At 36.0% G+C, this 72,089-nt stretch overlaps 1 protein-coding gene and 1 pseudogene across 1 annotated transcript; both read left to right on the top strand.

Annotated features, from left to right (window-relative positions):
* The first annotated feature begins 21,208 nt into the window (after positions 1-21,208).
* Positions 21,209-21,877, top strand: LOC113334335 (histone H3.2). Its single transcript, XM_026580619.1, has one exon. The coding sequence runs from the start codon at positions 21,303-21,305 to the stop codon at positions 21,711-21,713; it is 411 nt and encodes a 136-aa protein (XP_026436404.1). The 5' UTR covers positions 21,209-21,302; the 3' UTR covers positions 21,714-21,877.
* A 33,128-nt stretch (positions 21,878-55,005) lies between these two features.
* On the top strand, positions 55,006-62,198 carry LOC113334935 (annotated as a pseudogene).
* Positions 62,199-72,089: the final 9,891 nt, after the last annotated feature.

Genomic DNA, 72,089 nt, shown 5'->3' with positions numbered 1-72,089 from the left:
ACTGTAGTCCAGAATGATAATAATGAATTAATCCCAACCCGAGTGACCACGGGATGGCGTGTGTGTATTGACTATAGGAAATTGAACAAGGTCACAAGGAAGGATCACTTTCCCCTTCCTTTTATCGACCAAATGCTAGAGCGATTAGCTGGACATAGTCACTATTGCTTCTTAGATGGCTACTCCGGTTATAATCAGATCGTTATTGCCCCAGAAGACCAAGAGAAAACCACTTTTACCTGTCCCTTTGGTACCTTTGCGTATAGACGCATGCCTTTCGGGCTATGTAATGCCCCTGCAACTTTTCAGCGTTGTATGATGAGCATATTTTCTGATATGGTAGAACGGTTCTTAGAGGTCTTTATGGATGATTTTTCAGTGTTTGGTTCATCTTTCGATGAGTGCTTGCATCATTTGACATTAGTGTTGACTAGGTGTAAGGAAAAAAATTAGTGCTTAATTGGGAAAAATGCCATTTCATGGTTAAATCAGGAATTGTATTAGGGCACGTCTCTTCAAAGGGTATAGGTAGACAAAGCCAAAGTTGACCTTATTAAGACTTTACAGGTCCCAAAAACCGTAAAAGATATTAGGTCATTCCTAGGGCATGCAGGTTTTTACCGTCGATTCATTAAGGATTTTAGCTTGATTTCTAGACCTCTTTGCAATTTGCTTGCAAAAGATGTTAAGTTTGTCTTTGATGATGCTTGTTTAGAGGCTTTTGAGAAGCTTAAAACTTTACTCACTACTGCCCCGATAGTCCAGGCACCTAACTGGAACCTACCCTTTGAGATTATGTGTGATTCTTCAGATTATGCTATAGGCGTCGTTTTAGGACAACGAGAAAACAAATTACTTCATGTGATTTATTATGCTAGCAAAACTCTGAATGATGCCCAAATGAACTACACAACTACCGAGAAGGAACTTTTAGCCATCGTGTTTGCCTTGGATAAGTTTAGGTCCTACCTATTAGGTTCTAAGATCATAATCTATACAGATCATGCTGCTTTGAAATACCTTTTATCTAAGAAGGATACCAAACCTAGATTGATTAGATGGATCCTATTGTTACAGGAATTTTCCACAGACATTAGAGACAAAAAGGGTGCAGAAAAGGTAGTAGCATATCACTTGTCTAGGCTAGTTGTTAGTTCCCCTAGTGATTCCCTTCCTATAAGGGATAGCTTTCCTGATGAACAATTGTTCTCTGTTTCCCAATCACCTTGGTATGCAAATATAGTGAATTATATTGTTACTGGTCGAACCCCTAAACATTAGGGTAAGAAAGATCGTTCTAGGTTTTTAGCCGAGGTTAAGCATTTCTTTTGGGACGATCCTTATCTGTTTAAGTATTGTCCGGACCAGATTATTAGGAGATGTGTATCTGAGGGTGACCAGTCTAGTATTATCTCCTTTTGTCATGAACATGCATGTGGGGGTCATTTTAGTGCTAAGAAGACTGCTGCTAAGATTTTGCAGTGTGGATTTTACTGGCCTTCGTTGTTTAAAGATTCCCATAATCATTGTGTTTCTTGTGAGCGTTGCCAGAAGTTAGGAACCATTTCCCATAGAAATATGATGCCTTTGAACCCTAATTTAGTGATTGAGGTATTTGATGTGTGGGGCATTGATTTTATGGGTCCATTTCCTATTTCGTTTGGTTATCTTTACATACTTGTCGTTGTAGACTATGTGTCTAAGTGGGTTGAGGCGGTTCTATGTAGAACGAATGACCACAGGGTCGTAGTCCAGTTTTTGAAAGAGAATATACTTACACGTTTTGGTACGCCACAATCTATAATTAGTGATGGAGGTTCACACTTTTATAATAGACCATTTTCTCTTTTAATGAAACAATACGGTATTACCCATAAAGTAGCAACCCCATATCACCCTCAGACTAGTGGTCAGGTAGAGGTTTCCAATAGGGAAATTAAACGTATTTTAGAGAAAACAGTTAATCCAAATAGGAAAGACTGGTCGTCGAGGCTTACTGATGCCTTATGGGCTTACCGTACTGCGTTTAAGACACCCATTGGAATGTCACCTTATCGTTTAGTATTTGGAAAGGCATGTCACCTGCCTGTTGAGTTAGAGCATCGGGCCTATTGTCCTATTAAGAACTTAAACTTTTCACTTGACAAGGCAGGAGCTCAAAGAAAGCTCCAGCTCAATGAGTTGGACGAGATTCGTAGAGATGCATACGATAGTTCTAAGGAGTATAAGAACAAAATGAAACTTGTGCATGATAGGAATATTCTACGAAAGTCATTTTCTCCAGGTTAAAAAGTTCTTATGTATGACACTCGTTTGCATCTATTCCCAGGGAAGTTGCGCTCTCGGTGGACCGGTCCTTTTGTGGTCCGTACTGTTTTTCCTCATGGCGTTGTTGAGATTGAGACACCAGATGGTAGTAGTTCTTCGAAGGTTAACGGTCAGCGATTGAATCCCTTTTTAGAGCCTTTTCCTACAAGTGATGTTGAGGAAGTCCCTCTGGAGGCCCCTGTTTACCTTGATTGACAATCGAGACGATTTTGTTTGTTGTATAATATTTTTGTAGGTTTTTGGTTACACTTCACCCAGGTACTATCTTTCCGACTTCTCTCTTTACTATTTCCTCTTGTTACTTATATTTTTTGTACTGTTCTTTGATTAGAAACATTGAGGACAATGTTAGATTTAAGTTTGGGGGTGGGGTAGAACTTTTTGTTACCTTTTCGTTGCAAGAAATAAACTCTAGGACCTAGAAATTTATCCCTATTAAGGATGGAACTAAACAATCTAAGTGAATGGAAGCATTTTGGTTGTAGGAGTTGAGGAACCAATCTGACTAGATGGCAACATCTAAAGAGTCTATTCATAAAAGCACAGATCTCAGGTGTTAGAAATAACATGATAGTTTCACCATATCTTGTTGAGTCCTTTTCACTTCTGTTTTTATTTTGTTTTGTTTTTAAACTATGTTTCTCTAGGTGATTAGGTGGGGCTCACGATACAAGTTGTTACCAATGCTAGGGTGAAGTAGAGTGATTAAGATGCAAAAAAACAAAAAAAAAACAAAATCATACCATCAGACCAACTGGAATAAATTCAATAAAGTCGACCACTGGAACCCTTGTATATGCCAGTTGTGTTGACCTAGAGTTAGGATTATCAATCATTGGTTCCCTTGTATATGCCAGTGTGTTGATATTAGTCAGACTAGTATCTCAGTCCATTAGGATAGGTTCATTTTGGCGGAGGCCTTCAGACAGATATGAGAAACACCGTTCACCTAGTAAACATCAAAACCATCTATGTTTTTCTATATCCATCTTATTGATCTATCCATGTGATTAGTTTTGACTCCGGATATTGATGTCCATAGTGCGACTATCTGAGTGGAGCTCTGTTACTTCATATGAATTTTAGTATGCTTGAGTGCAAACTCGTGTACAACAATTGGAATTTCACATCAGGGTACTTCCTCATGTAGTCAATAAGTATGCCAACCAAGGAGATTCTTTAGTGCCTTCCAAGGTTCTGTGTAGATAGCTAGGGTCTGGAGTATAAAGGTTTTGTAGGTATACCTCTGGTAAGCCCTCCGGAGACAACACTCCGCCACTAGGGACACCCAGGAATTTAAGAGGCTTATTACATACGCTAAATGTAATCGACGATGCCTGCGACAGTGAGTTAGGATTTTATTTCTATTTTATTTTTGCTCGAGGACTAGAAAATAATAGGTTTGGGGGTATTTGTGTGTCTGATATAATCTCAATTGTATATATTGTTAGTGCTCGATTTTGTATTTTTTTTTTGGTTTTTTTTGTCTTTGTAGGTGTTTTGGGAAAAATAAGATTTTGCGGCGAAATTTGCTCGAAAAGTGTTTTTTGCGTTCATGGGAGGACATTCGCTATTCGGACTCTCACTTTGGATCAGGGGTAACCTAACTACTAAGGGGCATCCCATTTCCAGGAAACTACTATTTGCACCCCATCAGTGGTTAGGGGGAGACCACCTTTCTTCAGAAATTCAAAAACTAAATTTGGCAGGAAAATTGTGCTCACATCTGCATGACTTTGCTGGAACGGAGTTGGAGAAATTTAAGGAGATTCAATTTCATATTTCGTATGGGATGGATTCTAAGGGCGTAAACAGGACTAATTAGTTGGAGAATATGGTTCAGATTCGATTAAATTGGAGTGCTTAATTAGTTCTCGTGAAAACAGAATAAGAGGATCTATAGTTGGGTTCTGTTGAGTGGCGTGGAGGAGTTACGTGAAGTATTAAGAGTGTATCGATGGCAAGGGTCCTATTCTACCGTCAGGAACGAGTTTGGTAAGAGTTTTAACAACTCAGCAGACGTGCAGAAGAGAAATAGAAGGAAATATCTTCGAGTTGGGTAAAACAGGAAGTTAGCATATTTTCGGGAATTCCTGTTCATTAAAGGGAAGGTACGTGTGAAGTTAAGAGAGGATATATTCTCGAGATATTTTACTCTCTGTTTTGAAGAGTTTTAACCAAATCAGAGAGGCGTGAAAGTAAGGAAAGCAGCAGGAAGTTACGGAACTTGGGAGAGAAGAAAAATGAAGATATTCTCAGGATTCATATGACCTGTGGTGTATAAATAAGAGGATAATATCACAGAGGAGGATTGTCGAGTATTTTGGGGCCCTTACGTAGTTTAAGGGAAGCTCTGGTGCGAAGAAATCACAATGCAGAGAAAGTTGCAGCAGCAGGAGGAAGAAGACGAAGCTGAAGAACATTGGACAGACGAAGACAGTCGCAGAATCCGTGGCCTTTTCTTTCAAAATTCAATCACTTTGTAACAATTTCTGTAATAATTATTCAGAGTTCGCGACAGTTCTGTGTTAGGGTACTCTGTAACAGTGGTTCGTAACAATTATATCTGTTACAAACACGTTGTTTTATACCTTCTCTTCTTTTTAATCAACTTTTGAACAACAAACATGTATTTTGAGCAAGTGGTTAATATGAGGAGCTAAACCCCATTGCTGAGGCGATAGAGGAAGCTATTTTTCCAACAAAAAGTGGTATATTCTTATTTATTTATTTATTGCAATTATTTTTATGGTTGTTTTACCTTGATTGAAAATTGTTTGAATGATTCTTGTTAAGTAATTGTTATTTCTTTTGATAGAGCATGCTTGGACCTAGGTTTTTGATGTTCTATGCTTCGGATTTACACCTGTTATTTTGAGAATCTACTTGTTGCAATAGTTTAGAATCAAATTGAACGAAAAAATTGCATGAATATGAATATTGGATTAAATCACTTTGAATTTGGAAAATAGTGGAATCTTAGCCTCAGTGTTTCTTTTAGTATTGATATCATCTTTGATTGAGTTTGCTATAATTTTTATTGAGTTTTCTATTTTAATATTAGGATTTAAGTCCAATTAATATCCTTCACAAATCTGAGAATCGAACCACTTTTACCACTATCTACAAATCACATCAATTTTTGCGACCATGGCTAAGGCATGGCCGGCCGGCTTATGATCTCGGTCCATGACACCTTTCCTAATTTTATATTATTTTCATGATGTGAAGGAAATATCATGAAACGAAGGAGTTTCCTTAAAATGAAGGAGTTTTCATGAGATAAAGGAAACAATAATAATAATAATAATAAAAGCCTTAGGCTTCATAACACGCAGGAGAGAGAAACTCCGGCGATGATATAGGCGATTGAAAACCTATATTGTTTTTTCTATTATTTCACGATTCCTAGCACTCACAATTCAAAAAGGTATTGGGGCGCTGCTTGTTGCGCGACTCCCAGCCAAGTCTATGTAACTATATCTCTTAGTTTTTCTTAATATATGCCTCTGCGGCTCCCTTTCATAAAATAAAAAATAAAAAAAAAATAATAATAATAATAATAATAATAATGTGGTAGTGCGTTGTTGGAGCTTAGCTTGTTAGGCTTCCAACTAGTTTCATGTAATAATCGTTATAATAATAATAATAACTGATAATTATAAATAATAATAATTGGGGGGCTCTGGCGATAATTCTGGCGATTGAAAGCCTATAATTCCTTTTCTTCCTCCTTTCATCCTAGCGCATTACAATCCCTTCACCATGTATATCACTCGATTCCCCATTTATTTCTCTACAGATTGATATCGATTTTGCCCTATTTTGTCGTTCACTTAGAAATTCTTCGAGCGGTTATTAATTGCAGTTACTGAAGTTTCTGCAATACCGAGAACCACACGCCTATCATCTTCCGAAGAACAATACCCATCCGACGCTGAGGAGACTGCGGAACCTTGCACAGATTCATCAAATGACAGATTGGTGCACTGCCCTTTCAAAAATTTTGATGATTGCCAGGATGGATATAATGGTAGAGGATACGTTAAAACATCAATTCTCCGCCACATCCGTGATCAACACTAGCCATCTAACGAAAGATTAACTGCTTGCAAAGAAAGGATCTGCACCAATGTTCATGTCTACAATGCCTGGGAACGACTATTACTGCAACTGTAGATGTGGCTGTGTGGGGAATGCATGAAAATTCAATCCTGGAAGCGATCATGTCGTCCCCATAATGGTAACATTTTAACAAGACCTTTCAATGGAAGGTGTGCTGATTTCCTAATTCACGGATTAGATAAACCTGTTGTAGAAAACCCTCCTTCCATTGCTGATGACACGGAGATACAAGATGAACCATCTGGTTTGACCCTAGAATTGCTTGATTTGGTTTATCAAAACCAGTTCACTACGACTGCCAGTATTCCACCTCCGTGTAGATTAAATTTTTCAAGGGCATTGAAAACTGCACTTGACAGAGTGCTTGATAAACCTGGAGAACTTTATCCATGGTTACAATTATTACTATTGCCTATCTGCACTCTTAATATGTATGTTCCCAACAATGCTAAGGAAGATAGATCAAGTACACGGAAGAAACTTCAAATAGCAGCAATAAATCAAGCTCTGCTTAAATGGGGTGAACCTAATGGTTGTGTTAATATTATCACGCATTTACTTGAGATGGCTCGACAGGACCAAATCCAACAACAACAGCGGAAGAAATCAATGCGGAAGAAGCCAAAGACCAATGTTGAAGCCTGTCAGAAGAAACTAAACTTTGGTCACTATACCGCTGCTATAAGAATTCTGTCATCTGGTGGAGTGGCACCTGCAAATGATGACACTCTCCATGAGCTACGATAAAAACACCCTCAGGTTAGGCCTCCCATTATACCTAAGGAGAACCCCAATTCTGCTGTTATTTCTGTTGATGTTCAGGATGTTCTGAAAGCTTTACGGAGCTTTCCGAAAGGGACGTCATGTGGTCGAGATGGCCTGAGAGCTCAACACCTGTTGGACGCAACCAGTGGAGCAGCAGCAGCAGTATCAGATGACCTCCTTGTCTCCATCACCGACGTTGTCAACCTGTGGCTTACCGGCAACTGTCCATCATCTCTTGGTCAATACATCGCTAGTGCACCGCTAACCCCATTATTAAAACCTGGAGGTGGCCTTCGTCCGATTGCAGTAGGAACCATCTGGCGGAGATTGTGCTCCAAATTAGTTGTAACTGCCATGCTTAAAGACATGACAACTTACCTTGGTAACCACCAGTTTGGGGTGGGAATCCCTTGTGGGGGTGAAGGCATCTTGCACTCGGCCAATAGACTGCAGGATTTGAAAGGAAGCCATGGAAATATGAGTATGCTACTTATCGACTTCACCAATGCTTTCAACATAGTCAATAGAACTGTTTTGATCGATGAGGTTAGAGCAAAATGTCCCAGCATTTCGAGATGGGTAGGGTTTTGCTATGCAAAACCAGCCAAGTTATACTACAACGAGTACACCTTGTCTTCCGCGCAGGGAGTCCAACAAGGTGACCCTCTTGGCCCCCTACTTTTCTCTTTGACACTACATCCCATTGCGCAATGCACTTTAGACCTTCATGCATGGTATTTAGATGATGGAACATTAATTGGAGAAACTTCAGAAGTTGTCAAGGCATTGCAGATTCTACAGAATGAGGGACCGGCAAGAGGACTGAACTTGAACATCCGTAAAACTGAGGTGTACTGGCCAACCCCAGATGCAAGATGTAATCAGCTTTTTCCAATTAAAATCAGCAAACCAACTGATGGTGTTCGCCTCCTAGGTGGTCCCGTCAGTTTAAACGAGCAATATTGTAGTGACATTATCCAGGTTAGGGTCGACAAAACAACACACCTCATGGACTGTGTCAAGAAGCTGAAACATCCCCAAAGTGAAATGTTACTTCTTCGTAATTGTGTTGGAGTTTCCAAGTTGTACTTTACCATGCGTACAACTCGACCTCAGTTTATGAATACTGCTCAGCAAAGGTTTGATCAACACCTCATACAGTTCCTGCATTACATAATAACATCTGATGGCGCGGGTTTTGGCCAGTTCCAACAACGGATTTCGACTCTACCCATCAAATATGGAGGTCTAGGAGTATATACGATGGCTGATACCATCCAGTATTTCTATATTGCTTCATGTTATCAAACCAGGCACCTCCAAAACAAATTATTGCAGGCTTCAGATGATCTCGGCCCTCATTTTCAAGACGCTCTGAGCACCTACATACAATCATTTGGTTTGTCTCCATCTTCCTTTGATATTAGTAACTTCGCCCCACAGCCAATGCACCTCTTGGCGAATTGTTACTTTGATTCTATTACGAAGAAGATACCAACCACTTATGATATGTCAGAAAGGGACTCCATTCTTTGGCAGTGCTATAAGAAAGCTCACGTGCAAGACTATCTTAAAGCTATGATTTGTCAGGGCAGTCCATCAATACAGACTTGGTATCCCTCTCTTCGATGATGATAGCGTATATTCATGTTGCCAAAGAGTTATGGACAAGTTTTGCGATCATGCTATTCATTGTGCAAGTGAAGTGGGTTTGAAGTATCGTCATGATATGGTACGAGACCTTTTTTATGAGCTGTGTTACAAAGCAGGTGTGGCAGCAATGAAAGAAATGTCGATTGGTCACACAACCGACAGGCATACTCCACTTAAACCGGCTGATATCATGGTTTACAATTGGGAAAATGGACGTGATATTTTCTTTGATGTCACCGGTGCATCTCCGTTTTCTAAAGGGGGAAACCGTAGTTTCACTCCAGGGCATGCTATAGCTGCTGCCATTACCCGTAAGCGTAACAAATATGCATATTTATGTTTGTCTCATGGGTATATTTTTGGTGTCCTGGCATTTTCAATTTTAGGGGAGTTAGGAGATGATGTTATTGACTTCTTGAAGAGATTGAAGAACTGCATGGCGGATCATGATGTTAACAACCATTTAGGCAGTACTCTTTTCCAGAGGCTAGGTATTATTATTCAGAAAGGTGTTGGGGCGCAGCTTGTTGCGCGACTCCCAGCCAAATCTTTGTAATTACTCTTTTGTTTTTCTCTTAACAAATGCCTCAGTGGCCCTCTTTTATAATGATAATAATAATAATAATAATAAAGGATCACAAGGTGTAGGAGCGGCCATGGCTAGGGCATGGTCGTCCATCTAGTGGCCCGGTCCCGTGACACCTTTCCTAATTTTATATTGTTTCCCTGGTGAGAAGGAAATATCATGAAACTGAGGAATTTCATAAGATGAAGGAAATAATAATAATAAAATAATAAGGAATCACAAGGTGTGGGACCGACCACAACTAGGGCATATCCGGCTGTCTAGTAGACCCGATCCCATGACACCTTTCCTAATTTTATATTATTTCCTTGGTGTGAAGGAAACACCATGAAACTGAGTAGTATCCTCAAACGAAGGAATTTTGCTCAAATGAAGGAGTTTTTCATGAGATCAAGGAAAATAATAAAATAAGATCGGAAGAGGCATGGGACCGGTACGGCGGCATGACCGGCCGGTGATCCTGGTCCCTTAGGCGCCTCAATTAATATTTCATTATTATTATTTTCTTTCCTATTTTGCATAGGTTCATTGTTCCTTCGTATTTTGAATGTTCATTCGTTCATTCAGGTGCTAGTTAGTATTATTGTTGAGTACACTTGCACCATTTTGTGGTGGCTTATTCGATAGTGGCACAGATGCTCGTTCGTTGAATATTTATTACTAACCCATGGAATTCTTCTAGGAAGAGCCATGAATTGAAGCAATGAAATATTATGAAGAACGTAGAATATTTTCTAGAGATTCAGTTAATGAATCTAGTGACTAGAAATAAATAATTGATGGCTATATACTAGTACGTTGTCTAGGAGCATTAATTATTCAAGAATTGCGCGATATGAGCTAGTTGAAGCGTCATATTTATTATGTATAGTCAGGGAAAACATTGTTGCATCCTGAAGATGTTATTGCTCTATACTAGCAGGCAAGCTGTCTAGGAGCCGTCCAATCGTTCGATTCTATATAAAAGTGACTACTGAAATTTATCAGTATTCATGAGATGTGTCGTTGCCTTAATTGAGAGACTACATATTCATGTATGCACTGAGATACATTATACTCAGTCAGAGTTTCTCGGGGCATGAGTTTTCATGCTTCAATGAGAGACATAAGTATCAATATTCATCTGACTACTGGATCAGGAATATGTAAGGTCACGATTTTAGCCCTTGCCAAAAATCCACCATCAACAAAACTAAATGCATTCATCAAGCAGTTCATAAAGATACAAGAAAACTCCTGCAATATTCCACAGCCGCACTCCCCACAAAGATTTGTCAATTAATCACAAGTTCAAAAAAGAACTCTCCCCTATAAAATGTCATTCCCGAAAGAACAACAAGAGCGACCTTACTTTTACAAGAAAATAAGGATTTCTTAGGACATAATCAAATCTCATGAAACATGAATTTGTATCCAAAAATCTCAATTGAATTAAACACAAAGAAAATGATTAATACAATTGGCCATGCTCAACATAAGAAAACTTACGGAGCAACACAGTACTTTCACAAAGATGTGGATCAGGGAAAGACCAATACTGCAGAATAATCAAAGATTCATTATATTTTTCATCACTATTTGCATAATGTCATATAATATAATAGACTTAATCTTTGGAGTCAAAAGTTCATTCTTTATTTGTTCAATATTTGCATAAATACATATGATAGACTTAACTTTTGAGCATTTATGGACAGTCATAGTTCACGAACGTAAACACACATATCTCATAACAAATTGCAATATATAAAATCAATAAAGATTAATACTGCAAAATCATCTTCCAAATAACTTAGAATTTAAATAAATAAATCTAAAAACATTGCAAGATGAAAATCATTGGTAATAGCTATGTGTACTCACAATAATTGTTATTCCAAACCCTAGTTATCCTTCTTAAAACACAAGAATAAATTATCATAAGAAGTTTCCTAGAAAAAATAAGAAATCAAGTTTCCTTGATAACATCATACATTTGAAAAGGTTCATCATAAAAAGTATCACTGATATCCTTGATTCTTTTGACCGTAGAGACTCCATGTTCATGAGTTAGAATATTAACTTGTCGATCAACAATTGTTAGAACATTGCTCGGTTGAACCCACCAAACGTTGATATGTCAAGTTTGGTTGTCATATTTTAGTGAATCAAAACTCATGTTAAAAGTCGCTTGATTATGTACTAGAGTCAACTTCGTATAGGTTAGCTTGAACGTATTCGGATATGAGACATTACAAGTATTGCGATGTAATGACCCGTCCCTCCACCGATACTGTCCCCACTTAGCCACTGCGGTTATCCGGCAGTGTGGGGTTTTGAACGGGCATCGCTGCGGTAATCCAGCAGTAACTTCCCGGATGGAAACCCATCCCTGGATTGCTCCCGCCCGAGCACGCTTAACTGCAGAGTTTTCTGCCAACTCTGGAGCCAATTGTGCTGAAAAGGCCTCGGTGTTAGGGAAGGACAAATCATTACTTATATTCCATTCGGCCAACCACTGCCGAATATCGGGGTATTACAATACCACCACCTTAAATTGGAGCCGTCCTCGGCTCCAGAATATATTCGCAAGCTCAGATTTCCGACGTTCCCTACCCCTCATGAGAAGCACCTGGAACAACCCCGTCCAGCGTACCTTCTCACCCTCGGCAGGTGAACCGTCGTCGGCTCTGATACCATTTGTAATGACCCGTCCCTCCACCGATACTGTCCCCACTTAGCCACTGCGGTTATCCGGCAGTGTGGGGTTTTGAACGGGCATCGCTGCGGTAATCCAGCAGTAACTTCCCGGATGGTCACCCATCCCTGGATTGCTCCCGCCCGAGCACGCTTAACTGCAGAGTTTTCTGCCAACTCTGGAGCCAATTGTGCTGAAAAGGCCTCGGTGTTAGGGAAGGACAAATCATTACTTATATTCCATTCGGCCAACCACTGCCGAATATCGGGGTATTACATGCGAAGTCTTGAAGATGTGAAGAAGCAAGGAGCTACAACAACAACAATCATCCTTCCACTTGAGGTTAGTGATATTTGACTTGAACTGTTTCATTCCCTAACGTATCTTTTAATTCGTGCATATTGAAAACATAACTGCGAAACATATTTGAACTCTAGATAGACATAGTATTAAGGAATACAATACGAGGTTTATTGCTTAACCATTAAAATTTGTAGATAAGACATCGTCATAATCATTTGAATGCTATTGTGATTATGTATGGGTATGAGGTGAGGATTTCATCCTAGGGAACAATGTTTACATGTGTTCTAAGGAAGTAAGTTCATAAATTTGTTTGTGAACTGAAAATGAAATTGCCAGGTGTTATTGGTTTTGTTATTCATTGCATATCTTATGAACAACCAATATGTGTGATTGAGTATAAGAGCTCACACAACTTGTTGTGTTCTTGGTAGAACTATTCACAAAAGCCTGACTCATGTATTGGTATGCCTTTTATTAGTGAAACCAATCTTAAGTAATCATCTGAGATGGTATGATAGAGTTTGTGTTTTGTCTGACCAAATATGGGAAAGGGGAATCGATCCTAGTAAGAGGTGCAGTACATCACAAAGAGGAACCGATCCTTGTATGGGGTGCAACAAGGTTTATAGCAGAACGGGGTACCGATCCTATGGACATATGCAATACGTTTTTAGGAAAAGGGAAACCGATCCTATGGACATGTGCAACACATATAAGTTAGATACCATATATATGTGGGGAACCGATCCTAGTACCTAGTCAACCGAATTTTGGAAAGCTAGTGTGACTATGCACAGTACTCACATGGAGGTAGAACCGAAACTTGTTTTGGTAGATACGTTAAACGCATGATTGTGATTGAATGTTTGTTTGATCAATCACATAGTTCTTGAAAGTCAGATGAACCAATTCTAAACTTGTCTGGAAGTGTGAAAGAGAACTTACAAAGTAAGGATGTCGACATACTTTAAACACGTGTCGTGAATGTTTATTTCTTTAATTGTTCAAAGATATTCCTTAACGGCTAAGGGAAGAGAATCCCATGATCGAAATATAAGTAAGTTAAGAATCTTTTAATTAAGGTTATTAATTTCATTTTGTAGGGAAATATGAGAATTAGTAATGTGCATTTACTAATTAGATTTTCTGAGGGATTTCGATCATTATTTTTTGACAGAGCATTTCCAGGAATTATGAAAACCGAGTCTGACCTTTAATGAATATCTTAAGAATAAATACGTGAAGTTTGCCTTTCTAGCAAAGTAATCCTTCGTAATAATAGACTTCCTATTTTGTTGTTGTTACTGGTGTAGCCGCCTATCCGTAGAGGAGAGTAGCCTAATTAGGCGAAATCTCTTACGGCCGCTCAGTTTAAAGTCTTCTTGGGATTAAGAAGCTCTAACGTGTACCATTGGTGGGAAACTAGATAGTTGCAGTTTATCTTTTGTTTTCGATTGATTTGATTGACTAACGGTGGTTGAAATATGATTGCACCTGGTTTGTTTATGCTTGAGGATCTTCTCTTCTGATATAAGATTCACTGAAACTAGTTCAGAGTTGCGACAGGGATCTTTAGACTGTTGTTAGTTTTAAAGACGATCTTGTGATAATCCATTGTTAAAAGACTCCGTTCTGTGCGTGATTGATCACAAGAGATTCAAGTAATTGTGTGCAGGTATTTATTGAAGATTTAAGAAGATCTGAAGACAAAGAAGATATTGAAGATCTGACTTGGGTTTATAATCTTTCGTGTGCACAATACTTTATTTGGTAAAAGAGGATCCAATTAATAATCGGTTTATCCTTGTGGTAGATTGGATTGACTAATTGAGTAGATCGACATCAACACAATTCTTTGGATTAAGAGTGTTGTTGGCTTAATCTTAAAAGATTACTTCGGTAATTGAACGTAAGATAGATCTAAGGACCTGACGAAGGAGTTTATGTTAAGATAAACGGAAGAGCCTTTATGTGACTCGATCATATCACTTGGTTGAATAGAGTTGATATCAAACAGATTTGTTGTTCCTTTACTGTTTGTAACACGAACCAAAGGAATTGTTCCAAGTACGTGACTTATTTATAAGTTGGAGGCGTGGGAATACAGAACTAGGTGAACTATAGGTTTAGTTGCTTGGTCTCAACCATACGAAGTTAGGTGTAATTTTGTTTAGCATCTTAATCCTGAGAGTATTCAATTATGGAAAAGGTCCCAGGGTTTTTCTGCATTTGCGGTTTCCTCGTTAACAAAATCTTGCTGTGTCATTTACTTTATATATCCGCATTATAATTGTTTTATTATAATTAAAATAAATTACACAAACGTTAATTCCTATTTACTTGATAAGCTATCTTATTATGTTTGCTTAAGTCCGAACCTTTGTATCAAGTAAACATACTTCGTTGTTGTATTGTCTCGATCTCGTATCCATAGACGATCACACGAAGTGTGAACTGAGTAGTTGTATTCTCTCGACTCAGTCCATACACAATCACTTTCGGAGAAAGGACTTATCGGTAGGAAAAGTTTTTGCTTAAGGTATATTTGGGTACCCTCGCCTTTGCTTAAGGTATATTCCCTTGACTCACGACCTTTTCTGCCACATGCGATTTTCGCAAGTGATTCAAAACGAAAAATTCCTTGAAGGGAATTTTCTTCACGCTTGGTAATACCTTGTGAGTATTTGAAAAAGGTAATGAGGATGACTTGGTCATCAAAACAGAGTTTTCCCTTTTTAAGGTGTCACACTGTTCTTGGGCACATCGAAGAGATGCAACAAGTTTCTCTTTTTTAACACGATGGTTGTTTATTTCTGATGAATGAGCCTTGATTAAACGTTCTTCTCTGATTGAGTCTTCTTTAACAGTATCTTCAAGCACACTAATATTTTCACGTTGTATAGTAGTTTCTTGAACTAAATTTTCGATATTGTTAGAGAGAGATTCAATAAAGGAATAGAGTTCACGTTCCCTTTCAAGAGACTTCTCATATTCATCAATGAGATGATAATTCTTTTCTTCAAGTGTCTTGATTTTAGAAACTTGAAAATCAATGATTTCAGCATCATTTTTTAACAATATGGTGAGTTCCATTTCATATTCTGACAAGGTGTCAATTTTCATGTTTTTACCCCCGGATTCGGAAGAATCTGCTAACGAGTTATCCTTTGGGTTAAACTCAAGAGTTTTGGCATAATCAAAACCTTTGGAAGACATCTCAAAGTGCGTTTTTGTGAGATACTTCTTTAGTCCACAGAAATAAGATTGCCACAAACACATACTTATGAGGTCTTAAACATGTTTGCCTGCTCTGATAATAATTGAAAAAGCGGGGGTCTAAAAACCACACCCAATATTTCGTTTAGTAATCTGTATGGAAAAACTACAATATACTTTCAATAGAACCAACAAGACAGTCAGACTCAATCTTTAGAAAAGTATATCAAAGATTTTATATCTCAATTTTTCAATTTAATATGCAATCAAACAAATAAGAATTTGCGAGCCCGATTGAATAAAATAAATAACTTGGACGGTATCACAAACCAATATCCAAGTCTCAATCAATTCGATCAACAACCCAAAGGCCGGATTCAAGAACTGATTGAACTTGACGCACAACCTGTGATATTTCTATTATATAAACAAATATAATGCTTGAAAAGAAATAACACAGACACCAGAAATTTTGTTAACGAGGAAACCGAAAATGCAGAAAAACCCCGGGACCTAGTCCAGCTTTGAACACCACACTGTATTAAGCCGCTACAGACACTATCCTACTACCAATGAACTTCAGACTGGAATATATTTGAGCCCTAATCAATCTCACACTAATCAAGGTACAATTGCGCTCATTACGTCTGTGAACCCCATCAGGATTCTACACACTTGATTCCCTTAGATGATCTCACCCACAACTAAGAGTTGCTACGACCCAAAGTCGAAGACTTGATAAACAAATCTGTCTCACAAATAAAAGTCTATTGAGATAGATAAATCTGTCTTCTACATAAATACTTATAAGTTTTTTGATAAATCAAGGTGCACAAGAACCAATTGATAAGCCGTACGTATATTCTCGATAAACAGCCTAGTATTATCAATCACCTCACAATAATCTTAATCGTATGGAAGTGAAATAAGATATTGTTGAATAACAAACGATGAGACGAAGATGTTTGTGGCTACTTTTTATCTTGCCTATCGGAGATCAACCTCGAGCAAATCTTAGAGAAGATAGTACTCAACACGATAGAACACGGCAAGATCAGAACATGCAACTACAGAGAAAATAGTTGGTTCTGGCTTCACAATCCCAATGAAGTCTTCAAGTCGTTAACCTACAGGGTTTTGGAAAAAACCTAAGGTTAAAGGAGAATCGACTCTAGTCGCAACTAGTATCACACATGAGGTGTGGGGATTAGGTTTCCCAGTTGATAGAGTTCTCCCTTATATAGTTTTCAAATCAGGGTTTGCAATCAATGTTACCTTGATAACAAAGCAGTCAATATTCACTATTAGATGAAAAGCTGATTAGACTCAAGCTAATATATTTCAACCGTTAGATCGAACTTAGATTGTTGCACAAAAATGAAATATACCTTCATTTAGATATGAGTAACCGTACCCAAACGTGTACACCTTGTTGGATCAACAATAGTTAACCGAAGTTAGCCATATGAACACTTTCATATCAACCTTATTCATCTTAAACACAACTAGTTCAAATGATTGAAATGAAACTAGTTCTAGAGTTGTTCAATTGTTTATATTCTCATAGAAGTATACAAGTCACAATTAAAACAAAATCGGTTTGATTCACCCGAATCGATTCATGAACATTATAGCCACGGTTTGCAAAATATTGCATTGTTTATTATATTAATGTATTGGTTCATGACATAACCGATTTTAACATAACTCAATCAAGTATGCAAACGGGTACGCATACCTAAGTAGCCGGACGTGGACTGTGTTCGACAATACGCAAACGGGTATGCATATTGTCACACATCCAAACTTCAGTTGAAATCAGTACGCCTACGGGTACGCATACCAAAGTTCCCGGACTTCAACTAAGTTCGCCAGTACGCGTACGGGTACGCATACCAAGGCTCCCGGACTTCACCTGACCTTTCTAGTACGCATACAGCTATGCATACTACACCGGTCTTAGATCAACATATATGCAAGTATGCATAATATATCTATAATCCAAATAATGTAAGTGTTATAAACTTCATTTCAATCACTGAAACATGCTTAGAAGACAACAATAGTTGTCTCACACAAACTATTCACTTCAAAGAAATTTTCAAGTGATCGAATGATCAATACGACGTTCCGATTCTACATCAAATGATTATCTCACACAAATCAGATAAGATGTTCTCAGGCGATTTTCACATGATCATCTTTTGACTTTCTTCAAGAATATAAGATGAACTTGGTTAAAGCGAAAGCTTACCAACACATATTTCGAGAAATATGTAAACGAGTTAAACTCAACTCGAAATATCAAATGTGTATAAATCAAATACTATTTACTATTACGACTTTTGTTTTAAGAAGGATATAGAGTAGAAATATACTTTCTGAGTGATAAATGAGTTTCAGTCTCCACATACCTTTTGTTGATGAAGTTTCACAAGCTCTCCTTAGTAGTTCTTCGTCTTCAAGTGGTGAACGCCGCGAAGTTTAAAGCTCAACTACATAATCTATCCTAGTCCGAGACATCACTATAAGTAGACTATAAATCAAGACTTATAGTTTTGATCACTAAACTTGACAAACAAGCTTGAGATAGCAACGCTTGCGAGTTCGACCGAGCAGTGCTCTAACAAAGGTTGATTTAGATTTAAGCTAAGGTATCTTTGGAATCAAGCAATCAATAATCATCGTTAGATGAAAAACTTGACTTGATATTAACATAACAGAATATACACTCTGGTTAGGATGAACCATAATCGAACCATGTACAATGACTTATTCATGAAAGGTTAGGCGAAACTAGCCAATCGAACGATAAGCTTAACCATTTTCATATAACACTTTAAGACTTTAATATCGAGTCACAAATGTGATCAAACATGTCAATAGTATTTTTAGAGAGTGGTTCAGATGTCGATTATCTCATAAAAATAATTCTGATGCATCTGAAAATATTCGATAGGGTAGGTGTATGTTCCTGGTACACATACTGTATACCTGCTCGTGAGTATTTTTATCATGGTACGTGTACCGAGTATGTATACCCTTACGAAAAAAATGGATTCAGGAATCCACCGACCTTTTCAACTTTGCATACTGAGTATGCGTACCTTTTCGGTTTAGAAACCAACAGATCTTTTCTGGTTTGCATACTAGGTATGCACACCTTCCTGGTTCACAAGTCAACGGAATTTTTATGGTATAGATACGGGATATGTGTACCAAAAAGTCGCTTCCGAAATATAGTTACGTCGATACGTGTACTGGGTACATGTACTGCGACTCTGGACTTACAACAGTTCTCCTAGTATGTGAACTGGTATGCATACTGTCATGTATCCAGATTTACAACACTTTTATATCTCTCTAACAATCGATTAGAAACCAACAGATCTTCTTAAGACTAAAATTTGCAATGTTTTTTGGACTTTTGCAGGGGAAACATGCACTTCTCAATTGAAGCAACTACTTTAGTAGCTACATCCTCCTTAATAATGCCAATTTCAGCCGAAGTTTGTCCAACATCTGTGGATATATCTTTTGTTGCACTATAATTCATTACAATAACATCCAAACTTTTTCCTTTCCTTTGTCCTACAAAAAAATTCTCTTTGGATGAGATTTCAACAGCATCCTGAATGCTGTTTTTATTTTCTTGATTTTGCTCCGAATGCTGCACCACATCTTCATTTTCATTAATCACTTTCTCGGAAGTCCATTTAGTTTTTAATTTTATAAAGTAGTTCTTATTGAAGTGACCAAAAACTAAACAACTAGCACAATTGGTTGGCTTCCATTAGTACTCAATAGGGAGATCCATTGATATCTTTTCATCAATTACTATAGGAATGCTAAAAGGATAAGTGAAATCAACATTTATCTCTACACATATTCTAGCATAAGCTAGCCTAGTTTTCTCAATAATGCAATCAACAACTAATAGGGGATTTATCTGTATAACTAGCAATCAAACTTAATTAAACCATCTAAATCCCACACGTGAAGTGGCACACCATGAATCAGTGATTCAGTACCCAGATTGACATTGATTTAATGTCAGTGAGTGATTTTCTAACAAGTTGAGTCCAATGTCTCAGATAAAAGAGTTTTCTTTTTAAATATGAAAGGATTCATTGTCTGATACTAACTTACGATCCTCGTCATCTAATAATCAAATATGAAAGCACGATCTCCATGAATTTTTATATTGACCTCCTTTTTGAATTCACGTAGGAGTAATTCTCAATTTCATTCCTAATCCTGCCACACCTAAATTTCGAAGGATGAAATTTATTTTTTAGATAGTTTGAGCTTTAGGTAATCAATTAAAACTTAGAGCATCTCAATGATAGTTTGGTGTGCATCTTTTGTGGAAGTTGTTTTTTCTGATGTAATAACCAAATTTTCCTTAATTCGAGGAGATGAAAGAAAAACATCTCCAACCACAAACCGTACTTTTTAAGTTTTGAACTTTTTAACCCATTGATCCAAATTATATAATCTAACCATAATCATAGATAAGATGTTTACATCCTCTAAGAGAATCTCTAGTCAGAGGACAGTTTTGAGGATGTCTACATAACTGTCAGACACATCATTTTTACTTTCTCCCTTCACATTCACATGGGAGACAATATTTTGGTTAAACCATCAAAAATCCCATGTGGCCTTATATTCGGGATATACGCTCTTAGAGCATCCACAGTGGGCGAGTATAACCAAAAATTTGGGATGAGATCGTGACGCAGTGGGACGGAGTAAAGATCAAATCCCAGCCAAAGATCAAATTCCAGACCATATTTGGTCGCGACCAAATACCAAATCCTAATATAGTCGGGCGTAAATTTAAAGTACGCTTGTTGCTGGGCGTAAATTTAAAGTACGCGCGTTAACGGGCGGAGATTTAAATTACGTCCGATGAAAATTCAAATTAAAAAAAAAAAAAGAAAAATGAGGCGTAAACTTAAAGTACGCCTGTTGACAGGCGTAAATTTAAAGTACGCCTGGTGATTGATTGGGCGGACATTTGAGATACGCCCGATGAAATTTTTTTGGGGCGGAGATTTAAATTACGCGCGACCAAATTTTAATCGGGACCGTTACGTGACAACACGGAGTAAACCCAAAATTTGATCTTTTTTTTGATCTTTGATCTTTGGTTTTGATCGCACCACTGCAGTTGCTCTTACTCCTCAAAACACACTGTAAAGTGAAAAAAAATTCAAAATTCTGGAATCTGGGTTGGGCACAAAAAAAAAGAAAAAAAAAGAAAAACGAAAAAATCTAACCAGCCGCACACACATGGGAGCAAATTCAAAGTTTTGGGTTAAAATATTCCGCCACTTTCAATGCTGTTCATAACCACAATCCGTATGAAGCCTTCTAAATTAAAATCAGCTGTTGATAAGAACAAAAAAAGACTCAGATTTTCCTCATCCGCATGACTCCTTGCGAACCAATAAAACAGCAAAGAACTAATACAATAATCCGAATGCCTTTTAATTGATTATCAACCGTTGATAAAATTTCCACAATCTCGCCCACTCCTCCTCTATAAATCCCATTCCCAAAATCACGAGTCCTCACAAATCAAATCCTCCAAACCCTAGCTAGTAATCAGAGATCTCTGCAATTCCATCTTTAGCAAAAATGGCTCGTACTAAGCAAACCGCTCGGAAATCCACCGGAGGAAAGGCCCCGAGGAAGCAATTAGCAACAAAAGCAGCTCGTAAATCAGCACCAGCGACCGGAGGAGTGAAGAAACCACACAGATTCAGGCCAGGAACCGTTGCTCTTCGTGAAATCAGGAAATACCAAAAGAGCACTGAACTTCTGATCCGTAAACTACCCTTTCAGCGATTAGTTCGTGAAATCGCTCAAGATTTCAAGACTGATTTAAGGTTTCAGAGTTCAGCAGTTGCAGCTCTACAAGAAGCAGCTGAAGCTTATCTTGTTGGTTTGTTTGAAGATACTAATCTCTGTGCGATTCATGCTAAAAGGGTTACTATTATGCCTAAAGATATTCAACTTGCCAGGAGAATCAGAGGTGAACGTGCTTGATTATGAGGGATTTAAGATCTAATTTCTGTCGTATCTATTGGGGTTTTTCATGTAAATGTGATTTAGGTTCTAGCGATTTAAGATCTATGTGTTTTTGTTTTTGGATGTCTGACTGTGTGTTCTAATTTGATACATCTAATGGATTTTTTTTCACAGTTTCGGAATTTTATGTTTTGCTGGTCTGATTACGATTCTGTTCTCAAACTCAATTTTTCGATTGAATTTTATGCTTGATATATTAGACCTGTTGGCTGTTGCTGCAATTCCTTACAATTTGAGTGTTAGTTACCAGGGATTTGTTTTAAAGTATTTGAGGCTGCTCATGTTAACCTTCAACATTGATTACCATAGAAATTGGGTTCAGAAATTGGTTTCAATAACCCAATTTAAGGTGATATGCATCAACAGAACCTAACTAGTTAAGATGATGTTATTTGGTAGATTTAAAAAACTAGATGTTCAGTTGTCTGAGGAGTTGCAGGTACAGGGCTGAAGTTCGGCCAAGGAGAAATTGAGAATTGTACTAATGGAGGCACTTAAGATTTCAGGCAAGAGAAGAACCAAGGTATGTCCAGGTTCACAAGTATATTATGAAATGGGTGTATATTAGACCAAGGTATGTCCTGGCTCACTAGTTGCATCCTTCTTTATAAAGTAGATTTTACATGGTTTTTGGTGAAAAATTGTAAATCTGGTATCTTGAGGAACCTGCATAAGCCATGCTCTTCTCATGCAATCGTAACATGGTTAAAATCTGCATATTTTGTGAGTCTTCTTAACATAGAACGCTAACCCCTGTTTGAAGATCAAATACTTGAAATCTCACACTTTATTTAATAATTGATGAGTAGTTACAAGAACTAGAAAGATACAGCTTTGTTAAATTTAATTTTTGGTAAAGATTCTGTGTTTCTATTTCACCTCCGAAAATAAAAACGCTTTCGGAACACAATTAGATTGTATTTCACACCAAAGACCAGTCTCCACACAGAAAGTTGGGGCTGACTGTTGAACAAGAATTGTTCAGGGATGCGTCTTTAGAACATCATTGATGTTGTTATGATATTAATGCCTCGCTATTTCTCGTTACTTTTCTGCTTGTGTAGGCCGCTGAAGCTTGGAAATTAAATGCTTGTTGGAAAAGGAATTATGATTGGTCACTGAAGATCGTAAAGTTCTTAATGTCAAAGCAGCCCTTGCTCTTTAATCTGCATCAATCCGATTTCAGGTCTTAAAGCATCAATCCGATTTCAGGTCTTAAATGGTCGTAATGGCGACAAGATCAATGTATCTCAACTGTACGAGAACTTGTATGAGGTTTGAAACCACATTTTTTACTTGATTTGTACTTTTTCCTGAATTTCATGCATATTCGATTAATTGGTTACTTGACTTTTACTTGATTTATACTACATATCACAGGATCATTATGTTGTCTTGTCCTCGTCAACATATGCACTTTAAGTAGTATATTCTGTAAAATGCAATTCCATTTTTTAATCATATCGACTTGGACTGTGCTTCTCTGAAAGCCTTCAATTATAAGGTCTAACATGTTGGTTATGTGGAAGCTCATAACTAAATCATTTCAGAGAAATTAAAACACGTGACAGACAATCACTTCTCTCTTGCTACTTACATGAGAATCTTCAAGATTGGTGGTTTATGTTGAATTGAAATTAGGTATGCATCAAGTTCTACCACAGACATATGGCCAGATGTTTAAAATGTTACCAAACGTACTGCTGGTGTTGAAATTAGCAAAAACTTGTGTAAATTTATGCTACCCGAGTAATGTTTATTGCTCTAGTAGTGCAACTTAAGTAAATATGAGATATGTGTGTTTTTCCTGGGATTGTCTATGATACTGTATTGTGTGACTCGTGGTTGCTATGTGGTTTGTATGCATGCTCATTTTCTGGTGATTTCGAATGTTCTAACCCATCTGTATTACTGCAGGAGCTGAAGGAACTTGCAGAAGATGAAGAATCTTGGTTGTGAACTCCTGTCTTTGATGTGGAAACAAATGCAGAAGGCGCTCTAGCTGTAGACGCTGCACTATGCTGAATTTATGTAGACGCTGCACTATGCAATTGGGAACAACTATGAAAGAGTATGGAGTATTTGAAATCTAACAACTATGAAAGACTGTTGAATACAATGATAGTTGTTAAACCTAAAAAGGCTTGGTGATGGTTATGTGATCAGAGATCACAATTTCGAACCCTTTAAACATCGCTTTTGTTCTCACATCATTAAAGCTATATTCACAAAATCAACATGACTAAGGGAATTTTCTCCTGCTGAGTTTTTTTGAGAATTAATAGTTTGCACTTTAGGTGGATCACGGTGCACTCTGCAGAATGGTGGGAATCAGCAGATGCAGTAAGACCTTCCACTCTCAATTTCAGCATATTTAATGGGCTTTGTATGTACTACAGAAACACTATCAGAGCTTCAAAATCTTTATACCCCGAACCTGTGTAGCAAAAGCTTAGGTTTCGGCCGCTCTGTTTATATAGCTCATATGGGTTATCTTTTCTGTAACAAGAATCAGCGAATCTGTAATGAAAAATAATCAATGAAATGAAAACAAATCTGAGTCATGTTCAACATCTGTTACTCTCTTTAGAGGAGTTGTGCAACGAGAAACGGAATTTTGACAGTCAATTTTCTGTCAATGGCACACAGGTCAGGCCAAGCCACGGTTCTGATTATTTTTCAGAATTGGAAAAGACATCGAAATGTGGCGATGGGCCCGTGTTACTGTACATCCGCAGGGACTATTGGAAATAACGGTTGATCGTGTGATCGGGCACCAACCAATATAAAAAACACAATATTTAACGCGCCACTGAATTGAGATGCAGAAAACCAATCAAACACATGATGTAGAAAGTTGATATATTTTATTTTATTTGTTTTTTTTTTTTTAATATGCGAAAGCTGGGCACATGTTCCTATCTGAACCAACCAGTCGGCTGAACCCACTGCCAGACCAATCCGTAGAATCCAACTATATAACTATACTAATTCAATTTTTCGAGGATCGAATGAACCCTGATTTTGGGCATACTGAAATCTTTCTAGGCATATTAAATAAAGACAAAAAAGGTTGTGAAATAGCAAAATCAGATAACCCCTTAACCCATTTTTTTTAATGGCAAATCTGCCCTTTACGTATTAGTGTTAGTAATATTGATTAGTGATTAAATACTTTGTTTAGAGATTAAGATAATTTTCAGAATTATAAAGGTTGTTTAGATGAAAAATTTTGGGGAAAAAAAATCAAAGTTTTTATTGAGAAGGAGAGAAAGAGAAGGAGAAAGTGAGAAAATTTTAATTCTTGATTCAATGGAGGATGAGGAGAGTCATAATTCATCTAAAAAACCTAGGAAAATACACATCAACTACACCAATGATTCCCAAATGGCTGATTTCTTAGATTTATGAGAATGATTTTACACCCACTCAAACTCAAGCTCAAACTCAAGATGATGATTTTTATGAGCCAAATCCTGATGATGAAGATATTGATGAGGAACCCAATGCTTCTGATACACAGGTACACTTCTATCCTATGCTTAATCTCACTTATATAGCTCTCAATTATCAAAATTTAGGTTTTTTGGATCATGGTTCGGTGAAACATGTTGAGGTTCGGCTCACATCTATGAGCCGAATCTACCAATTGATGAACGGTTCGGCTCACTGAATCTGTTTGCAGCATGCGCCGAACCTATAACTTTCAATTCCAACCCTTTTGCTAGACACTAGTTCGGATTATATGAAAGTTTCATAGTAAGCCGAATAACATTCTGAATAGCCTGGAAAATAAATAATTACTGGTTCGGCTTATATTTCGAAAATCGTATGAGTCGAACATCAATTTGTTATTTTTTGGGATAAAATATTGTTATTGGTTCGACACATATTGAGAATATCGTATAAGCCGAAACCTCTAAATGTTCATGGTTCGGCACATAATATGATTATTGTATGAGCCGAACATAAATTTTTAATTTTTGGATTGAAATATTGTTATTGGTTCGGCACATATTGAGAACATCGTATAAGCCAAAACCTTTAAATGTGCAGGGTTCGGCACATAATATGATTATCGTATGAGCCGAATATTTCTATTATTTTCCCTTTCAAGTATTTGAACCTTGTGATATTCTTTGTAGATCGTACCCATGGAAGATAAACCTGATCCAGTAGACATAATTCACGAGGATACCAAGGATCACTTCCAAAATGATTTGGTATGTAAGAACCTTTTGTTTACCTTAATGTTGTAGGAATATTCCAAAGTTTTTCTTACTAATTACTTGTTTTGGAATGAACGTAGAGATGGAAAACTAAACCCGAAGTTATGGATTGGCTTGAGGAACACGCAATGAAGATAAATTGTGTACTAGTTAAAGGACAACAAAGCCAATGGGATCGGTTTGAAATGATTTGTGAGCGTAGTGGACCCGACGCTAGCAAGGTTAAAAAGGGTACTGTATACGTTGGGAAAACCGGGAGAAATAATAGGACGAAGATGAAGAAAAGAAATTTCCCTTTCAAGATCGTTTTCAACCTCAAGAATAAGTCCTTGAACAAAGAAGATCAATATTGGATAATGAATAAAGATATGGATTATCGTCATAACCACCCACGTCCCAAAGACCTTCATGGACATGCGAAAGTAGCGCGACTCAAACCCGATGAGATGCTAGAAGTGGATAAAATGACACGAGCACGTTTTCCACCGTATAGGATTCTTAGAAAATTGAAGGCGGACAACAAGAATAACAAGTCGACTATGCAAACTATCTACAATGCAAGACAAAAGATTAGAAGACTCAATTTGCAAGGTAGGATGGTGATGCAACAAGTAATGTGGTTAGGGGTGAAGAATAACTACGCTTGCCAAAAGAAGTTGGATGAGTTTGGTCAAGTCACACACATTTTCCTTGCTCACCTGGAATGCGTCCAATTGACTTTATGCTTCCTACAAGTTATTATATTGGATTTCACGTACAAGACTAATAAATATGAGATGTCGTCGATGAACATTGTGGGGCATACTTCGACAAAGGCACCGGTCACCGTGGCTTTTTGTTTCTTGAAAAACGAGAAGAAAGAGAGTTATGTTTGGGTGTTAGAACAATTGAAGTTAATCTTCCGGGAGGGTGCTCTTCCTAAAGTGTTCGTTTCCGATCAAGATTCATCGTTGATCTATGGTATTAAGAAGGTATTTCCGGATGCATTCAATTTTCTTTGTACGTTTCACATACGGTGCAATGTGAGGAAAAAATGCCAATCGAAAATTCAACCACTTAAGTTGAAGGAATTAGAGAATATTGCTAAAATCCAACCGGTGGAGACAGGAGTAAAGAAAAAGAAATAATTCTTGAAAGAATATGAACATAATGAGATGTTGTGGGCTTCTTTCCAAGGCGAATGAGAATCTTTGGTATGGTCAATCACCGAGGATGTCTACGAAGAAAATTTTAAAATGCTTATTAAGCATTGGAAGACCGGCTACCCCGATGTTATTACTTACTTGGTCAAAGATGTATTGGAACCTAATAAAGAAAGGTTCGTGTTTTGTTTCACAAATCGGCACAAACACTTCGACAACCAAGCCACAAGTATGGTAGAGTCGGCTCATTATCGGTTAAAGAAGAACCTTTTTGGATGTGTTGACACTTTTGTCACGATTTGTGATGCAATTGATGAATATTTCAAAAGTGATGTTGTGAGAATTAAAGCCGCCTTCGTGAATAACCTTATGTTCAGACACAAGAATTATGGTAGTAAATGGCTACGAGAATTAACTTATAGAGTCTCACATCTATGTATCGACTTGTTGACGGAAGAAGTGGATTTGATTAAGACATTGGAGGAAGAGTGTGTTTGTAAAATAAAGACATCTATTGGACTTTCATGCCGCCACGACCTACTTCGGTACAAGGATGGTATCATACCATTTGAGGATATTGATCATTTTTGGAAACAATTAAGCTTCGATCCTCTCCCAACCGAAGACGACGAGGATGATCTAGAGATATGGGGCACGACAAATGGCAAAAAGTTGGCGGAGATGTATAAGAATATAGGCCGAGGTCAAAAGAAATTCCTATGGGACAACATGATGCCGGTCATGTATCCTTTCACCCAAGAAAATATTTTGGAACCGGAGAAGAGTGAACCGAAAGGTAGGAAGAGTAAGAAAATGAATAATTTTCAAACTAGACAAGCCAATAAGGAACTATTGGGTAATAAAAGGAATCCATCCGGCGTTGACTACCATGATGCAAGGATTGAAAAGGCAAATAAGGAAATTGTGAAGTTGATGAAGGAGGAAGAAGTCAAAGTTCCAAAAAACGAGGTCGTCCAAGTATTCAAAAAGCCGAAAAAAGTAACAAAGAGGTGAATAATAATGATTGTTCGTCACAACCAAAGGATAGTAAAGAGGATGTCAAGGGGAAGGCTAAGATGTATCCTTCACAAACTAAGATAAAGGAGAAAAGGACCGTACATGAAATTGGTAGGATGAGAGGACCTAGAAGAGATAAGTCCGGTAAGAATTTGAGGCCTATCAAATTTATATACGATAACTACTTGGAAGATCTATCGCCAATAATTCATGAGCATATTGTAGCAATGGACGACGTGCAAGGTGATGAAAATTGTGGATATTACGTCACAACGGAATAACTTGGTCCTTTTAAGGAAGGGAACAATTTCGTGCCCCCTGAAAATGAAGTTAACTATATTCGGAAACGATTGTTACAAACCCTACGTAAAAACAAAGATTTCTATAAGACAATGATGAGAACAGGTGGAAGAGGAGATGCATGGGTGGCAGGGGAGTACATTGCATTCGAACGTCGTTTGCATGGGGATTTTATCATTACCGAAAAACATTGGATGTCAATGCCCATTTGTGGGTTTTTAATAGCGGAGACATTCGATGCGTCGTACATTGTTTCTCATGGACGGGTAGTAAATTTACTTACACACCTCCAACAAAACCTTGCAATGATGGTGTAAAGTATAGAAGACTTGTTCTTGGATTTGTTCAAAATTGTCATTTTATCGGCCTCAAACTTAGACCCGGTTTCCCGTTACCGTCCTTGATGAGTGCAGCCTTTTGGCCTAGATTTGAAAATAATTTTGCGATGGATTGGTGTGCCAATTATGCGACGGAAATGGATCTTTGGATATCTTTGAATGTGCAGCCTCCAAGTGGACAAGTAATTATGTTTTCAAGTGATGAGGATAAAGATGATATGCAAGAGGTCAGTGAAGATGATGAGAATGAGGTCAGTGAAGAGGATGAGAAAGAGGTCAGTGAAGAGGATGAGATTCGTTTAGGATCTCCATAAAAATGTTTCATGGATTTATCCGCATATTTTGTGTCTTTTGATTTTCGTGTATGATGAGGATGATATTTTGATTAGAATTGCAATTACATGTACCCATCAAAATAAAATACTTGAATGATTTACTTTTTGGTTATGGAACGTGTCGTTTTCTAGAAACTGGAACCATGAACACAAGAGATGGTTCGGCTTGTACCTTTAGTTCAAGGAAAGCTGAACCCGACAGAGTGATGAAAATCCAGAGTTTTTCTGTCAGGTTCGGCTTAGAGTATTATTTTGATGAAAGCCGAACCTGACAAAAAAACAACCCAGAGTTTTTTTGTCAGGTTCGGATTCTAATATTATTTCACTGCAAGCCGAACCTGACCAAAAAAAAAAAACCTGAGTTACTCGGCTAGGTTCGGCTTGTATTATATTTTTAAGAAATCCGAACAATGGATTTCAACATTCGGCGCATAACTGGAATTATAGGATAAGCCGAACCTTTCATGATTCATGAACACACAAAATATTATATCATTCCAAATAGACTTTTCAAATCATAGAAAATGTGGATTACACACCCATTACATAATAGCCTTACAATAAATTTCTAATCGAATTCTTCTAATATCCAAAACGGGTAATGAGAAAACTTCTAAGTATGTAGTAGTGATCTTTGTATTCGAAATTCCTTCCTTTCCATCTTCACCATTCCTCTAGAGCCCGATCTTCAATCTCAGAGTTTGTTTCACCCTTGAGATGATATAGACTCACAATCCGAACTAAAGCTATAAAGTCTTTCACCGTTTCTTTAATAGTTTCAATTCGACAAAACAAGGCCGCACTATCCCGGTTGTGAGGATTACCCGTTTCGGTGATGAAGGCTTCATGAATTCTATCCAAGTAATACATACTCATCAAACCCTTCACTCGTCTTTCTTCACCCTTCTTTGGATAGTATGCTAATTAATTAGTGCAAAGAGACAAATCTTCTTCTAAAGTAAACTCATGAGTTGGGGGTGCCATTTTTTTTAGTATATGCTCTGAAGATTATAAAAAACCATGTATGCCTATATATAATACAGGTTACAACGGCTATATATTTCAGAAAAGAGTCGTTCATAGATTTTTGTGCAAAAATAGACAATGTTCGGCTCATAAGAAGGTTTGAACATAAGACGAATCCGTTTATGTAATGGCTAGAATTTCAAATTTTGAAACTTCTTACAGGTTCGGCTTATACGAGTTTGCAGATCTAAGCCGAACCATCCACTGATTTACATAATACTTCAATCTTAAATTATCTCTAACGAATCTCGGCGATTAGTTCTCTAATAAATCTCGGAGTTCTTCTCCTCACCATGTATAACACATTCCAAGCTCATATCTTCCTCCATGGCGTATTTCACAAAGGATTTGAACTCTAGATTTCTTAAAAAAGAAGAATACCGAAGTTAGTATGCAAACTAAAGCGTTAAGCGCGATGGAACTTTATTTAAAATATTAACCTTCTCTTCATTAGTATCCATGGGATGATATTGATTGACCCATCTTAATATTCTGATGTAATCTCGCATAGTATAACGGATACCTTCAAATCTTTCAGATAATTCCATCCACTTACGACGTTTCGGATTCCCATCTAACTCAAAATGAAATTCTTTAACTCTTTAACTCAAGGTCTCCATAAAACAATCCCAACACCATTAAAAACAAAGTTCAGCACCTAAAACCAAAGGTGTTTGCAACACCACGACCCCTCTTCTTAAGAAAACATTAAAAGGAACTTGGAAACATAAAAGGGCATTTAACCACGATCCCTCTTCTTAGTTGCACGACCACCTCTTCTTCCACCTTGGTCTTCATCTTCCGACGCATCATTACCGGGTTGGCCGGTAGCACCATCTTGGCTTGTACCTTCACCAACTTGTCGAGACCTCTTAGTGGTAGGCTTTTGTGCGGGTTCCTCGGGTCCTTTTCTTTTGTTGATGATTGCATCCCACTTTTTGTAGAGGTATTTTTGTTCTTTCACGGTCATTGGTGTTTTGCAACCAAGTTTAAGCCTTCATTTTATTCAACATCTCCCTACCCTTGGCAACCTATTTTTTCATTTGTCAACAACTTATAACCGTGAGGTTGAAGACATTTTTACCATAACTAATATATGAAAATAGTATAAAGTGAAGTCATTCTTACCATTATCTTTAAAGCGTTGACTACATCTTCGGAAGTAGACTTGTTGGTGATCTTGATTGCCTTCACCTTCCCCTTATCAGCTACCTTTTGACTTTTCTATTGATAATGAAGGGATGAGAAATTTGGTTATACCAATCCATATAGCCCGGATCCTCTTCACATGGATCATCAAGTAAAGGTGCTAACTTGGACGCATCTAATGTGTGATCGTCTAAGTTATTCCAAAACTCAAGGGTGGGATCAGGATCATACTTTGGTTCCCAAGATGAAGTGGTGCTTTTAGTTCCAGTACCACTCTTTGGTAACAACCTGAATTTCTCATCAAGCAAAGGAACCTTTTGCATGCATCCTAATTGACGGAGTACTTGCCGAGGATCGTATATAACATAACCACCGGGATACCACAATGGCCCATGATACATACCTACCGGCATACCCTCATCTTCAAAAACTTCATCTTCTTCATCTTCCTTATCATATGGTTGAAAAGTGACATCATCAACACCCAGTAGGTCTAACGTCTCTCTCAATCTTGCCACCAACTGTTTTTTGTTTCTTTTCTTTGAATCTTCGTACTCGTACCGTGTTGTAGTTGGCTCTGTGTCAACATAATCGACATCCTTCTCAAATACTTTGGCCAAGTTCAAAATTGGGAAATGGTCATATCTCCACACCTACATCCAAAGAACCACATTCAAAAATCAAAGGAATTGAAGTGATATAAACAATTTTACTTGGAAACATCAAAGTATGAATAAAGTTTGCAAACTCAGAGAACTGTTCGGCTTATATGGATAAAGTATTATAATCCGAACCAAATAAATAACAAGTTCGGCTTACGATTTTATGGTTATAATCCGAACCATACTCCGAACTCCCAAAAGTTACCTGGAGCAAAGTGAAGTTCCCTCTGATGTTTGTACTTGTCAACCTAGACGCGGTGGTAAGTTGTTCCATCAGGTAAGAGAGCGTAGCCGTTCCCCAAGCATACTTGTTACAAGTTTCAAGATTCTTTACCAATTGGAGATAATTAGCATTTACCTTGTTTCCGGTTGTGTCGGGAAAGATGTCTCTACCAAGAGTATAAAGAAAGTAGGCAGTTCCGGCTTGCTTCACTTTGACGAGATCCATTACTCTCTGCTTTGTGTTCTCAAACTCCTTTTTCAAGTTAGTCAGCTTGATATTCTTATTCTTCTTATTTCTGCCATTGGGAGTGCATACAGAATTGACATCTTTAACGGATCGACAAAACTCCAACTCAGTTTTGTTTGAATCCCAACCAAGACTTTCCTCGAAAAAATTGTAGAGATCATCCCAATTCATGTCATAAAAATCGGCATCCATACTTCTACCCCTTGCTTTAAGGCCTGTAATCTTCCTAGCCTCAACAGGAGTGATTGCCATCTCTCCAAAAGGTAATTAAAATGTGTAAGTTTCTGGACAAAAGCACTCAGTAAAGGCAGAGGTCGACACACTATCATATTCCTTATGTCCATAATTGATAGCATGCCATAAATCACTGGCTTGTACGTAAGCAATCACCTTAGGAACCTCTTCAGAAAGTTTCCATTCCACTGCCCTCTGGTGTCTCAATACTCGGACTGCACGGTTGTGATCAGGAGTCTCATAAATTCTCTTCGCCCAATATTCGACATAACCAATCAACACATTTCCTCCATCTTCCGGAAGACCATGAGGCAAACCATCTGATCGAGGTGTAATTACGTCATCTTTATCAGGAATGTGTAAACCAGTGATCCGTCGATCAACATCGTCCTTCTCTTTCTCGGGTTCTGCCACCTTCTTACCTTTCTTGTCTTTCTTGGGTTTTCCTTGGGGTTGTGTTTCTTGATGAACTTCTTGATTATCATCAACTTCTTCATATTCAACTATTCCTTCTTCTTGTCTTCCAATTCTTACTTGTTCAGCTTCTTCTTCTAAAATGCCTCCTCTACCTCCCGCTCCAAATTTTTTCTTACCTCCTCCTCTAGGATCGGGAGTTTTAGAAGTAGAAGGTGTTACCTCCATCTTCTTCCTCTTCGTAGTTGCATTGGTCCTGACACAAGTATGAAAGTTATAAGACTAATTCGAACAACAAAGGGATTTGGAATGCCAAATACTTGTAAGAAAATAAGAATGTTCGGCTTATCCGAAATAGCACATATACGCCGAACTATATCTTAACATTTTTCTTACCTAACACAAAGAGTGGTTCGGCGCATAAGTACCAAAGACTTATAAGCCGATTCTACATATTCGGATCACAACCAAAACTATCGAATAAGCCAAACCTATAATTATGAATTGAAACATGTATTTGGTGCAACATGATATCATATAATAAGCCGATCCTTTACACTTATAAAATTTATGAATTTTAACAATGATATTCGGCTCAATCCTAATACTATCGAATAAGCCGAATCTAGAGTTATGATTGAAACATATATTCGGCGCAAATTGGTATCATACAAATAAGCCGATCCTACACATGCAGAATTCATGAAATTCAAACAATCTTAATCGGCGCAAAACTAATACTACCATATAAGCCGATCCTAAACACATGCAAAATTTCTGAAATTCAAAAACCAATTATTCGGCGCAAAACTAATACTACCATATAAGCCGATCCTATAGACATACAAAATTTATAGAATTCACACAACATAAATTCGGCTCAAATTTAACACCATCGAATAAGCCAATCCTAAAAATAAGGCTCCGTGTCATTAAGTTCGGCTCAAAATTAATATGCATTTTAAGCCGAGCCGTTCATATGGGTTCAGTTTTAAGAAACAGTTTCTTCTTCACATCTTAAATTAGTTTTACGCCGAACCAAACCCTGTAACCGCCGTACAAACAATTTTTTGACGAATTAAACCTATTAAATCAATCAAAAACATCAAATACGAGATGGGTTTGTATAACTAACCTTCTTATTCTCATTTCAGGAGTTGGTTCTTCTTCAATCTCTTCTTCGGGGTTGATTTGTGGTTGATTTTCAGTTTCTTCTTCACTCTCTAAATCTTCTTGTTCTTCAATAGGTTGTTCAATTGATCGATTAGAACAAGTTACGTTCTTACGGCGACCCATTATATAGATGAGTTTAATCGTCGATTAAATTTTCACGAATCGACGATCAAATTTCGACGATGAATCGATGAAAAAAAATGATGGAGAAGAAGTTCGCCTGCTGTTGTGGAGAGGAAGGAGAAGGTGAATGAAACTGATTTTTGTGATTATTGATTTTAGGTTTTTGTATTAGGGTTAGGGATAGATTAGTAATTTAAAAGATTTAAGGGTATATAAGTAATTGAACTACCATAGGGTACCTCTTATAAGGTCACCCAAATTAGGACTATTGCTTTGTATGCCTAGAAAGATTTAGGTATGCCCAAAATCAGGGTTCGATTGAATACTGACTTCTTCCATATAGGAGTCTATAAGCTTGGTTCCATTTGAGATGTTTAACTTGGGTCTGATTTATGGTGGACCTTAAAATGGCGTTCAACAACCTTAACCTTGGAAGTAGAAATAGTGAGCCATCTCGTATGGTCCACATTTGCAAGGCTGCTAACGGGGTTTTCATTTTGCTTCGGTGTATACCAACCCAACAAAAATTATTTTTTTGTCCTATATGTATATTGGTACACCCCAAGCAAAACGGTACCCCAATTAACAGCTTTGCACATTTGGATTCCCTTTTTTGGTCCACAAGAAGTCCGACCAGGTGCACCCCCTCTTAACCTAGGATGGACATTACTCCCTTGTTTATTGGTTTGCATCTAACCCTAGTCAATGACATTTTGGTTTCATTGGAAATAAAACCCAAGTCCTCTCTTCTCTCTCCATAGTTCTTGAAGACTCGAACCTTGCATAGAGAAAGAAAAAGTAACTCCAAATTACAGTAAGCTGGATTATAGATGTTCGATCAAACCAAGCAATTATATTTTTATAATTAAAAGTGCTGATCTATTTTAAAGAACTACGGGAACAATCAGATCTTTCATTGATGAATAGACCAATATGGAGATTGATCGATGAATGTTTAATAAAAGAGGGAAATGGAAAAGAAAAATGATAGCAGTGGTTTGGTGCAAAGAAGATCAAGACCAAATTAATTTTGTATTCAAGGTTAGGAATATAATGTTCCCCATATCCTTGAATGATTTTAATCGACAATTGATAATAAATTCTTAATGAGAGAAAGAAATGAAAACTTTTGGGAGTGAGGGTGACAAGTCGTTGTCAGGAAACAGTCTTAAATCCGTGTGAAAATGTGTGTGAATCATATAAAGTCATGTGTGTTGTGTACGTGTTGTAACTGCCAGGTGACAGTTAATATGTACGTTAGTCACTGGCTAAATAAGTAGCACGCTTCAAGTGTTTAAATACACCAGAGAGAAAGAGAGAGATTGAGTCTGTAGAATCTGAAATCAAAATTTGAAATGAAATCAAAACCAGAGAAGCTTGTCAAATGGCATTAGCTTTCTCACATGGTATCAGATACCTTTTCAAAACCCTAAATCACATCAAATTTCTTTCAAATATAAACAATAATTCAATGTAGAATTCAAACAAACACATCGCTTTAACCTTCAAACCTCCATCAAAGCTCTCTGAAACAAATTATCCTCTATGGAAATCTCAAATTGTTCTTTTACTTTGCAGTTATGATCTCTTTAAATTTGTTGATGGATCATTTCAATTTCCGGTGAAATTTTTCAGGAAAATATCTGTTGCTGGTACTGCTATTGTGGAATCTCCTGATTACATTGATACAGATCCAGAAAATGAGTTTGTCCGCAATCCAGATTATTCTTATTAGGTAAATCAAGACTCTGCTATCTTATCTTGGTTGTTTACTGCTTGTATTGAAGAAATTCACTCTCAGGTTGTAGATTGTACCTATTCTCATGATATTTGGACTCGATTAGAAAATAATTACAATTCAACAACCAAATATCGACTTATGCAACTCAAAACAGATCTCATAGGTTTAAAGAATAGCTCAGATTCTATGCTTGTCTACTTCAATAAAGATCACTCAATTTCACATCAATTATAGCTCAAATTGGTAGAGCAATTACAGATGAAGATTTGGTTATTCATATTCTACAAGGCTTACCATCTGAGTTCAATGCTTTCAAAACATCGATCTGCACTCAAAAGTTGAAGAATGAGAATCTCATTACTTCTTCAGAGCTTCTTGGATTGTTATTATCAGAAGAAACTAGAGTTGTTTCTGAATCTAAGGTGGATGTTACTACTGCTTCTGCTAATGTGACACAACCACAACAACCGCAATTTTCTTCTTCACAACATGTCGGTGCACCTACTTATCCACATAATAATTATCCACACTATTCAGGTACATCATATCCAAACAATTCTAGTTATTCATCTTGGCACAATAATTCAAATCGTGGTAATTTTGGAAGGCACAGTTATTCTGTCTTTAAAGGAAATAAAAATGGTGGTGGTAGAAACTTTAGAGGAGGTTTCAGAGGAGGTAGAAATTTTCATGGTAGAAGATTTGGTCACACTGGTGGCTCAATTTTTTTTTATCCTCCTATACCAAGATATGACTATTATGTTGAATGCCAACTTTGCAAAAAAACAGGACACTTCGCTCCTGATTGCAGATATAGGTTTATGACTAATGATCATCCAATGACGCAAGCATATCATACTTCTTATGATTCATATGGTGATGATTTTGAGGATTATTGGTGCCCTGAACCTCAGGCCTTTGTTGTTTACAATGAGGAAGGTGCTTCTTCATCATCTAGCTGGGTACCTGACTCTGGAGCTACACATCACATCACTTTAGACCTATCCAATCTTAATACGCATTCATAATATCAAGGTTCTGATCAAGTCAAAGTTGGCAATGGATCAGGTTTGAGTATTACTCATATTGGTTCTTCCACACTCCAAAATGATTCTGTTCAATTTAGTATTTCTAATGTGCTTCATGTACCATCTATTACTAAGAATTTGATATATGTTCTTCAATTCACCAAAGAAAATTATTTTGAATTCTACTTTGATAAATTTTCTTATAAAGTATATGGTTATACACAAGGTGCTCCTTCATGGTGCTGTTAAGGATGGTCTCTATCACATGAACTTTACTTCTGCTCATCTCAAGCAAGCATTGTCTTCTAGGATCTCTTCATCAAAAAGTTGGCACAATAAACTTGGACATCTAGCGTATCAGACTCTCAAGCATGTTCTCTCTTCAGTTCATGAGGTTATTTATTCTCATTTATCCTCTACTATTTATTCATCATGTCAATCAGCAAAAAGTCATGCTCTTCCTTATCCAAATAGTTCTACAAATAATGTGTATGGTCCTTTAGATTTGATTTACTTAGATGTGTGGGTCTCAACATTGTGTTCTATTATTATGTTTCCTTTATAGACTCATTTAGTATATTTACCTGGTTGTATCCATTATCTTATAAATATGAAGTACTTGAAACATTTGTGAAATTTAAATTATTTGTGGAAAATCAACTTAATAGAAGAATTAAATTTGTACAGTCTGATTGGGGAGGTGAGTACAGAACTGTTTCTTCTTATTTGGATAAATGTGGATTTGGTCATAGAGTATCCTGTCCTCATGCTCATGCTCAAAATGGAACAGCTGAGAGAAAACATAGACATGGTTGAAACAGGGTTGGCCTTACTTCATCATGCTTCTTTACCCTTAGCATTCTGGTCATATGATTGTGAGATAGAAAATTTTTTGATTAACAGACTCCGGCCCAACACCAAAACTCCAAAACTTGTCACCTATGGAATTCTTGTTTCAACTCAAACCAGACTACTTATTTTTGCACACATTTGGCGGTGCTTGTTATCCCTGTCCCAGAAAGTTTAATCATCACAAGTTGGATCCAAAATCAGTTAGATGTATCTTCCTTAGTTACAGTCATATGCACAAGGGCTATATGTGTTTTAATTCACATACAAATAAAATCATTATATCCAGGGATGTACAGTTTGCTGAAACAGTTTTTCCTTATGCTTCAATGTTTACTTCTGATTCTATCCAGGTTGCTCGTGTTCGACCATTTCATATCTCCCGCTTCTTCTTCTTCATTATCCTTGTTACTGGTTTATATCATTCATGTGTTTCAAATTGTATATCTATTTTGCTTTGATCATCAAAATTCTAAAACAAATTGAAATCTGAGTTTGAACAGTTGAGAATGGCTGATCATCACAAACTTCATCGCCACCACCATGAACGAGAAAGAGATGAAGATGAAACGGAAGAGTTTAAGGTTGAAAAATTTAAGGATCGGATTCTTTCATCAAGAGGAAGCCGGTTTGATTTGATAACAAACGAGTTGGGACTAAACAATCAGATTCGCAGAAGATTAATCAGTAGAGAAGATGTTATTAATGGTATTAAAGGATTTGTCATTCATCCAGACAACATGTATGTTGCTAAAACTAGAATTCCAAGTTGAACACTTTTTTCTTTCGCGGCAGACGACCATTACATTTGGATCATGAAATTCATCACAAAAAAGAAGCTATAGGTGGGAAATATCTTGCAAAACAGAACGGAGCAAACCCTGCATGTAGTCTGTTAGATGCATTAGGGAACTCCTGAAACATGCTTCAGACAAGCAAGCACATGCGACATGCCGAAAACAAAAAATATCCTTCTCTTATAATTTTTATTCAAATGATTACAGGAAATTCCTAAATCATTTGCTGTCACTTAATTATCTGTCCAGCTAGTTGTCAGTATGATTTAAATAGAAGTTTTTTAATCTATAAAATCTTATCGTATTAGTACTAATTATAAACAATGTAGACTAAGTAGAATTGTGTGCCACCTGCGGATTTAGACGTAGACAAGTATATCCTATCATCCTGTCTATTATTTTGATGTGTTTGATTGATTTGATTATACACAATTTTTTGCCGAGTCATTCTTAATACACAAATCAAAAATCAATGGTTGTGTAGCCACGCCTGTAACTAGCAACGTTCATTTTATATTTTGCACAGAGAGTCCTGAAAAATACGGGAGAGAAGACAACAAAACCCACGGTCAACCAAAGAGAAAATTAGATGAAAAGCGAGTTTTGGCCAACGGAAATACACTGTGGATTAGTTTGTCTTTGTGTCCACCAGTAAAACAGAGAAACCTTTTGTTTTTGTCTTGTAATTTGCCTTTTTTTCTAGTACTGACAAAGCCAACAAATATGCAAAACATTTTTGTTTTCTTATTTTTCCTGTGAAGGATATATATTAAATATTAATTGGAAAATTTAAAATTTAAAATATTAAGGTTAATTTTGTTGTTAATAAAAAAAGAGGGGCATAAAAAAGTGACCATACTGGGTGTATAACTTTTCTTTTTTATTAGCTCAAAATTATAGCTCTAAAAACTTTTATCCTTTCTTTAAAAAGCGGTGTTTTTGAAAGGAAAAAAAAAAGAAAGGAAAAAACAACAACCATACATCGAATATAATATTTTTTTATATATAAATCAGGGTTTTGCTTACCAAACATGGTAATAAGGGAGATCGGTTGTTATTTATTAATTGTTTGTGGTTCGGAAATAATACGTGATGGCGTTTATACGTGTATGATTCATTTTTAAAGCTAATATTTCATGACAATTTCAATTTCTTTTAATTCCTTTAAATTTAAGCAAAGTTTCGCCAGATGACAAAATCCACTTCGATTGGAAAATTTCACTTTGATTCAATACAAAATCCACTATGATTCAATCAAAATTTCATTACAGTTACTTCAGATGACTAATAAATTAATAGAAACTGATAAGTGCCGGACTTCATGGAATGTTACGAGAGTCATTATATGTTATATCATTTAACAAATCATCGTAGATTAACACGCCAATATTATTTTTAATTTACATACTGATTATAGGATTCTAATTTTGCTACAAATTTTCGATTTTTTCTAAATCCTTCAAATCTAAGTTAAAATTTTTCCCAAGTGTTCTAATAGCACTATAAATTCACTGTAATATATTTAAATCTTACTACGATTACTCAAACGATAGTTGAATTAGAAAAATTGAAAAACCATATATTTTTGTAAATTCCACTTTGTTCTACTTCTTTAAATCTAACCGAATTTTTCTTTCAAATCTAACCGAATTTTTTCACAGTTTTTCCAAAACGTCCCTATTTTTTACGGACTCACCATTATTTACTCAAAATTCGCTATACTTCCTTAGTTCGACTAAATTTCCAGTCACACCCATCACGCAACAGTCATCTAATATAAAGTATACAAAAAAACGTAAGAGAAAGTTAATAAGATGGAAATGACATGGACCCATATTTTATTCCTTAAAAGAATTGGAAATTCACACATAGTTCGTTATACCCCAAAGAAATCACAAATACGAGCGATTTGATATGATTAGCGAATAGTTCGCAGGATAGCTAGGAGCAGTTCCATCGTTTTGTGCAAATTAGCATATTTTCTCATTACCATCGCACAGTGAGACTGCAAAACCAAGGAAGTGCATGGACAAACACTCAAATTTGAGATTTTTCCCATCTTGTCTCTGAATGATCCGAGCGTCTCAACAAGAGACAATTGCGACGATCATCCCAGGTTAGACCAGGCCTCGACTCAAGCTGAGACGCTGCTCGTCTCATACTGAGCAGGCCGGTCCATTTTTAGCCGATAACGGCTATGTTCATCCGATAATTATATTATATTTCCTAAAAATATAATCGATTTCAACTCCAAAATCACACCTTATCCACCTTTTGCACCCATAACTTCCAACAAATGGCTTAACCGCATATGAAAGGTTATCTTTGTGCAGAAACTATGTAGATTTTATCGTACATAAAGATTTGTCTTTTTGAATAAATTTTGTATTGTGTTATCCGTCTAAGGATGCGGAACGACGACAAAATGGTTTAGTAAGTATGAGTTACTGGAGCAAACTTTATGAAACTTCTGTACTGACACTGATAATCGGGAAAACCATAATACAATTGGGTTGTTTTGTTGATATCAAACTATAAAAACCAAGTGCTAAAATTTATAGTTTTAGTTCTTTTTGTGAATTGAATTGATATCTCATATATGAACCAATAGATGTTGATGGAGTTGTTTTAAGTTTTAGATAATGTAAAATTAAATTAGTTTTAATTTAGTTTCTAAATAGATCAGTACTAATCATATATAATGGTTTACATAAATAGATTACTTCTAATTTTAATTAAACATTTTACATAAGCATAATTACTCATTCCCATTCCAGCTCCTGTCATACGTGCCCATGTATCAATACTCTCAAACCCTTCGTATAATCCTACACCTTGATACCCCGCACCTTAAGTAAGATCCTTCACCTTGAGGTCCAGAAAAATTAACCATGGATTTATTCCTTGAGTTGAAGAGCCTTCAAAGTTTAATGATCTTCTATAATCTTGATAACCTTGAGGATTTTGTTGAGGGGCTTGACGATATGGATATGGTAGCACTTGGATGATAGCCTTTTACTTTCATAATGTTGACTTGCGAGTCTGCCGCTCTTTCTTAGGATGTTGGAGTTTCAATAATGGTTGAAAAATCGGAGCTGAAGTTTATGCTCTCTGCCATTCTGAGTAACTCTTGTACGTACACGACTAGCCGATGTTCCTGTATACGAATTGGGACAGTCGAGACCTTGTGAGACAATTGGAAGTATCTGACGTTCTCCACCTAGTGTAAGAAACTCTAGCTTCCACCTCAATTCTGGAAAATCAAACCCAACTGATAAAGATTTTGATCTTGAAGGCGTCGATGAAGATTAAGCTCCTGTTGAAGGATACTTGGTGTAAGATAGAATCACGGGCGATGGTTCTGTTGGACGATCAACTTTCGGTAATGCTTTACGCATTGCGATAAGATTCATCCCATAGATGTGTAAAACATCTAGACCAATTATCGGCTCTACAACCATTTTGAACCATTCATCATATTGGTATTCCTTACAAGGTGAATAATGTCATACCTTTTCCAGCCTGTATTTTTCAATCTAGTGTATTTCATTCCAAAGACGGTGAATATAGATCGAGGCCTTTTTAGAACTCCAATTTGGCCAGTTAATTGTGTATCACATCTTTCTTCATAATAATAAACACCATGTTCCCTGACTAGACTGTAGAACACAAAGTGCTGAAGTGAAAAATCTTTGATTCTTTGGGAAACATGGTAGTTTATCTCCCTAAAAATCCTCATACGACATCCATTTAATAGTATGTTTGTTTTTAAGCATGTGTTGGTATCTTCGCACATGCATATTATCTACCCCTTTTTTAGTTTGTTTTTCATGCCAATTATAAGCATTATACCTAACGATAATTAGGAATTTTGTTGTGGTGTAGTCTAAAATCTTGGCACATCAATGTCAAAATTCATGTACCACTAAAGCTGAGAGTAAACAACATACAATTAGAATTACTTGCTAAATTAATTTTGAACTATATCAATCCAAAGGATATATATTGTTATATATACCTCAAGGAGGCGCCATAGAACGTCGATGCTTGACGAACCCAACCACGCGATATCGAGAGAAATGTATAACTCGGCTAAGATAGCGGACCCCCAATCATACTTGGCAGCAACCTGATAGACGCATTTATGTGTCTAATATATCTCAATTGTATATAGTGTTAGTGCTCGATTCTATACTTATTTGGTTATTTTATTTATTTGTAGGTGTTTTTAGAAGAATAAGGTTTTGCGGCGAAATTGGCTGAAAATGCGGCGTTTGGACCTCCGTTGATAGAGTACCGGAAGCACCTCAGAAATACCTCGGAGGAACCCCGAAAAAGTGCGGAAAATGTCCCAGAAAACTCACTATACGGACCCTCAATTTTGGATAAGGGGTAACCTAATTACTAAGGGGTGACCCATTTCCAGACAGCTCCTAAAGGGACACCGGAGCTGGATAGGGGGGCACCCTTCTTCTTCACGTTTAAAACAGAATTTTGGCGGGAAATTGGTTTTCAACTCTGGCAGTTTAGGGTTCGAATTGTTGGACGTGTTTTATGGAGATTCAATTGCCAAACTCGATTGGGATGGACTTTAGTGGACCAAACAGGGTTTATGTGTGCGTTTGGGTCGAGCATATTGGGATGAATCGTCGATATCAAGCAAAACAGAGGTGATGTTTTCACGGGTCTGCTGTGGAGATAATTTTGGAGATTACGTGGAGGATTAGGGAAGATATCTTCTCTTATTCGATTCCCTTATATCTTGGGAAAGTTTTGTAACAACAGAAGACGCGTACGAGAGTTTGGAAAGGGTCAGCAGCCGTGTAGAAAAGAAAAACCGTAACTTGGCAGGGAGAAAAAAAGAAAAATATTTCTCGAGATTTATGGATCTGGGTAGTATATAAAGGAGGATACAAGTCTCATAAAGGGGGATGAAGAGTTAGGGGTCGATTGGGAGGCCAGCAGAGAGGCGCAGGAGGAGTTGCAGGAATTGTACCTGCTGCTGCTGCTGCCATTAACAAACCTTAAAGAACACGAAGAACGGACTGCTCAGAGCAGTCTTATTTTCTGCAGCGTCAACAGCAGCATCTGGGTGTCGTTGTTTTACTGCAGCTCACTGGTATCGTTTCTTTCTGGACGAATTTTGTGGGTCACAGAACCACTGTTTTATATTTTTCACTCTTTTAATCATATTTTGAGCATCAAGTATGTATTTTGAGAACATGATTATTATGAGTAGCTAAACCCCAATACTGGGATGATGGAGGAAACCATTCTTTATGCATGAGTAATTTTATTTAATTCTTTTATGACTATTTGCACTATTATGAATGGAATTATGAATTTATTGATTATTTGTGATTTTGTCTGATGATGTATGCTTAATCCATGAGATTCTTGATGCATCATGCTTATGATTTACATATAATACTTACAAAATCTATTTTTGGCAAAGTAAGAGTCGATATTTGTTATCAATATAAGCTTTAATTGTCTAGAATTAATAATTGAATCGCATGAGTATAAGAATTGGTGAAATCCTGAGTCCCGGTATCTCTTGATCCTGTGACAATTTTGTATATATTTTTGTTTATAAATCTATTCAAGACCGAGCATCGAATCCTTATTTACCGCAATCGAATTACTACAACACAACCTTCATATCTCGCAACTCCTTTAGCCATCCCACTTGAGTACTAGTGCTCGAGTTGGGAAAAAAACATGAACCAAGTAACCATAAAATAAAAATCTTGGCGATTTTTGTATTTGCTTCGATCAACTGTTTTGAATCAAAAATTCCTATGCAATGTAACTCTTGGGTTAGAAATATCTTTAAACCGAAATTAGAAATTCCATCACTTGTTTTAGTACTTCGCCTGGGTTGTTAATGTAAAGTACAACTGAAGTTCATCTCCATATCTGTCTTTTGCCAACCAACTTTGTTAGTCAAATGGAACATCATCTCCTACACCAGAAGGTATTCCAAATAAGAAATACAAATCTAATGGTGTTGTTCCTTTAAAAAAATTAAAATCAGTAACTTCAAACGCATTTTCGTACTGATTGCATTTTAAAGTTATACATCAAAAAAATTGACATACCTATTTTGAACTCTGTAAATGAAACGTGCTTGTAGTGTACCATCAATGCTCCACCAATATATGCACTAATTTTGGATGTTGTTTATTCGCTTTAGTATGGTAAAAAGTAATCCAAGTAAATTTACCAACATAGAAACAGGAGGTAGATCCGCATAAACTTTGCTAACTACGTACCAAACACCTCTTAGTTTTTGAGCTTTGCTATCTCTCTCAACTTTTATAGACAGGTGACCTTGAAATTCAGATAATTCTCGTTCGGAAAGTAGAGTGAAATTATTCCCTTCATCACAGGATGCTTGTGTTGCCGACATATATATACGTTGATTGAGTTTATTCAAAGGTGGTTTTCTGTCTCTTTGACGCCTAATTTCTTGAGTCATTTCTATTGAGAAATTTAGAGACGTTTAGTGAAAATTACAAGAGATTTTATTAGAGAAAAAAAATCAAAAGAATAGTAAATTTTGGTGTGAGTTAAGAAGTTAAAAGAGGTTGGTATTTATAGGTTTTAAAATTGTAGCAGTTTTTTGGATTTATCCATGAGAGATTTATATTCAATTTGCATTCATTGTTAGAAGGCGGTAACCATTTTGAATCCCTAATAACTACCATATTAGTAATAGTTCATACATCATGAGTTTGTGAAAGGGTTATTGAAGCTTTCCAAAATTCTAGGTGTCGTAGGATTTCCAAGGAAGTAGAAATAATCGAGTTGCTTTTCTTGGAAAACCCTATGACACCTTTCTTTTCAAAACCAATATTTTGTGGTTGCAGATTCTATAGAGATGCTTGAGAGTTTATAATTCAGACAATCTAGGTAGATAGTAATCTTTAAGAGCAATGATGTCCCGCACCATTTTGCGGGTAGCTATCTCGCTCAAGCGGCTTCTTTACCGTTAGATCACGCTAAAACTCAGATCTAACAGCCTTGAACCCTTTAGGGAAAATGGTGGGTCCTTTCCTGAATTCGAATCTAACCGTTAATTTGATCATCTAACGGTAAAGAAGCCCGCTTGAGCGGGATAGCTACCCGCAAAACGGTGCGGGATAGCATTTGTCAATCTTTAAATCTACCATTAGTGTGCATATTCATTAAAGATAAATTTGGGGAAAATACCCATTTTGATTTTGCAAAATGACTTCCAAAGAATAGGGCCTATTTTGTACGATTTTTTAAAAACAGTTCAAAAGTAGTTTTCTAATGTGTTAAAAATATACCCTTTTTCCTTGTTTACATTTTGTAAAAGCTATTTGCTAGGAAATTTAAAAACTGTTTTGAAAACCAATAAAAATCAATTAAACCATATCAAATGTATAGACTCGTCGAGATAATGATAAAAACAATTCTTGCACATGCAACTCTTTCGGCAAGCTGTTTTACTTCCTTCTGAAAAGAAAAAGAAGAACGAAAAAGAAAAGAAAAAAAAACACAGAAAACATTTATTTATCGTTTTCGTATTTTTGTTTTTAAAAACAAAACACAATTGGAAAATATTTTCTTGGGAATACTTCTACGAAACGCGTTTTTTTCGCGTTTAATATTTTTTTTTGTTGCTTTTCAAATAAGAAACTGTTTTAAAAATTCATAACAACTATTCAATGGTTCCGTCGACATTTCCATAAAATATGCATGTAGAAGTGGCACTTCTTATAAACTTGGATGCTTAAAATATGTAGGAAGAGCAACATTCAAGTATTTCCATAAGAAAAGTCCAACTCTCTGTGAAATGATTCGATTTCATAGAGTTTTCCAGAATGTTTTAGCTTGGCCAACCATAACTTAATTAACACTGGAATTATTAAGCCTTGCGCGTACATAAAATTTTCGACATGGTTCCCATCATATTTTATCTTTGTTTAATCTATGCGTTTTCGGCATAATAGATGAAGAGAAATGAGGATTAAGGATGTATAATTTCCACTTTTTGATGAAATTTAACAGACACATGGAAAATTTAGGTAAAAATTGAAGCTCATCAATAATTTCAAGGACAAGTGCCAACTGTACAACCCATTGCACAAGATGTGATAACGGCTAAGATTTCTTGGGCTAATAATGAATTTTAGACAACAATTTTTCAAATCATAATGGCAATCAAACTGAAAGGACTACGGTTGCAACTCAAATTTGTGATCCTTCCCAGCAAGATTCAAGCTAGTTCTAATAATGAAACATTACGGTTATGTTGTAATGACAGCAGGATTACCCATTTCATTCAGTAGATTGATTAGTTCCTTTTGATTCCCTGCAGCCCATCATTGCTTAGAGTCCATAACAGTTAGAGTCTGATTCAGCAATCCTTGGTACATTTTACTCTGACTTGGTTTAAGCAGGCAGGTGCACTTTTTACTGGATCTGAAAAGCTTTTCGCAGGAGAGCGATCCCCTTTTATATTGTTTCAGAAAAGGAAAAGAATCAGCAGTTAGTGCACAAGTCTACAATCAATCATTCACTTTCCTTCATACATGTATTACACGTTCATATTTCTAGATGGTTACTTCATTCAAAATATGGCATCAAAGAGAACCACATTACTGCAATAAAGATGACTTCACAAGCATAAAAAGATAAAGGATCGGGGAAGAGAATCACAGATCAATAGGCATCATACAATTAACTGAATATCATTTTACATTAACACCGAGTATCACAATTCACTATTGCACAAGAACCATTCAGAATTACAGAACCAATATCATTATTGCATAAGAACTTGTGTTCATAGATCATCAGGTCCTCAATCATTAATATTTGACCATAACTATGATATTAACTATACCTTACGCTGAAAACAAAATTACTCCTAGATTTAATTATACTTTACAAGTGACTAAACAGACAACATCATACACAGTATAAATAGTTACTCACCAGTCACCATACCACACTGACTGAATTAGCAGCAAGAAATAGAGAGAACGTCTAATTAGAACTAGGTTTTTTAATCTGATTTTTTACTTCTATTTTGGCATGCCTGAATGAGGGAGAATTGAATTTTTCTTTCATGCCTAGAAAAGAGTCCTTGTCATACTTGCCATGTGTCTTTCTAGCCTTGTTTTTTATCATGAGATGGAGAGACTACCTAGCGCAGCTCAGTACTACTTAACAAGATAAACATAATGTACCATCAACCTTAATCAAAGATTAAGTACACAACTACCCTTAATTCAGATTATCACCAAACCAGCTTAACATAACCTAAGAGACTCCTGATTTGTTGCTAAACCATAATAAGCCAACAATGTTGGACCATTCTAACGAAGTATCATTACTGTATAAGAACCAATCAAAACTTATATTATGCACAAAGTAAATGTTTAATATTGTTACCGTAGCCCCTTGAAGTGCCAGAATTGAGCTAAACGAGACAGTTCGAAGCAGCTTGTGAAGGATTACTCGACGCTTTATAAGGGGTGAATGTCCATTCATGTCTGGAGGATTAAGCAGTAGCTAGAAAACCAACATAATGTACTGCACCATTTGGTTGAGAACTTGAAGCTTCTCTCCTTCTTGGAAGTCCTTTACAAATTGTGTTAGATCTTTCAACTGCGCCCTTCATTTTTACTTGGTTTCAATATCTCTTGATCACCTTTCAATATCCTTGAACACACAAAAACAATAATGATGTTAGTACACAAAATATTATCCTATGTGTATGTTCTTCTACCATCTACCAAATTACAAAAATAATTAAAAAAAAAATCATGGACTCATACACAGTCAAATGAATATAAAACACACCGATAGCCACTAAATTTTTCTCTCCCTAGCCTTTTAGTTTTTGGAACTGGCTTCTCTGTACAGAAATGTCCAAGATAACATTCAGCAGAGCTGGCCTCTTTCAACAACCTGTGTTTAACAAATATGAAATCAGAACAAATCTCTTAAACCCACAATAATTTTTAATCTTCTTAAGTGTCCACCACAGACCTATTCAGATATAAGGAGGATTAAACACCAAAAAGAGAACAGGAGAGAAATTCTACACACATTCTCCAAAGGAAAGGATAAATAAAAACTAGACTATCCAAAGTCCAGTAATCTCAGGCTTACCAACGGTAGCTGATTTCCAGATTCAACTTCCGAAACAATTTCTGCATTCCATGCATTGAGATTTTCCATAAGAGAACATGAATTTTCTTCAGGTATGGATGAGCCGTAATCTCATCGGGGTTCTCTTGATAGGATATCACTTCTGAACACTGTAACTCCCAAGGCCTGTGCTCGTAATCATAACATTGCATAAAATTAAATTAAAAGGAGATAGCAACCAATCAAACTTTCAGTAAGAAAAAAATATATATCATTTAACTTATCACAATAGAAGATTTAGTTTTAAAATAATAAATAAAGAATGAGAAGGGGCTTCTATCATAGGAAAGAGAATTTGGTTGCTTTAAAGAAACCAAGGTGTACAAAAGAATACCAAGGTAGCAAAAGGTGGGCGTGATTTGTGACTAATTAAGGGCAGAGATAACTACAGAATACTAAGAGGTACCGTAAACACTCGAGATAAACCAACATTAGTAAACTCAGAATACTAAGAGGTACTGTGTTTGAAGTTTCTGTTATATGCGGTTCAGGAATTGGGAGATGGATGCAGCAGTGAAATTCAAAATGTGCCAGTTAGCAAACCTAAAAAGGCTGAAATGGTTTATTTCATTAATTTAGTTCGCAGAGATGCAGAAAGCACGTAGATGGTAAGTGATAATGATGATGCAAATCCACCATTAGAAACAAAAAACCCTGACCTGCCTAGGTGTATACATGTGGTATAGCTGATATGAAACTAAATAGAGTACATGAAGTAGACAGTAATAGTAACATGGTCAGGGCATTGCGATTTCTGGTATACATAAATTTATTCTAGCAACTGGCAGTAAAATTAAAGCCTAATAATTATTTGGACACCACAGATACGATACACGACTACAAGAAAATAAATATGTGTCAGCTGACCTAAAATTTACATTGTTGCAAAGAAAACACCTTGCTGGCCTAAGGGGAATTGTGCACTATTTCATAAGATATGACTACAATTCGGGCAGGGGTAGACAGTCCATGTGATGCTGAAGAAAACTATTTCCAGTAAGTATTCGGACACAACAAATAAAACACGAGTACAAGAAAATAAATCTGGGTCAGTTGAATATTCACATAGTTGCAAATAAAGCACCTTGGTGGCTCAACGAGAACCTCACTGAGCCAAACCCCAAAATATTAAGTGCAAAATATAGTGCAATATGTCGTATAGCTAAGGTTTGGGGTAGGCAAGGTTATCCATCCTATAAGGAAGTTCAGTACTATCCAAATAGTACCGAAAGACAAGAACCCCAAATTTACAGAAATAATCGAACTTCTATCAAAAAAATAAATAAGAAAAAAGCTTCATGGTAAACTGGGAAGACTGTTTCTTTGATCTTTTAACATAGGGAAATGATACAAAAATATCTTTCTGAATTAAAAGTGATAAGCACCTTTAGCCTTTTTGATACGTATATGTTAAATAAAGAAATACTTCATTATATATATTAAACATCTGACACTTTTAGCCAATTGTGAAATTTATTTACACATGGAAAATTTCTGTAAAAATTGAAGCTCTTCTGATACATCAATAATTAATTTTAAAGAAATTGTGGACTGTACAACCCATTGCACATGTTGCGATAATGACTAAGACTTCTTGGGTTAATAATGCTTTAGACAAGAATTTTTCAAATCATAATGGCAATCAAACTGAAAGGACCAGGGTTGCAACTTATATTGGTGATTCTTACAAGCAAGATTCAGGCTAGTTAGAATGCTAGCACCTAATCTTTAACATAGTCGTGCAAGTGCTGATACTAACAATAAAACATTACGGTTCTGAAGTAATGACAGCAGGATTACCCATTTCTTTCAGTACATAGTCGTGCAAGTGCTCATCATTGCTTTGGTTCCTTGACAATTGAAGTCTGGTTTAGCAATCCTCAGTACATTTTAGTTTGACTTAACTTATGCAGGCATGTGCTTTTCTGATTGTATCTGTAAGCTTTTGGCAGGAGAGCAATATTCTTTTCAACTGTTTAAGAAAAGCAATGATTATCAGTCAAGTCAACAAGGCTATATAATCAATCATTCACTTTTCTTTACACATGCATTACACGCTTGTCCATATCATCTAGATGGTTACTTTATTCAAAATATGGCATCAAAGAGAACCAAATTACTGCAATAACAATAACTTCACAACATGGTTTTAAAAAGCGAAAGCGTGGAGCAAAGCGCTCTCACACCAAAGCCTAAAGGCTGTGAAAGCGTAAGGCGAAAGCGAGCGTTTAAAAAAATTAATAATATACTAAGAAGTTCAAACATAATAAAAGGAACAGTTAAACTAACTAAGCATATGGCATACTGATACTGCCTATTCTACCCAAGAGCTACTTAAACATACTAGCCATGAATGTCTGCATCATTCATATCATCATGTAGACAGTTATCATTATCATGATAATCATGCCCCATAGATAAATCTTCATTACTGGACAATTCATTTTAGTTAGAAAACAGTAAAACAGCCCTACTGAGCTTGAAACCTTCTTGTATAACCAATTTGCTCTAGAAGCGCATTGGACCCATAGCTCAAAAAAGCGCCCCAAAAACGCATTTTTAAACCATGCTTTACAATATTAAAAAAAAAGGGAGGGTGAAGAAAATATTACAGTTCAATATGCAAATTAAACTGAATATCATCTTACATAAGTAACATTAACAGCATTCTTCTCTAACTAGCACTGGGTATTGCACAAGAACCATTCAGAATTACAGAACATTGTCACTATTGCACAAGAACTTGTGTTCATGGATCGTCAGCTCCTTATCATTAATATTTGACCATAACTATGATATAAACTATACCTATGCTGAAAATAAAATTAGTCCCAGATATAATTATACTCTACAACTGAACTAATTAGACAACATCATACACAGTATAAATAGTTACTCGAAATACTACACTGATTGAATTAGCAGGAAGAAATCAATCTGAACTTATATTATGCACGGCGTAAATGTTAAATATTGTTACCAGAGCGCCTTGAAGTGCCAGAATTGAGCTAAACGGAAAAGTTAGAAGCAGCTCGTGAAGGATAACTTCGACGCTCTATAAGGGGTGAATTTCCATACACGCCTGGAGAACTAAGTGGTAGCTAATAGCCAATATAATGGACTGCACCCTCCGTTTAGTTGAGAGCTCAAAGCTTCTCTCCTTCACAAATCGCGTTCGATCTTTCACCAACGCCCTTCGTTCTACTTGATATCCTAGAACACGCAAAAGCAGTAATGATGTTAGCATATAAAAGACATCAAGTACTACATGTACAACCAGAGAAAAGTGATTAGACCTTTTATCCAAAAAATGTTAACAGCACAAATCAACCAATGTGCTAAACTGTATTACAACATAACATGTTACAGAGTCCACCCAATCTACCGTTAAATTGGTAATTGGTTGCTTCTAATTGATGACAACCAATTACGAATTTATTAGTTCCTTACTATCAGCTACATTCAAATGTACAATGACATTCCCATTTAGCAACTAGCAAGTTACATTGTGAACTTGTAAGCTGTCACCACAGAAAATTAACAGTCATCTACACTTTGTTTGCCTGACCGAATATATTATTTCCTTACTATCAGCTACATTCAAATGTACAATGACATTCCCATTTAGCAACTAGCAAGTTACATTGTGAACTTGTAAGCTGTCACCACAGAAAATTAACAGTCATCTACACTTTGTTTGCCTGACCGAAGCATGGCACTCACTTGCTACCTCATATAACACACCAAGTCAAATCTCATATCGAATGTGTATCTAATCTTATACTATGTTCTTCTACCATCTACCAAATAAAAATTAAAAAAAAAAAATCATCTAATTCATACACAGTCATATGGATATAAAACTCACCATTAGTTACGAAATTTGTTTCTCCCTAGCCTTTTAGTTTTTGGAACTGGCTTCTCTGTACAGAAATGTTCAAGATAACATTCAGCAGAGCTAGACTATTTCAAGTACCTGCGTAACAAATATGAAATCAGAACAAGTCTTTCAAGATCATGAAAGCAGCTTTCTCTTGAGGAAGATGTTACTAATATTCAAAGTAAGTAAAAGATAACAAGGAAATTAAACTTACATGCAAAGAGAAGGAGAGGTTGTTGTTGGATGATGAAAAGCACGGAATTGGGACAACCACTGATTCTGGTATTATCAACAGCAACCTTATTTCTATCCAAAAAAATCGGGAAAAAAAAAAGAAGATTCATGAAAGAAAGTAAAGAAAGAGAAAACGATTTTTATTAATTCTAAGGAAAATGAAATGAAGAGGAGTAAGACTAAGATATGCTACTTATATCTTACCATATCATTGTGCTGGAGTATATTCTTGCTGTTGTTAATCAAAGAGGAAAAATGTCATGTGGAATTTGACTATTTCTGTGATACCTCGCTTTACTTGATCTGATCTAACTCTGCACTGTTTAGTGGTACTGGAGGATGATCACGTCGATGAATGACGTCCCAGTGGTCATCGTAATGGTCTACATTGGTATCCTTCTAGAAGTACACTGATGCAGCAAATACTTCTGACCACCCACAGAGATTCCTAACTAAAGCATCACGATCTCGGAAAAGACTAGGCTCTACCTCACAGACCTATTCAGTCAGATATAAGGAGGATTAAACACCAAAAAGAGAACAGAAGAGAAATCCAACACACTTCTCTAACTAAAGAATGAACGAAAATCATAATATTCAAAGTCGAGAAATCTCAGGCTTACCAATGATAGCTGATTTCCAGATTCAACTTTCGAATTCCATCCATTGAGATTTCCCACAATAGAACATAAAATTTCTTCAGGTATGATGAGCCATAATCTCACTGGGCCCTTTTGATTGACGGGATCTGCTTCTGAAGCTCACGTATCACTCTAAGCCCTGTGCATGTACGTCAGAAGGAGATAGCAACCCATCAGTAAGAGAAATAATATAACCTATCACAATAAAAAGTTTACTTTAAAAAAATAAAGAAATGAATCGAGACTCCTGTCAGAGGAAAGAAAATGTTGTAGCTTTAGAGAAATTAGAGTGTACAAAAGAATAGAAAGGTAGCGAGCTGTCACTAATTAAGCGCAGAGACTACTGCGGAGGGGAGAAGTTTGCATATTAGCACACTCTTGCATGTAGAAGCAGAAAAACCTTATTCATGTACACTATTCGCTAAAATTTGAGAAAATTTACTTTTCCAGAACAGGCTAGATTTGGTATACGCAGAATACCACGTTGGGAAAGAGACTTATCTGAGTTAAGTATCCACATGTCCTGTTAAATACCAATAGATTCCTTATCTCCAACTTCCCAGATGATATACCATTTTACTAGCTCAAGACCTTTTCCAATACATTCCTAAAACTGGGATCCATCACTGGATAATTTAACATCATAGCGAAAAAAATATTCGCGTCTTAGCAGTTTAGCCTATAAGAATTTTGGTTAGTGACCATTGCTACGTTAGTTTGATGCTTTTATTAGCATCTCGAAATCCAAGTTCCCCTTGCAAGATTGGTTTATAAAGAAAATCTCAAGACTTAATAATATAAATGCCTTCTGAATTGGAATTTTTTCCTCACTAGAAATTCCTTTGTGCAACATTTATTTACTTTGTTGTTTTTTTTTTTGATAAGATGAAATAACACATTTAAAAAGTAAACATACTAGCTAAGATAGATTATTTAGTACCTAGTTGCTAATTTGGATTAAAATCCTATTGTGTCGATTTCCAATATTGTTTTGTATCTTTTCTACTATTGTTGTCGAAAACCTTTGATTTAGAATCAGATCCGTCTGCTAAAAGAGAAACTTATAGACCACTTCTTACGTGGTATCAAAATTGAAAAATAACTTTTAAGACGTTCTTTGAATACAAGAAACAACAGTCACAAGCAAAAACAACTTGCTTCACAAAAATCTATTTATTTTATTTCTAAAATTCATTCTAAAATTAAAGTTTCAAATTTTTGCTTCGAGGAATTAAAAAATAAAATTTGAAATGTTATCCACTCAGGTTGCCAAACACGTCCAAAACCACTTGTATCAAAAGTCCAACCCCTCACTTGAAGGCCTGACTTCGTATGTGCCGTTGGTTTTTCTTCATTTGCTTTACCGCCAACAGAGAGTAGTTATAGGTTAAAGAGAAGCAAAATCTTCGATATTCCTTTAGGATTTCACCATCTCTACCACGATTTCTTGAAATCGAAGAATTCTTATTCAATCACATCAGGCAATTCCCAAAATCGAAGGAGTTCAAGACTTCAATTTCTAGGGTTTTACTGTTTCGTGAGTTGTTTATTTCCCTTTTCTACCTTCATAGTTTTTGGAATTTTACTAAAGTTTAAGTTGTTTAAAAAATGCAGGTGGTATGTGATATGGACAAGGATCATACTGATATGGGCAATTTATTCTTCGTTCTTTACTCCAATAGAATTTGGATTCTTCAGGGGTTTGCCAGAAAATTTATTCATTCTCGATATTGCTGGGCAGTTTGCTTTCTTCGTCGATATTATCATTCAATTCTTTGTAGCTTTCAGAGATCCACAAACTTACCGCATGGTTTCCAAGCGGAGGACGATCGCACTCCGGTTTGTTTCCTGTTCTCTACTTAGAAAAAGGCATTTACTGGTGTATTGTTGGTGAAATTGTTTATGTTCTATGTACATATACTAATGAATTTGGTGCTGAACTGCAGTTACTTGAAATCGAGTTTCATCTTGGATCTTCTTGCTTCCTGTCCATGGGATATTATCTATGGGGTGTGTACTCCTGTCTGTTTGTCTTACATTGTTAATTAACTAGTTTGTTGCTACGTATGACCTGCTTTTGTACTTAATATTAATTTCAACAGCTTTCTGTTGGTTGACATAGTAGTAGTCTAAGATGGCAGTTTTGGTGACCTTGAAATTAGCCTTTAAAATTGGATTAAATTCTTATTTCTAAGAGTATTCGGTGTTCTCATCAGTCTTTTGGTAAAAAAGAAGAAGTGAGATATCTCTTGTGGATAAGGCTGTACCGAGTGCGAAAAGTGATACAGTTTTTTCAACATATGGAGAAAGACATCCGGATCAACTCACTAGGATTGTAAAACTTCTAGCTGTTGAACTCTATTGCACTCACACAGCTGCCTGCATCTTTTACTATCTGGCTACTACCCTGCCAGCTGAGAAGGAAGGATATACTTGGATAGGAAGTCTGAAATTGGGAGACTACAGTTATTCGAATTTTAGAGAAATTGATCTTGGGAAACGATACATTGTTTCACTGTATTTTGCCATTGTCACCATGGCAACTGTTGGTAATTCTTATCTTCCTTTCTCTCTTTACTCATTTCTTGTTTCAAAGCATTTCAAAGTGCACTACACGTCTATACTATCGTTACTTCTCCTAGTATCATAAATGCTTAGGTCAGCGAAGAATACTATTCAAGAAGGTTCAGGATTTACATCTTACTTAAACACTAGAAAGTAAGGGGAAAACTCTTAGATTTTTCCATTAATATTCTTTTTCATGGGCTACAAAGATAGGATCTCTAGTTAGGCTTAATCCTATGGTGTATTCTTAAACACTAGAGATCAAATAATCTTAAACACTATCTTGAGTTGATTGTTGAACTTTAGGGTAGTGTTCTATATACATTAATCTTAAACACCATAGAACTCAAGGTAGTGTTCTATATACATTAATCTTAAACACTAGAGATACATTAATTTTGATTGTTGAACTTTAGGGTAATCAAATAATCTGACTCATCTGAGTTGATTTTTATGTTTTGCAAGCCCTCTTTTTAGATTAATGTATATAGAACACTACCTTGAGTTAAGCAACAGAACTTGTTTCTAAGCTAGTCATTGTACAAGAAATGCTGCTATTAAAACTGGGTCACAACTTACAAGTTACAGCTTCAGTACAACAAGAAAAACTAGTGATTAGATTGAAATATTACAAGGAGAACTAGTTGTACATATGAATAGGAAATTGTATCTACTCTGAAAGAACAAGACTTTTAACCACAATCAAGCTTTTGTTCATTACATGTGAACAATTGTTAATGTTAGAAGTTAGGGCTCAGCTGGGGGGCACATCTCTTCGTTATTTATTTGGCGGTAGGAAAGACTAATAGACTATTATAAATAAAAGAAGATTGCAGATAATCCCAGTAGTGCTCCTAAAAGCTGAGAGGTTGAAGATTTATTGAAGATTATGTGCAAAAATAATGTACTGAGAACCTAAAAATGGACTTCATCAAGAAACTTGTTTGTGTTTGAGTTGTTTCATCATCTTTGCCATCATCACAGAAAGAAAATAACACAAATGAGGCACCTCTGCCTTGTTTTTGTACGCCAAAAATCCGTATATTGTAACGAAGAACATGTTACGATTCATGCATTTCTTTCGTCTTTTTTTTTCAGTTAGTTGTATTTGCCATCCACTAATAAATAATGTCTTCTGCAACAGGTTATGGAGATATACATGCAGTCAATGTCAGGGAGATATTCGTAATGATTTAGGTATCGTTCGATATGATTCTTGGAGCTTACTTGATTGGTAACATGACAGCTCTAATTGTAAAAGGATCAAAGACAGAAAGATTTAGAGATAAAATGGCGGACATAATGAAGTACATGAATATAAACGAACTAGGAAAGGAAATATGTGATCAAATCAAAAGTCACTTGTGGTTACAATATGAAAGCAGCTACACAGAGGCTGTTGTTCTCCAGGATTTTCCAATTTCAATCCGCGCTAAGGTATTATTTGGAAGTCTACTATATATATCACACAAAATTTATCAAGTGGCATTTAACATTATTAACCTCACTAGTCTACTCCTTCTATATTGGTTGATATCAATACTACTGCTGCATTGAAGGCTTTCTTTACCTAATATGTCCATGTGATACTATTTATTTCTATTGCTTGATCTTATTGTAATTTGTTCCTTTATGTTGCAGATATCACAAACTTTATACAGGGATTTTATTGAAAATGTTCCTCTTTTTAAAGGATGCTCTCAAGAGTTAAAGAACCAGATTGTAAGTATTCTAACTCACTGACTCACCTCACATAGAGAAATAGAGGTTAAAACAAGCGAAGTTAAAGATAATATCGATGTTAGATTGATGACCGACAGCTCAGGTATTTACACAAAGGAAGTTTGCACTGGATATATAACACAAGATGTGCGTGTAGAAAATCTCATTCTTAAGATTGCCTAGCAGTTATTTGCTGTACAAGCAGCAGTGTCCACTACTATTACTATAAAAATCTCTTGATGTCACATTTTACATCTTAATTTACCTCTCAGACCTAGTTTATATCTGCTATCCCAATACTAATAAGTATTTTGTGGGGCAAGTGGTATTGCCACAAGGCATAGTCTGATGTTAACTAATGGAGCTTGTATTTGCACATTCTTCCTTTCTTTCAGGTAATTGGACTCCATGAGGAGTTTTTTCTTCCAGGAGAAGTGATTATGGAACAGGGCAACATTGTTGATCAAATTTATTTTGTTTGTCATGGTGTGCTGGTATGCATAAATTATCATTTCTTTCTTGACATCTTTTCCTCTCGTCTGTTTATTGCATTTATAGTAGAAATTATCTGACTTCATAATCCATTTTGAATATTAGCTGAATATATATATAGAGTCTACAAATGCATAGTCATTTTTCGGTTCACAAAATCTTTCTTTTCTTCTTAATTTGTTTTGATTTCTTTCCGTGGTTCCAAATAGTTTGTCGAAATACTTTAGTTCCTTCAGTTCAGTAGTTACTACACCTTGTTATTTTTTTTCCTAATATAGGTGTTTCTGTTTACAGCAAGAGATGGGTGGGGAAGAGGGATCAGAAGTAAATGTCTCACTTCTTGAACCTAATAGTTCATTTGGGGAACTTTCCATCCTTTGCAATATGCCTCAGCCTTATACCATTCGAGTTTGTGAACTATGTAGGCTCCTTCGACTTGATAAGGAATCTTTTATAAACATCCTGGAGATTTGTTCTTCCGATGAGAAAATAATCTTGACCAACCTTTTGGAGGTAAGAAAAACAGGGGATTGACAGGTTGTTAGTATGTTTCAAAGTTCTGTTTTATCATTGACATCATATGAATTTTCCTGGTCCTCTTCTTTTATTATGGTTCAGAGAAAGGCAAAGCCTTTTGGGTTAGTTATAAATTTTTTTAGGAGGCAATTGCCTTCGATCAAAATTTTTTGTAGAACTGTCATTGCGTAAGCTTCTTTTCATAAGCTGCGCAATGCTCACCATTTTCTTTGATTAAAATAATTTGGGTGTAGTTGTCCATTGTTTTTTAATTTACTTAGTAAAATTTAATCAGTCGTAGTACTGCAGTAAGAATTTTTTGTCAACCTTTTGTGTTCAGTTTCACTTTTTTTTTTCTGTATCAGACAATTAACTGTGACAAACTGACAGGGGAAAGGGTCTAATAAAGACTTTCACGGAATGGAGCAATTGGAATCGGACGTCATGTTTCATATTGGAATGCAAGAAGGTGAGCTGGATTTGAAGGTTAACAGTGCAGCTTATCATGGGGATTTGTATCACCTGAAGCGTTTGATTCGAGCTGGAGCTGATCCCAGCAAAACAGATTATGATGGAAGGACGCCTTTGGTATGAAACTCAATAAGATTACCTGCTGTGTCCCGCTCAATTTATTTCACTACCTTGCTTTTCGTATGTCATCGCCCTAAGATAGCCTCACTGAACACTGCAGTTACATTGTGGGATAAGATTACACTTGTAGATAACAAGATAAGTGAAATCATTCCCTCTGAAATTTTGGTTTTTGAATCTAGTGAAAAATACATATCGTTATATTACCTTATTAATTGCTCTCATTGACTTAGTGGGTCGGTCTGGTGTTTGTTTATTATGCTAGTTTAGTAGTGAATGTACGAAGAATTTATTCCTGTTTGGCTGTTTTTTTAACACTTGTGTTATCAAGCTAGCATGCCTTCGATTTGCAAGTAATTAATAGAGTTGTTTTGGGATCTTTATTTCTGTTTCACTGTGAATATCTATGGAATATCATCTCCTACTCTTTTTTACATTTTAGTTGAACACGTCTGCTAGCTTTCTTAATGTATAAGTTTCAGTTTCTGTCCAGAACCCTCGGTAGTATGATCATTGATCTTTTACCCAAAACTTTATTAGTTTTGGTGCACCATACCATGATATTTCAGTATTTCCCAATATTGATTCCTTGAAAGGTGTACATTGAAGATTGTTGTTTGAATTATCTGTTACTTTCAACAGCATATCGCAGCATCAGAAGGATTTGAACACATTACGTCTTTTCTTATTCAAGAAGGTGTTAGTGTCAACATTGCAGGTAAGTGGTTAGATGGGACGTTATTATTGCACTCAAGCTCCCAATATTTTAATTTTCTGGAAGATACATTTTAGCTTATTGCTTAATAACACTTCTAAGCTAATGTTGATTAGATAACTTTGGAAATACACCTTTATTCGAAGCCGTCAAGAGAGGAAATGATCGAGTAGCTTCATTACTTGTCAAGGAAGGAGCATTACTAAATATTGTTGATGGCGGTAGTTGTCTCTGTCAGGCGGTTGCAAGGGGGGATTCAGATTTCATAAAAAGGTTGTTGTCCAACGGATTAGATCCGAATTCCAAAGATTACGATAAACGAACAGCACTTCATGTTTCTGTTTCACAAGGATTATATGATTGCAAAAGTGCTAATAGAAGGTGGGGCTAGTGTGTTAACTCGTGACAGGTATGCCATGTAAATCCATTTGGTAGATATAATGAACACTGTTACTTGTCTTTCTTTTTCTTTTCCTGTTTTATTCTATCCCCTATAGACTTCTTATAGTGCAAAATTCTCCATTAAAATACGATCATAATCCGCAGATCCTTCAGGCCGAATCCAGTATTATGTCTGAACCTTGATTTCTTGCTATCTTCTTCTTTTCGTTGTATACCAGCCTTACTTAGATGTGAAGTTTACTTTATTCGTCTAGTATCATTCATCTCACTTTTTCTTACCATAAGTTTATCACTTATATCTGTCGTTTGCATGGTGTTATCTTCCACAACCGCTCTCATTTCTCATTCCTATCTATTTTAGTATTTTTCCAAGCTAAAGTATCTTGTGGATGTACAGCTTATACAATCTTATGAAAAAAGACAATCTAATGATCTATCCTCCAACCATTTTGTTATACCTCGCAGCCAGCAACTTTTTATCTAATGCTCGAATTTATGAACTATTTTGAAACTGCAGGTGGGGAAATACTCCAGTCGATGAAGGCTGCACTAGTGGAAACAAGAAATTGGTTAAGCTATTGGAAGAGGCAGAGTTAGCTGAGCTGTCTAAGGCCAGTGCCAGTGATAGTACATCAGAAATACAAGGTACCCTACTCGCGTACAAAATTAATTTCATCTTCTTTCAGGTCCTAAAACTGATGGTAGAGGTGTTAAAAAGGAAGTAAGTTGAACCGTTGAAACGTGACTGTATAACGGCTGAGCTGATTATATAGACTAATGGCTGAGTACCCAAGTTATAGAATATGTTAGTCTCGTGTGAGAATGATTGGAGTTTACGGAGCTCTTCCTAATTGAAAATCAAGCATGGGATCACCTGCAATTGGCTTTTTAGCAAGATTCTCCCAACTCTGATCTAACCTAGCCAAGTGTTGAGGAATTGTTGAATTTTGAAAGTTCAACAGAGTCAAATAACAGTAATACAGGACATGTGATCTTTGATGTTCCTTTTTGAGCAACTGTACATGTCTTAGACTTAGTTCCTTGCTTATACTCATGTTTCAGTTACAAACAAAGCGAAACCAAGAAAATGCACGGTATTCCCTTTCCACCCATGGGAACCGAAGGAGAAACGAAAAGAAGGGGTCGTCTTGTGGGTTCCAACAAGCGTGGACGAGCTCATCAGTATGGCATCAGAGCACCTTCAATTCTCTGATGGTTCATGCATATTTTCAGAGGATGGTGGTAAGATCCTTGATATTGAAACAATTCATGATGGCCAAAAACTTCATCTGGTTGATATATAAAACACGATAAACGTAAGTACAGTGTAAGGTATTGAATCTGGACGTGCAGTGCAGCCACACCCCTCCACCAATTTATTATCATCACAATGATGCTGCTACTTAATTGTCCTAAGTTTCAGTAGAGTATGTTGATATTGAAGTTGTAGCTTAGTCCTGTTAGGACCCTTCGGGTTTCTAAACTGACCCCCGGGTACATTATATGTATGAGTTGATAAAATCAAATATTTTTTGTCTTGTTTGTTTAAACTATTGTAAGATTGATCTAGTTCAATTGGTATCAGAACCTGGGAAATACGATTAAAGCTAGTAATTTTGCTAATGGGCCGAATATGAATGCACTTAACATGGTTTTGTATTTTAGTTGTTAGATTGTAAAAAGCAAGTAGAGGCATGGATGGGCAATGCAGTAAATAGTAAAATTGAAGGGCTTATTCTTTCCATGAAATTTGCAGATATGATCCCCGAGTTATACATTAAGATTTTCTTAACCTTCCACGATTAGCTTCTATTCCTATTTCCTAGTCTTATCCTTTCTTTATACAGCAAATTAAAATCAAAATTTATTTTGAATTAATCAGTGATGTATTTCAATAAACACAATTGGTATGATTAGATATAATTATTACTGTATTATGTTTTTCCACCAGCTGTTTCTATCCGTTTTTGCTTCACAAGAAGATGTTGCTCAAACAAATTTTGACAGGACAATTTTAACGCGGCAATGCTATTGGAACAGTGGCATGGCCAATATCTGGTAAGGTCAAATGTGGCATGTATGACCAAACAAGGAGTGATTAGTGCACCGTAAGAAGGTCCCGTACACATTTACGAATCTTGCAATTCCTAATCCTAACTAACGCTAGAATCTCTCCCCTGTTTAAACATTGATTTCCTCCACAAGAATCTTTACGGCAGTTGTCACGGTCAACGTGGAATCACTCGTATTAATCGCGAGTATGAATTTGGTCTCATCAGATCCTCTTACTGGATAATTATCGCGGAAAAAACATGGAGATGTGTCACAAGAACTGTGTCTGAACAAATACCTACTACAATTAAATACAGAAGATTGACCCAAGTCACACGTTATCCAGAACCAATAATACATTCTTGATTCTACTAGTTATTGAGGCTGATAAAAAGGTGGTATAACTCCTATACAGAATATACCGAAAATCTTTCCTAGTTTCTTCTGGCATGTGTTACTCTCCGAATTATCTTGTATCAGATAACCCCTGAAAGTTGACTTAAGTCGCACATTAATGCCAACCAGTATATTCTTGATTCTAGCTACCGAGGCCTATAAAAAGGTGGGATAACCCGTATACAGAACACAAAATCTCTTCTTAGATTGTTTTCATATACAGAGAGTAGTTAGAGATAAACACTAGCTTCTACAAGTAACTGAGGAAAATGACGACGTCACCCATTTTTGTGCTAGCATTTCTGATATCTGCTCTCCTTGTTGCGGTAATCTCGCAAAATCCAGGTAACATACATGATCCGAATGTTCTTTTTTGCTAATTTTCTTTTCATGTTTTTAGACATGCTCAAAGTCCTAATCATCTTTTTCTGTGTTTTGGGTTTTGCTTGTTAATAGTTGAGGCAGCAGACAAATGGTGTGTTGCTGATCGTGAAGCCTCTAAAGAAAAACTTGAAGCCGCACTGAACTGGGCATGTGGGCAAAGGAATGATTTTGTCTTAATATACAACAAAACCAGCCTTGCTATCTCCCCAACACACTAGAAGACCATGCTTCCTATGCTTTCAATGGTTACTATCAAAAGTTCAAGATGCAAGGTGCCGTTTGCGATTTCGGAGGTGTTGCCAAGATTACTAACGTTGATCCAAGTAAGATCTTTAATTGCTTTTACAAAAATTCTTGATTTCAAAATTCTATGGAAAGACCCACTGTTTGATCCAAGTAAGATCTTTAATTTCTTTTACAAAGATTCTTGATTTCGAAATTCTATGTAAAGACCCACCACTGTTTAAGAATAATGATCGGAACCACTAAAATTTGCATATTTATAACGATCGTATTTGGAAAATGTTTGATTGGCATGCCAAGATACCATAAGGATGAATTTAGTAGCTTTCAAAACTAGATGGTGTCTGCCTATGCAAATCCATATACGCAAATAGCCACTCAACGAGTCAATGTTCACCATAAAAACAAGTGCATTTGATTAGAAACTTGGGGGATATTTAGAATGTGAATAAACCATGTCTTTAGGTTTGATTTTAGAGGTATCGGTTCGCTTGGGGCATACCAAAATCTATATAAGAAAAAAAACATCACATACATATATTTAGATACGCCCTAAACAAAATGATGCAAAATGTATTATTCGTTTCATGGCCTTACGGTTGTCATCTCTAGTGCTAACGTCTTCTTCTTCTTTTTTGTCTTAATCTTGGACTGAAGGTTATGGTTCATGCAAGTATGATATTGGAATGGCGTAATTTGGATACTAAAGACCCGATTGTGGTGAATCGGCTCAAAAGAGATCTGTTTTGATAGAAAAGAATAACAGTTAAGACAATTTGGTCTTTAAAATTTAGCCAAACTCATCCATTCAAGGATTCAAAAGCAAGTTTTAATCGTTTTAGAGCAACTGCAATGGACGAGTAAACCCAAATTTTCAGTCGAGTGGGCTGGCGTAGTGGGACGGACCATCGATCAAAATTTGATCAAAGAGTAAAATCCAGACCAAATTTGATCTGGGATCAGGACCAAATCCAAATATAGTCGGGCGTTGATATAATCTCCGCTACACATCGGGCGTTGATATAATCTCCGCCATTCATCGGGCGTTGATATAATGTACGCATGAAACGGGGCGTTGATATAATGTACGCCTGAAACGGGGCGTTGATATAATGTACGCCCGATGGGGCGTTGATATAATGTACGCGTGAAACGGGGCGTTGATATACTTAACGCCCCACTTTCACAAATTTTCAAAACTTACATGGGGCGGGCTTTATACCTCCGCCCCATTTTTTTTTTTTTTTTTTGTTTCTGAAGCGTATACTATACCAACGCCCCACTCGCGCGTTATCCTTACCAACGCCCCATTCGGACGTTATCTTTACCAACGCCTGATCCCAGGCGTAATGTTTATCAACGCGCGACCAAATATACTCTTTTCCCACTACGCCACATGACGGACTAAACCCAAATTTGGTCTTTTTTTTAGTCTTTGGTCTTTGGTTATACTCGCACCACTGTGGACGCTCTTAGGAGAAGCTTTGTTTCGTCAATTATAATTTCTACTTCAAAAGCATGTTTGGGTCGTCGTTTGTAGCGGAGGCATTTATTTTGAATGTACTTTGACAGAAATAATAAATATCGAGTTTATGTTGAATTTGGGTATTTTCATTATTTATTATCATATGCATCATTTTTCTGAGGAATAATTCAATGTGTGGACAATCTATCTCTTTTCTTTAGTTTGGTCATATCGATCTGCAGTAGAGATATTTTCCTAATATAAAGTGACAGAATCTATTACCTTCCATCTGTTTTATTTATTCCTTATGTTATCCATATCGACCTTTAATCAAACCATTTTTTTTCTATATTCTCTTTAAATTAACGTTTGGAAAATGGGTCACGACCCAGGTCACGGTTATTAGACGTGACCGTTGTATGTGTTTTAACGGATGTCAAATATGGTAATATACTTCATCAAAAAATTGAAGCTAAGAATTGCTCCTATATATGGAATGGAATTACCAAGAGTCTACAGGTCATTCAAGATAATTACTTTATGGAAATTAACAATGGCAGAAGAACTAAAATCTGGAAGGATAAGTGGGTTCCAAGCTTGAATCATCCACCCATCCCAATGAATGATACAAATACATGGAATATATCTCTCTCAAATATCTTGTTTGATGCCAATACTTCTAGGCAAATTCAGAAAATCTTTATTGATGTTTCCAAAGAAGATATAATGATTTGAAATCCATCAAAAGATGGTAAATTCCCGGTAAAGAGTGATTACAATCATCTCACTAGAAGTTCCAATGATAATCTAGTTAATGGAGTTAGTATTCAGCCGGAAGTATGGAAGGCCTTGTGGAGTTGCAGTGCTGCTCACAGAATTAAACTTTTTTCATGGAAGTGCATATATGAATGTCATCCAACAAGATATAAACTTGCAGCACATAACCCTGATATGGAAACTCAATGTGGAGTCTGTGGAAGAGAAGAGGAGACGATAGAACACCTAATTTTTGATTGCAGACATGCCAGAGCCGTATGGATAAACATCATTATAGATATAGATGCAGTAAAAGCTAACCGTGGCAGTGTTTCTGAATGGGTTCTAAGCTGGTTTAGTGGAAGTAATTCTGCTTTGAATGAACGTCTGTTGTTCACCTGTATGATTGGTGCTTGGATCATATGGAAAGAGAAATGTGAGATGATTTTCCAGGGAGTTAAACTAAACCCTATTTCCATAGATAATATGATACAATACCATTTAAGTTCTCATCTGCATGAAAATTTAAATAGTAGTCCGTACAACATTAATGATAACAAGTCTAAGTGGTGGCCTCCTGCACAAGGCATTGCTAAATTTAATGTTGAACATCTTTTGACCATAATACTAATCAAAATGGTACTGGTGTTGTTTTACGTGATCATGCAGGCAATTGCGACAGGATCAGAGGAAGTTTCAAGTATAGAGTCTTGAATCCAGAGCAAGGGGAGTGTCTAGCTGTACGAGAAGCACTATTGTGGGCTAAGGAGATGAATCTGGATGATATTCAAATTGAGGCTGATGCTCAAGTAGTGATAAAAGCTGTTACTGAAGATTCATGAGTAGTGCAATGGGAAAACAGAAACTTAGTTAGAGAAATTAAACACTTGAGTTCTTTTTTCAATTCCTGCAAATTTACTTTTGTCAGTAGAGATGATAATCAAGTCGCTAACTCTATTGCCAAAAGAGTTAGAGTTTCAGCTGTTGAATGCATAAGTTTGATAATTATGGGAAAGAAATTTATGATCTTTTAGCGTAAGATCGAAACAATAATCCTGGCTAATCAATAAAATTTTCTTTCTTATAAAAAGAAAACAGATGTCAACACGTTTCGGGCCAAAAAGGAAAAAAAAAGTCATTTTAAGTTACAACGGTTAATTAAAAGAGTAAAAGAATTATGATTTGAAGTTCCAATCAAATGATTATAAGTGCACGAAAACAATTATAACAGGTCTAAAATTCTATTAATTTTTTTTATATGTATTTTGATATTCGACAATGATTTTGTGCACCCAATGCACCCACCCTTAGGTGGCATATCCACGTGAATATACCATCGCATCACTATTTTTTCCTTCATGTTTTCTTCTCCATCACTTCTGTAAATTTTTCTAATGGAAGTTTATGGAAAATCATCACACAATTCAATCACGATCGGATTTTGAAAACTATCATTTTCCATGAAAACAAACCCAAGAGATAGGTTTAGCTCATATAAGGGTAAGGATGAAGTATTCAAAATTGAGATAAGAATAATATGATCAAGACCTTCAATTTCTGCATCAAACTAAAACTAAAAAGAAAATTTTTGGTTTTGTCATGGTAGGCTTTGTAATTATGAGTGATTTCGATTACAATCAGAGTGAGAAAATGTGTTCTATTTCGATCATAACTTAAAATAACTAAGAGAATGATTATTTGATAGTGATAAGGTAGGCTTCAAACAGAAGTAATATATTATTTTGTTTTGTTTAGATGTTCTGCCATTAAAGACAATAAACGAAATGGAGAATCTTCTGGGGAGAAAAATTGAAATTTATTTTTTGTTTGTTTCGTTAAATTTCGTTCATCCCAATCTTCGCCCAATATGTATAATTCTTTTGATACAGATTTCACCATTTCGATGTTAATCGATTTTTCTCTCTGAAATTTTAAATCTGCTTGAGAGTAAAACTAAAAAGATAGAGGAAAAGATGGTGATAAACCAGTTTAGCTGCTTAGGTGGATGCCACCTAAGAGTGGGTGCATTGGGTGCACAAAAAATGGATGCCACAAATCATTTTCGTTTGTTATTTTATTCTTTTACTTTAAAGATTTTAGTTATGATTTTTAAACCATAATTTAAAAAAAAAAATTATGTGATAAAATATTTTTATATTTTTTTTCCTAAAAAGAATGTCATAACGGGCATGGAAAAAGAAAAGATGGCCTAAAAAGCTCACGTTAATGTTATAAACGGCAGCTTATCATGTAGATGCTCACTTTAGTGAGACCCTATTACTTGGACACCAAGTATGTAAACTCCATAAATAGAGTCCTAAACCTTTGTATTTCATACACAGATTAATAGAATTTCCCTCTTTGTTCCTCCTCTGAGTCCTCTCTACTTTGTGTCCTTTTCTATCTACAAGACGTCACACGTTGCTCTACCAATTGACGTAGAGAATTCTTCCCATCTGTATATCCAACCCCGGGTTGCACAGACGCGGACACGACACGACGCGGACGCAGACACTACAAAATTCTCAAAAAACTAGGACGCGGACACGTATATATATATATATTTTATTTATATATACAATCATGTATTTATGCAACAAAGTTAAGTGTTTTCATCCTTAAAATTAGAAAATGATGCTACATGTGTATACATTTCGAAAAAAAAGAAGAGATCGTTTGTTTATACATGCCAACGGTCAAGCAATCAATCATTATTAAACACATGGAATAATCAAAATGCATTCTTAGAACAACACATGCCCAACTAAGGGTATACGTGATATCATTTACAATTACAAAACTTTAATAAAGACTTAAATGTTCGTCTTTCTTCATTTAGTTAATAATAGTAAAAATAATGGAAGAAGTTGAAATGAAAATGAAAAAAAATGCTTCAAATCCGAGTCATCAGTGCGTCCAAACAAGATGCGCGCAGGACGGGCACAATGGTGTGTCGGGCACGCGTCGTGTCAGCGTCCGTGCAACCCAGATCCAACCTTTTTCTCTTGGTTTGATTTTGTTTTCTCTATTATTTTGTTAAAAGGATTCTAATGAAATTTTTATCGACTTTATATGTTTCTGTGAACTTTTTTTTAGCCCAGTTAAGAAAAAAATTATTTTCAAAACCTACTAATAAGATTGTATATATGAGAAACCCGTAAGAAGAATTGTTTACTAAAATAACCTTTTCCCTAACTAAAAAAATAAAAACAAAACCATTAAATATTGGAAATTTAATTCCAATAATAACTCACTAAAAACAATAATAACTCCAAAAATATCTCCTTAAAATATGCAGAACTAAATTCCTGAAATAATTCTCTAAAACAAAATTTGAATATGTTGGTGTTGATTGTCGTATTTGTTAGTGTTGATTTTAAATTTCCAATATTTTTCACCAAGATTAGATTCGCTGCAATTTATGAAAATTCCAATTTACACCTAGTAATTAGTGAAATTTTGAATTTTCACGTAGCGTCAGATATGTTTTGTGAAAGTTATAATTTTCAACCATTTTTAGTGTTAGGAAAAACTGGGAAAATTTCAATTATCACCGGTGAAAAACCCGATTTTCACCTACAGGACTGTTGAAATTTCCAACTTTCACATGTAATAATGGTGAAAATTTTAATTTACATCCGTTTACTTTCGATAATCACGAAAAAATCACCATTTGAGTGTATATTGATGATGACAATAAAAAGAAACAAGCATCGGAATATTACCGAATCATAAGGTAAGACCGCTTAATTGCCGTTCACAAATATCATCGGTGCAATATTTTCAAATATTTTTTGTTAATAATAAACAATGATAAAGGTTATTTTAGTCAAGCTAAAAATGTGAAAATCTAAATCAATCTAGATTTTATTATTTCTAACCGTAGATTTTAAAGGTTTGGGGTACAAATATATAGCATCTTAATTATGGGTTTATAGAAGAGTCATGAACCAAACTTGGGTTCCTTAGAAATTTCCACGTTTATTAATATATGGAGTATCAGTATATGGATTTTTTACTATATAGATTTATTCCAAGAAAGGAAACAAAAACACAATAAAATACTCTCTCCGTCCCACTATCCATTGACCTAGTAGTACAATTCAGAAATTATTTATCTCTCAAACTATATCACAGAGATTCGTAAATTTTATATAATTAAAAAACATTTTAAAACACATTGGTAACGAATATAAACATGAATATCAAATGATATAAAATCAAATATTAATGACACAAAATCTAAAAATAAATAGGTCAATTAATAGTGGGTCGGAGGGAATATACATTTAATAGTAATCAGAAAATTTATATATATAAATATTAAGATTAATTTTTGTTGTTAATAAAAAAAAATCGGGGAATAAAAAGAATGATCATATTAGGTCTATAACTTTTCTTTTTTGTAGCTCAAAATTCTAAAAGGTGGTGTTTACGAGAGAAAATAAAAATAAAAATACAAACACCAATATAACAAGGGAGGTCGGTTATTATTCCCCGTCTTTAAAAAAAACCAAACACCAACATTTTTATCCCTCGTCTTCCAAACATCAGGTTTTCAAAGTTCTTACCAAAAGTAATAACAAGGGAGGTCGGTTATTATTCATTAACTGTTTGTGGTTCGGTAATATTATAGGTGATGGCATTTATACGTATGTGATTCATTTTTAAAGCCAATATTTCATGAACATTTCAGTTTCTTTTAATTCCTTTAAATCTAAACAAAATTTCTTCAAAGTTTCGCCAGAATCTTTCGAAATAAATAAAATAAAAATCAATTTTAATTCAATTAAATTTCATTGCAGTTGCTTCAGACAACTAATAAATCAATAGAAACCGCCGGATATCATGGAATTTTGTGAGAGTCTTTATATATTATATCATTTAACAAATCATCGTAAATTAGCATACCAATATTATTTTTACTCTACATACTGATTATAGGATTCTAACTTTGCTACAAATTTTTGATTTTTTCTAAATCCTTTAAGTTTAAGTTAAAATTTCACCCAAATCTTCCAATAACACTACAAACTTACTGTAATATATTTAAATCTTATTAGGGTTACTCAGATGATAGTTGAATTAGAATAGATTGAAGAACCACATATTTTCGTAAATTCTAATTTCTTCTACTTCTTTCAAATCTAACCAAATTTATTCACAATTTTTCCAAAAGTAACTATTTTTTACGAACTCACTGCCATTTACTGAAAATGATATATTTCCTTCAGATGAAAACTTAATTTGATTAAATTTTTTGTCACCCCCACCATGCAACAGTCATCTAATATAAGTTATACAAAAAAAGTAAGAGAAAGGTAATAAGATGGAAAGGACATATACCCGTATTTTATTCGTTAAAAGAATCGGAAAGTCACGCATGCATAGTTTGTTATCCCCCAAAAAATTGTAAATATGGGCGATTGGAGATAATTAGCGAATAGTTCGCAGGATAGCTAAGAGAAGTTCCAGTGGGTCGAGCAGATTTTCTCATTGTCACCCCACAGTGAGACTGCCAAACCAAGGAAGTGGATGGATAAACGCTTAAGTTTCAGAGTTTGCTCATGTCGTCTTTGATTGAGTTGAGTATCTCAACAAGAGACAATTGGGACAATCATCCCAGGTTAGACCATGCCTCGACTCAAGATGAGACGTTTCTCGTCTCATACTGAGCAGGACGGTCCATTGTCAGCCGATAACGACTATATTCATCCAACAATTATAATCTCATTCTTTATAAACTCAATCGATTTCAACTCCAAAATCACACCTTTTACACCACTAATTTTCGAAAAATGGCTTAACCATATATGAAGATATATCTTTATGCAGAAATTCTGCAGAGTTTATCTTAGATGAAGATTTTTCTTTGTGCAAAATTTTTGTATTGTGTTATCCTTCTAACGATGCGGAACTACGACAAAATGGTTTAGTAAGTATGAGTTACTGGAGCATACTTTATGGAAACTTCTGTACTGACACCAATAATCCGAATAACCGTAATGCAGTTGGGTTGTTTTTTCGATATCAAAGTATAAAAACCAAGTGGTAGAATTTATA

This window comes from Papaver somniferum, unplaced genomic scaffold (genome assembly GCF_003573695.1).
Source record: "Papaver somniferum cultivar HN1 unplaced genomic scaffold, ASM357369v1 unplaced-scaffold_137, whole genome shotgun sequence".
NCBI lineage: Eukaryota > Viridiplantae > Streptophyta > Magnoliopsida > Ranunculales > Papaveraceae > Papaver > Papaver somniferum.
This window is presented reverse-complemented; position numbering and strand designations above follow the sequence as displayed.

What these genes read in the sequence shown, in the direction of transcription:
- LOC113334335 (XM_026580619.1), top strand. Translation starts at nt 21,303, where the DNA reads ATGGCTCGTACTAAGCAAACCGCTCGGAAATCCACCGGAGGAAAGGCC.